This window comes from Coregonus lavaretus (genome assembly GCF_964263955.1).
Source record: "Coregonus lavaretus genome assembly, chromosome: 21".
NCBI classification, from domain to species: domain Eukaryota; kingdom Metazoa; phylum Chordata; class Actinopteri; order Salmoniformes; family Salmonidae; genus Coregonus; species Coregonus lavaretus.
Window position 1 is genome coordinate 26,071,559 of NC_140008.1, and position 70,177 is coordinate 26,141,735.

Genomic DNA, 70,177 nt, shown 5'->3' on the forward strand with positions numbered 1-70,177 from the left:
GAAAAGGACGCACGCACTTCCAGTCACACTCTGGAATAACGGATTAGCCAGTGACATAGCGAGGCAGACGGTGATTATTAGGCTACTACATCTCCATTCAAAACAGGCGGTTTACTAGTACATACAAATCTCTTTTATAGGAACCGGGAGGAATCGCGTCCTGGAATTTTATGCATTTCACCATCCAGCAGTTTGGAAAAAAACAAACAATGCTTTCTGACGGCGACAACTAATTGACAAGGATGACATACCGAGGCAATGACAGAAAAGAGCGACTGAGCCTCTCTCTTTTATCTCATCTTTCTCTCCTCTCTCTTCTCTCCTTTCACGAGAATCTGAGCCCGATAAGCCTTAACGATTCTCACTCACCACGCGACCAGCGTCCGTCAGTAGGGTCACCTTCGGAATTAACGCGGGCTTCTTGTGGGCGTGCGTGGCGTGCGTTAGAGTGAGTGAGTGACCGATAGCCTTTTGGAGAGAGAAAAAAAGAGAGAGTCTGGATTTAAGCACGATCCAACCCTCCAGACAGCAACAGAAGCAGCAGCGGGAGCCGGTCCTCCAGAGTAGCCGTCTGGACTCACCCCCAGTCCCGCAGCCCCATGCAGGATGCCCGGGGGGGAGCGCTGGTCCTGGGGTATCCTCCTGGTCCTGCTCAGCCAGAGTTCATGACGCCCTGGTTGGCTTCATCATGCGTCTCCTGCCCGCTCCAAGCTCCCAATCCCTCCGGCTACTCTTTCTCTTTATCTTCGTGATGGGGGTTGCCCCTTACCCGGCACTCACGGCAGGATGCCCAGACAGGTGTGTGTGTGACGACCAGCTGGTGGTCCAATGCGCTGGGCAGGAGCTCACCCTCTTCCCCAACGACCTCCCTCTAGCCACCCGCCAACTCATCATTTCCAACAACCGCATCGGAGAACTTCCAGCATTACAACTCAACTACCTGTCTGATCTGGTCTACCTGGACGTCAGCAACAACACCCTGACGGAGATCTCCGAGTCCACCTTCGGGAATCTCCGAAAGCTGGCCTACCTTGACCTGTCCTTCAATACACTAACCCAGATTGAGGACCGGACTTTTGGACCGTTGTCAAGCCTCGTGATGCTACGGCTAACAGACAATCTGGGGCTAAATGAGATCCACCCGGACGCGTTCTCAGAAAACATTGCTCTGCAGGTGCTGGATGTTAGTAGGAACAACCTGACGACGCTGAACATCAGCTCTCTGATCGCCCTGCCCTCCCTGCGTTCCCTGGGGCTCAGCGGGAACCCTTGGATGTGTGACTGTGAGACGGAGGACCTCTGCCTCTGGGTCCAGATAGAAGGATTCAAGTTCCAAGGTGAGAATGGGGATGGAGCAGTTGGGGGGACTCTGTGTGTGTGTGTGTGTGTGTGTGTGTGTCTGTGGACCACTGTCCCTGTGTACAGAAAGCAGGATTCAAGTTGTTTTATGTTTGTTTATAGAGTATGGGTGACCTGTGCCAGTGTCTTGCTCATGTGCTTCTATAAATCTCACGTTATCACTGTCTTTAATTCAGCAGCAATAAACGTCCAGTTTGACAGATGCTCAGATAAAGTGCAGTCCTAATACTCAGGTGGTGAGTTATTAGGCCTGTAGCTTAGACTGTTGGCCAGCACCATGTGTTTTGTTATTGTACCATTCTAGCGAGTAAACAGGCAGTTGTCCTCTGCTGGGACGCCGACCCAGCGACGCTCCAAGGTCTTATCACTGCTTATCGTCACATCAACTCATTTAGCTAATTTGATGGTGGGCGCTCAGTCAATAGTCCCTGATGGACGGTTCACTCCGCTCTCTGCTCCCTGCAAGGCACGCCAGCCCTGTTATCACAACACACGCACACGCACACACACACACACACACACACACACACACACACACACACACACACACACACACACACACACACACACACACACACACACACACACACAGAGTCAGAGCTAGAGCCTGAGCCAGATTGAATAATGTCACAGTAGCACAGGGTCCACAGTAATGGATTGGCCTCAAAGTCACAATGATCAGAGGACTTCAACACCCCACACACACTCACTCTCTCACCCTCCCCCTTTCCATTATCCCTCCCAGCCCTCTCACTCTCTCTCCTCTTTTCCTACCTCCCTTCTCACTCACTTTCTCCCTCCCTCTCTCTCCTCTCTCCCTCCCTCCTTCCCTCCCTCTCTCTCTCCCTCTCTCTCTCCCTCTCTCACACCCTCTCTTCTCTCCCTCTCCTCCCCACTCCCTCCTTCTCTCCCTCTCCTCTCTCTAACCTCCACATCACACAAATAACTCTCCCAAAACTCTGCAGAGATGCAGACGTATTCATTCTTAATGTCTATTGACTTTTCACACTATCTACGCCAAGAGCAGGACAGAGAGGAGCCTACAACGACATTATCACTTCTGCTGTCAGTCAGTTAGCCTACTCTCAAAATAGGAGCCTACTGATTTAGGTCTACTAAAGAGAGTAGAACATATATAACAGTCCTACTCACTGGAGGATAGTAGTCTAATTACTGACACTCAGATCAGTGGAGCATCCCACCATGCATCTGCTATGTGAGACTACTACAATAGTCTTCATGAAGAGGATTTAGCCTATTGGCACAGGTGGAAAGTCAGGGTTCCAGGTTCAAGCCTGTAAGTTGCTCTGGATAAGAGCGTCTGCTAAATGACTGAAATGTAAATGTAAATGTAAGCCTGGCTGTACATCTGAGAGGCCAGGGTAGAGGTACAGTATTGACTATGTCCACAGTCAGTGTCAGCAGACCTCTCTATCTTTATCTGTGATTCGGTCCTCTCCTCTCCACCTCTCTCTCTCTCTCTCTCTCTCTGTCTCTTTCAGTGCCTGTGTCAGTGTTTGTCCAAGTGCCGTATGCTGTAGTCACTCTGGCTAATGATGGTCTTTAGACAGGCCGGACCCTCACACTGCATACAGTTTTGTAAGAGTAGCATGTGTGTGTGTGTGTGTGTGTGTGTGTGTGTCTGTATGTGTGTGTGTGATTCAATCCACCCTAGCGTGTGTGAGTCAGTGTGTGAGGGGTCTCTGGTTGAGGAGACCCTGAGGAGGAGAACCTTTGGGAGAGGGGGAGGAGAGGAGAGGAGAGGGGGAGGAGAGGAGAAGGGGAGGAGGAGAACATAGAGAAAGGAGTGGAGGGGAAAGCAATGAGCTGGCTGGTGAACCTCAACCCTTCTTTGACCCCTCACTCTCCATGCACCTGCATCAGGTCCTGGTTACAGGGAGTCACTGGTACCTTGAACTAGACCAGACACCATGGCAGAGAAAGAGGGGATGAGACTTTATTTTTGTACAGTAATTTTGAGATGAAGCATCTCTCCCTTCTCCTTCTTCTCTCCCTCCTGTAGTATGGGATGACATGGATGTCTATTGATATGGCAGCCATATCATGTACACTAACCAGAGTGACAGTTGGGAGAGAGGGAATGGGGTCAGGAGAAGAGGGAGAGAGAGAGAGGGTGTGTGTGCGTTTGCGTGTGTGTGTTTGACAGGGGTCGGTGTACGTGACTGTGTGTCCTCTGTCTCATGTTATGACTGCAGGGCTGATAGTGTAATGTGTCGTTAGCTTTTACTCTGAGTGTGTGTGTGTTTGTGTGTCTGTGTGTGCGTGCGTGTTTGTTCCACCTGGGCTCCCGATGCTCTAACACGATTACTCAGAGCCCATTTAGAGCGTGTCCCCTCCCCCTCCCTTCTCCCTCTCCTCCTCTCCTCTCCCCTCTCCTTCCCTCCTCCCCTCCCCTCCTCTCACTACTGCATGCTATGAAAGAGACCATAGCCACATGAAGTAGGGGTGCTGGTAAATAATAATAATAACATAAATTATATACAGTACCAGTCAAAAGTTTGGACACACCTATTCATTCAAGGGTTTTTCTTTATTTTAACTATTTTCTACATTGTAGAATAATAGTGAAGACATCAAAACTATGAAATAACACATATGGAATCATGTAGTAACCAAAAACGTGTTAAACAAATCAAAATATATTTTATATTTGAGATTCTTCAAAGTAGCCACCCTTTGCCTTGATGACAGCTTTGCACACTCTGTCAGAGGCTGATGTGGATGCGGTGTTGGAGTCAGGCGCAGGACACAGAAGCTTAGTCGATCCGACTTTAATAGTCACAGAGGCAAAATACAAAACAACGGGCCTCAACAAACAGGAGGCGAGCGATTACGCAAACAGTGCGTAAAGTGCGTAAAGCACGAACAACAAGAAAACAATAAACCTACACCAACGGACAGGCGTACAACAACACACAACTACAAACAAAACCAAAGGAAACTTATAGGTGACATAATCAATACATGATATGAAACAGGTGCACCAACCAGACAAAACCAAACAAACATAGAGAACATCAAACGGTAGCAGCTAGTTCTCCGGGGACGACGAACGCCGAAGCCTGCCCGAACAAGGAGGAGGAGCAGTCTCGGCGGAATTCGTGACACACTCCTGGCTTTCTCTCAATCAGCTTCACCTGGAATGCTTTTCCAACAGTCTTGAAGGAGTTCCCACATATGCTGAGCACTTGTTGGCTCATTTTCCTTCACTCTGCGGTCCAACTAATCCCAAACCATCTCAATTGGGTTGAGGTTGGGGGATTGTGGAGGCCAGGGCATCTGATGCAGCACTCTATCACTCTCCTTTTTGGTCAAATAGCCCTTACACAGCCTGGAGGTGTGTTGGGTCATTGTCCTGTTGAAAAATAAATTATAGTCCCACTAAGCGCAAACCAGATGGGATGGCGTATCGCTGCAGAATGCTGTGGTAGTGTCACGCCCTGACTCAGGGGACGCTTAAATGTTGAGTCAGGGTGTGTATGTTCTATGTTGGGTATTTCTATGTTGGTGTTCTATTATGTGTATTTCTTTGTTGGCCGGTGTGGTTCCCAATCAGAGGCAGCTGTCGCTCGTTGTCTCTGATTGGGGACCATACTTAGGCAGCCTATTGGCACTAGTGGGTTGTGGGTTCTTTTTCCATGTTAGGTATGTTGTTTGTGTACCTTGGACTTCACATTTCGTTTCTTGTTTTGTCATTGTGTTTAATAGTCAAATAAACATGTAAGCATATCACGCTGCGCCTTGGTCCGTCCCATCGATGAACGAACGTGACAGAAGATCCCACCAAACGAGGACCAAGCAGCGTGCCCAGGAAGAGCGAATTGCCATGTCACAGGTGGGCAAATGGTGGTCATGGGAGGAGATATTTGCGGAGAAAGGGCCATGGGCAAAGGTAGATGCCCAGGCAGGAGAGGAGCAACGGCAGCACAGAGGAAGCCGGTCGAGGAAGAAGCCCGAGAGACAGCCCCAAGACATTTTTTTGGGAGGGCTAAGAGGGTGGTTGGCGGAGCCTAGGGTTAGAGCAGAGCCAACTCCCCGTACTCACACGAGAAGGCGTATGACTGGGCAAGCTCCATGTTATGCGGAGCTACGTACTGTGTCGCCAGTGCGCCGGCACAGTCCTGTACGTCCTGTGCTTGCACCACGCACGTGCCGTGCGAAGATGGGCATCCAGCCAGGACGGGGTGTGCCGGCTCAACACTCCTGGTCTCCAGTACGCCTCCTCGGTCCCGCGTATCCTGCGCCAGTTCTACGAGCTGTATCGCCAGTGCGCGTGCACAGCCCAGTGCGTCCTGTGCCAGCGCCCCGCACGTGTAGTGCGAAAGTGGGCAGCCAGCCAGGACGGGTTGTGCCAGCTCTCCGCTCCAGACCTCCAGTCCGCCTTCGCAGTCCGGTCCAGCCCGTTCCTGCTCCTCGCACCAGGCCAGTGGTGCGCTTCACCAGCCCGGCCCGGCCTGTTCCTGCTCCTCGCACCAAACCAGTGGTGCGTGTTCCCAGCCCGGCCCGGCCTGTTCCTGCTCCTCGCACCAAGCCAGTGGTGCGCGTCGCCAGCCCGGTCCGGCCTGCTCCGGCCCCTCGCACCAAGCCAGTGGTGCGCGTCGCCAGCCCGGCCCGGCCTGTTCCTGTCCCTCGCACCAAGCCAGTGGTGCGCGTCGCCAGTCCGGCCCGGCCTGTTCCTGCCCCTCGCACCAAGCCAGTGGTGCGCGTCGCCAGTCCGGCCCGGCCTGTTCCTGCCCCTCGCACCAAGCCAGTGGTGCGCGTCGCCAGTCCGGCCCGGCCCGTTCCTGCTCCTCGCATCAAGCCAGTGGTGCGCGTCGCCAGTCCGGCCCGGCCCGTTCCTGCTCCTCGCACCAAGTAGGGCTATCTTCTGTATTTGTGGAATTTCTTTCCTTCTTAATGCATTTGAGCCAATCAGTTGTGTTGTGGGAAGGTAGAGAGGCTACCTTGTCACAACACAACTAATTGGCCCAAACGCATTAAGAAGGAAAGAAATTCCACAAATTAACTTTTAACAAGGCACACCTGTTAATTGAAATGCATTCCAGGTGACTACCTCATGAATCTGGTTGAGAGAATGCCAATAGTGTGCAAAGCTATCATCAAGGCAAAGGGTGGTTACTTTGAAGAATCTCAAATATAATATATATTTTGATTTGTTTAACACTTTTTTGGTTACTACATGATTCCATATGTGTTATTTCATAGTTTTGATGTCTTCACTATTATTCTGCAATGTAAAAAATAGTAAAAAATAAAGAAAAACCCTGGAATGAGTAGGTGTGTCCACACTTTTGACTGGTTCTGTATATATAAATATAAAAGGCTTTTATTACTCCTGCATTATTACATACAGCCGGAAATAACTTTTGGATATCAGAGCGGCGGTAACTCACCAGCATTTAGACCAGAAATATAACTTTCCTGAATTGGATGCTTTGTTCGTACCCCCCAAGATGATTGAACTTATCCCAGAGGCTGCTCCAAGACGCCGCCGGAGGAGAAGAGGTATTCAGAGTGGACTTTTAGTCCGACTCAGGAGGCGTGCACACCATCCACCGCTTCTGAGTATATTACTTGCTAATGTTCAGTCCTTGGACAATAAAGTAGACGAACTCAGGGCGAGGATCTCCATCCAGTGAGACATCAGGGACGGTAAGATACTCTGTTTATGGAATCATAGCTCTTTCCGGTTATACAGTCCCAATCCATACAGCCAGCTGTGTTCTCAGTACATCGTGCAGATAGGAATAAAGAACTCTTCGGGAAGAAGAAAGGCGGAGGTGTATGTTTCATGATTAACTACTCATGGTGTGATTGTGGTAACGTACATGAACTCAAGTCCTTTTGTTCACCTGACCTAGAATACCTCACAATCAAACGCCAACCGCATTACCTCCCGAGATAATTTTATTCGGTCATCGTCACAGCCGTGTATATTCCCCCTCAAGCCGATACCACGACGGCTCTCAAGGACCTACACTGGACTTTGTGCAAACTGGAAACCGCATATCCTGAGGCCGCATTTATTGTAGCTGAGGACTTTAATAAAGCAAATCTGAGGAAAACGCTACCAAATTTTTATCAACACATTGCCTGCAATACTTGCACTTCAAAAACTCTCGACCATTGTTACTCTCCCTTCCGGGATGGCTACAAGGCCCTCCCCTGCCCTCCCTTTGGCAAATCAGATAAGGACTCCATTCTGCTCCTCCCTTCCTATAGGCAGAAACTCAAACAGGAAGTACCCGTGCTAAGGGCTATTCAACGCTGGTCTGACCAATCGGAATCCATGCTTCAAGATTGTTTTGATCACGCAGAATGGGATATGTTCCAGGTTGCCTCTGAGAATAATATTGACGTATACACTGACACGGTGACTGAGTGTATAGGGAATGTGTATAGGGGATGTTGTTCCCACTGTGATGATTAAAACCTATCCAAACTAAAAACATGGCTATATGGCAGCATTTGCGCAAAACTGAAAGCACGAACCACCACATTTAACCACGGCAAGTTGACTGGGGATATGGTCGAATACAGACAGTCCAGTTATGCCCTCCGTAAGGCAATCAAACAGGCAAACCGTCAGTACAGAGACAAAGTGGAGTCACAATTCAATGACTCAGATATGAGACATACAGTGAGGGAAAAAAGTATTTGATCCCCTGCTGATTTTGTATGTTTGCCCACTGACAAAGACATGATCAGTCTATAATTTTAATGGTAGGTTTATTTGAACAGTGAGAGATAGAATAACAACAAAAAAATCCAGAAAAACGCATGTCAAAAATGTTATAAATTGATTTGCATTTTAATGAGGGAAATAAGTATTTGACCCCTCTGCCAAACATGACTTAGTACTTGGTGGCAAAACCCTTGTTGGCAATCACAGAGGTCAGACGTTTCTTGTAGTTGGCCACCAGGTTTGCACCCATCTCAGGAGGGATTTTGTTCCACTCCTCTTTGCAGATCTTCTCCAAGTCATTAAGGTTTCGAGGCTGACGTTTGGCAACTCGAACCTTCAGCTCCCTCCACAGATTTTCTATGGGATTAAGGTCTGGAGACTAGCTAGGCCACTCCAGGACCTTAATGTGCTTCTTCTTGAGCCACTCCTTTGTTGCCTTGGCCGTGTGTTTTGGGTCATTGTCATGCTGGAATACCCATCCATGACCCATTTTCAATGCCCTGGCTGAGGGAAGGAGGTTCTCACCCAAGATTTGACGGTACATGGCGCCGTCCATCGTCCCTTTGATGCAGTGAAGTTGTCCTGTCCCCTTAGCAGAAAAACACCCCCAAAGCAGAATGTTTCCACCTCCATGTTTGACGGTGGGGATGGTGTTCTTGGGGTCATAGGCGGCATTCCTCCTCCAAACACATTGAGTTGAGTTGATGCCAAAGAGCTCGATTTTGGTCTCATCTGACCACAACACTTTCACCCAGTTCTCCTCTGAATCATTCAGATGTTCATTGGCAAACTTCAGACGGGCCTGTATATGTGCTTTCTTGAGCAGGGGGACCTTGCGGGCGCTGCAGGATTTCAGTCCTTCACGGCGTAGTGTGTTACCAATTGTTTCCTTGGTGACTATGGTCCCAGCTGCCTTGAGATCATTGACAAGATCCTCCCGTGTAGTTCTAGGCTGATTCCTCACCGTTCTCATGATCATTGCAACTCCACGAGGTGAGATCTTGCATGAAGCCCCATGCCGAGGGAGATTGACAGTTATTTTGTGCTTCTTCCATTTGCGAATAATCACACCAACTGTTGTCACCTTCTCACCAAGCTGCTTGGCGATGGTCTTGTAGCCCATTCCAGCCTTGTGTAGGTCTACAATCTTGTCCCTGACATCCTTGGAGAACTCTTTGGTCTTGGCCATGGTGGAGTGTTTGGAATCTGATTGATTGATTGCTTCTGTGGACAGGTGTCTTTTATACAGGTAACAAGCTGAGATTAGGAGCACTCCCTTTAAGAGTGTGCTCCTAATCTCAGCTCGTTACCTGTATAAAAGACACCTGGGAGCCAAACATCTTTCTGATTGAGAGGGGGTAAAATACTAATTTCCCTCATTAAAATGCAAATCAATTTATAACATTTTTGACATGCGTCTTTCTGGATTTTTTTGTTGTTATTCTGTCTCTCACTGTTCAAATAAAATACCATTAAAATTATAGACTGATAATTTCTTTGTCAGTGGGCAAACGTACAAAATCAGCAGGGGATCAAATACTTTTTTCCCTCACTGTATGTAGCTGGTACTCCAGACAATCACGGATTATAAAGGGAAAACCAGCAACGTCGCAGACACCGACGTCTTGCTTACGGACAAGCTTTACACCTTCTTCGCCCACTTTAAGGATAACACAGTGCCGCCGAAGCGGGCCGCTCCTGAGGACTGTGAGCTCTCGTTCTCCATGGCCGATGTGAGTAAGACATTTAAGGGATTTAACCCTCGCAAGGCTACCGGCCCAGATGGCATCCCTAGCCGCATCCTCAGAGCATGCGCAGACCTGCTGGCTGGAGTGTTTACGGATGTATTACATCTCTCCCTATCCCAGTCTGCTGTCCCCACTTGTTTCAAGATGTCCACCATTGTTCCTGTACCCCAAAAAGCGAAGGTCACTGAACTATATGACTATCGCCCGTAGCACTCACTTTTGTCATCATAAAGTGCTTTGAGAGGCTAGTTAAGGATCAAATCACCTCCACCTTGCTCGACACTATAGACCCACTCTAATTTGCATACCGCCCCAATAGATCCACGGATGATGCAATTGCCATCGCACTACACCCTGCCTTATCCCATCTGGCCAAGAGGAATACCTATGTAAGAATGCTGTTCATTGACTAAATCTCAGCCTTCAACACCCTCCAAGTTCATCATTAAGCTCGGGGCCCTGGGTCTAAACCCTGCCCTGTACAGCTGGGTCCTGGACTTCCTGACGGGCCTCCCCAGGTGATGAAGGTAGGCAACAACACCTCCACTAAACTGATCCTGAACACAGGAGCCCCACAAGGGTGGGTGCTCAGCCCCCTCCTGTACTCCCTTTTCACCCATGACTGCGTGGCGTTTTACGTCTCCAACTCAATCATCAAGTTTGCAGACGACACAACAGTGGTAGGCCTGATTACCAACAACGATGAGACAGCCTACAGGGAGGAGGTGAGGGCCCTGGCAGAGTGGTGCCAGGAAAATAACCTCTCCTTCAACAAAGCGAAGGAGCTGATCGTGGAATTCAGGAGACAGCAGAGGGAGCACGCCCCCGTCCACATCGATGGGGCCGCAGTGGAGAAGGTGAAAATCTTCAAGTTCCTCGGCGTACACATCACTGACAATCTGAAATGGTCCACCCACACACACACAGTGTGGTGAAGAAGGCGCAACAGCACTTCTTCAACCTCAGGAGGCTGAAGAAATTCAGCTTGGCCCCTAGAAACTGCATTTGTTATAAAATAATATTATTTGTATTAGTGTTGCACCATTGTTCTTATGTAATATAACCATATACAATATCAGTAGCACATGTCTTAGAGTGATGGACTGTGCCATCCCCACGGCCTCCACAATGGATTAGTCCACTCAGACAGGCGTACACCATGATATACAGTGCCTTCAGAAAGTATTCAGACCCATTGACTTTTTCCACATTTTGTTACGTTACAGCCTTATTGTAAAATTGATTAAAAAATATATAATCTCAGCAATCTACACACAATACCCTATAATGACAAAGTGAAAACAGGTTTTTTGAAAGTTTTGCAAATGTATTAAAAATAAAAAACAGAAATACCTTATTTACATAAGTATTCAGACCCTTTACTATGAGACTCGGAATTGAGCTCAGGTGCATCCTGTTTCCATTGATCATCCTTGAGAGGTTTCTACAACTTGATTGGAGTCCACCTGTGGTAAATTCAATTGATTGGACATGATTTGGAAAGGCACACTCCTGTCTATATAAGGTCCCACAGTTGACAGTGCATGTCAGAGCAAAAACCAAGCCATGAGGTCAAAGGAATTGTCCGGAGAGCTCCGAGACAGGATTATGTCAAGGCACAGATCTGGGGAAGGGTACCAAAACATTTCTGCAGCATTGAAGGTCCCCAAGAACACAGTGTCCTCCATCATTCTGAAATGGAAGAAGTTTGGAACCACCAAGACTCTTCCTAGAGCTGGCCACCCGGCCAAACTGAGCAATCGGGGGAGAAGGGCCTTGGTCAGGGAGGTGACCAAGAACCCGATTGTCACTCTAACAGAGCTCCAGAGTTCCTCTGTGGACATGGGAGAACCTTCCAGAAGGACAACCATCTCTGCAGCACTCCACCAATAAAGCCTTTATGGTAGAGTGGCCAGACAGAAGCCACTCCTCGGTAAAAGGCACATGACAGCAAACTTAGAGTTTGCCAAAAGGCACCTAAAGACTCTCAGACCATGAGAAACAAGATTCTCTGGTCTGATGTAACCAAGATTGAATTCTTTGTCCTGAATGCCAAGCGTCATGTCTGGAGGAAATCTGGCGCCATCCCTCCGGTGAAACATGTTGGTGACAGCATCATTCTGTGAGGATGTTTTTCAGCGGCCCAGACTGGGAGACTAGTCAGGATCGAGGGAAAGATGAACGGAGCAAAGTACAGAGACATCTTTGATGAAAACCTGCTCTAGAGCGCTCAGGACCTCAGACTGGGGCGAAGGTTCACCTTCCAACAGGACAATGACCCTAAGCACACAGCCAAGACAACGCAGGAGTGGCTTCGGGACAAGTTTCTGAATGTCATTGAGTAGCCCAGCCAGAGCCCGGACTTGAACCCGATCTAACATCTCTGGAGAGACCTGAAAATAGCTGTGCAGCAACGCTCCCCATCCAACCTGACAAAGCTTGAGAGGATCTGCAGAGAAGAATGGGAGAAACTCCCCAAATACAGGTGTGCCAAGCTTGTAGCGTCATACCCAAGAAGACTCAATGCTGTAATCGCTGCCAAATGTGCTTCAACAAAGTACTGAGTAAAGGGTCTGAATACTTATGTAAACGTTTTTTATTTTGTATAAATTTGCTAACATTTATAAAAACCTGTTTTTTCTTCAGAATTATGGGATACTGTGTGTAGATATATGAGGAAATTAAAAAATATATATATATTTAGAATAAGGCTGTAACGTAAAAAAAGAAAGGGGTCTGAATACTTTCCGAATGCACTGTATATATATATATATTTTTGCTACTGCTCGACTAAAGAAATCTCAGCCGACCAACAGCCTATTGACCAAACAATCGACTAGTCAACTAAATGGGGTCAGCCCTAATACAATTTGATTTGATTTTGATTGGATTTGTATGAGCGGAGAACAATACACGTCAGCGATGGAGGGAGAGTGACAGGGAGGGAGAGATGGGTGGGAGTGAATGGGATCGGAGAGATAGTGTAGAGCTGAGACAATCATGAGATAGAGCTGCAACTGTGTACCAAAGGAAGGGGGAGGAGAGGACAGAGAAAGGGCTAAAGAGAATCAGGCAGATCTTGGGCATTGAGTGCTGTGCCTCGAGGAATGCTTAGTTTAAGAGAAAGGTAAGAGAAAGACACTGGGTAAGAGAGGAAGGGAGGGAAAGTATAGTACAGTATGTCTCTCTCTCTGTCTCAGTCATGGGACGATAGAGTGGAGTGTCTGGTCACCCAGGCTGTGTCCTCTGAGGCATCTAGTGACCTGGACTGGGTGGTTGTTGGTAGTGTGGAAGAGGAAAATTGCATTTGTTATCTTCTATGGCCTGAAGAAGGGACAGGTCATTCTGTTCCTCTTAGTTTCTGTAAGATTGCTAAATCGCACTGTTTCAAGTTGCCCTTTAAGTTTTTGTAGTCTATTTTATAACAGAGTGGACATGTCCTTGGGATGATTTGTCTTTCTCTCTCCTTTACTATCTGTGGTGATAAGCAGGAGTACCGGACCCATTTGAAGGGCATGTGAAACGCCCCACCCATCCTTGGTCTATATAATATGCCTGTGAGAAGAAAGAGCAAGTTCAATTGAATGCATGTTCAAATAAAGCTTTTTTTATATTGAGATTGGACTGCCTCATGAGTAGGGCTGACCCCAATTAGTCGACTGGTCGATTGTTTGGTCGTAAGGCTGTTGGTTGAACAATATTATTTTCGTCGAGCAGCCCATCTCAGTGAACTAATCCATTGTGGAGACCTAGACCTAAAGCCAATTTATGCTTGATTCGAAAATGTGGTCGGAGGCTCCATAAGGAGGGTGTGACGCATTTGCGGAGCCTCCAGAGGCACGCAGAGGCCAAATCGAGCTCTGTACGGCATCGCCATGCGCCTCCCAATTTTTTTTACAATGCAGAGAGCTCTGTATAGCTCCGCATTGACATGATTGGTTGACAGTAGGTGGGAGCGGTACATCCTGTATAAACACAAACTCACTTCCTTGACAACAGCTCTGCACTGCTCCGCGAAGCGCAAGAAGTATGAATGCTCTGACTTCTGCTGAGGCCATATCACAGTAAATGCTGCATGGCCAATGCATTTGTCGGCTTGAACATGCGCCCAGATGCATTATGCACTTCTCTCTCCAGAATGCGCTATCTCCCGCCAATTTGTGCACATTCATTGTTTCATAACTTCATTGTGTGAATTGTTTGAATTTGAATGTTAGTGTATATCAATTCCCCATTACATATATCACCAGTAGTACATTTACCATTAATTCCTATAATTTCTAATGTACAATGTTTGTTACTTTGGTTATGGTCATTTCTTTTAATGCATTCAATATTATTATTCCAGTCTTCCTGTTCACATTGTCGGAGTGGACAATGGAGTTCACAACCTATGCTGCATTTGTGAGAAACAAGTTCTGTCAATTTAGTCATTGTCTTTTGTTTGGAGCGCTCCTGTCAATGTTGAGTAAGAAGTAGGCCTATAGCTACCTGGCCTGCGCGCAAATGTAGGCATATAAATGTGCCCATTTGGAGATCTGATACTTTTTCTGATTGGCTTAATGCACCACCAATAATGACCTGTGGAGCTTCTCAAAGTAATGTTTTCTTCACCTCAAACAGCAAGCAAATGAAGTCGGTTTTAACAGCCATTGAGAATTACAATCGTTCTTCAATGTATTTGAAAAATCTTTCCAGCTCTCTCCCTTTTGATAACCACTCAGCGTGAAAGGGAGAAATGTCATGCTCTGATCCAGTGGAAACGTCATAAAATAGGCTTCTTATCAGTGCTTGACTTGGATTGAAAAACGTTCCAGTACTCATTTTGGGTGCTGGTACTGTTCATATTTAGGTGCAGGAGCTTCACAATACCTTTAAACTAATATTCTATAAGAGGAATAGGACCTCAATGTCACGCCCTGACTCAGAGGATGCTTATATGTTGAGTCAGGGTGTGTATATTCCTTGTTGTGATTTTCTATGTTGTATTTTCTATGTTTAGATCTAGTAGGTATAGATCTATGTTGGCCGGTGTGGTTCCCAATCAGAGGCAGCTGTCGCTCGTTGTCTCTGATTGGGGACCATACTTAGGCAGCCTATTGGCACTAGTGGGTTGTGGGATCTTGTTCCGTGTGAGGTATGTTGTTTGTCTACCTTGGACTTCACGTTTCGTTTCGTTTGTCGTTTTGTCGTGGTGTTTATTCAATATAAATAAACATGTATGCATATCACGCTGCGCCTTGGTCCGTCCCGTCTGTAAACGATCGTGACAGAAGATCCCACCAAACAAGGACCAAGCAGCGTGCCCAGGAAGAGCGAATAGCCATGTCACAGGTGGGCAAATGGTGGTCATGGGAGGAGATATTTGCGGGGAAAGGGCCATGGGCGAAGGTAGATGCCCAGGCAGGAGAGGAGAAACGGCGCCAACCGTGCCGACGACGGAGACCCGAGAGGCAACCCCAATAAATTTTTTTGGGGGGGCACACGGGGTGGATGACGAGGCTACAGGAGGCTAAAAGGGAGAAGGAAAGTGTAGAGGCACGGCGAGAGGAGCTGGTTAGGCAGCAGAAGGAGTGGGGGTTAATAAAGAAACCCAGTCCCGCTCCTCGCAACAAGCAAGTGGTGCGTGTCGCCAGTCCGGTCTGGCCCATTCCTGCTCCCCGCACTAAGCCAGTGGTGCGCGTCGCCAGCCTGGTCCGGCCTGTTCCTGTCCCTCGCACCAAGCTAGTGGTGCGCGTCGCCAGCCCGGCCCGGCCTGTTCCTGCCCCTCGCACCAAGCAAGTGGTGCGTGTCACCAGTCCGGTCCGGCCCGTTCCTGCTCCCCGCACTAAGCCAGTGGTGCGCGTCGCCAGCCTGGTCCGGCCTGTTCCGGCCTGTTCCTGTCCCTCGCACCAAGCCAGTGGTGCGCGTCGCCAGCCCGGCCCGGCCTGTTCCTGCCCCTCGCACCAAGCTAGTGGTGCGCTTCGCCAGCCCGGTCCGGCCTGTTCCTGCCCCTCGCACCAAGCCAGTGGTGCGCGTCGCCAGCCCGGCCCGGCCTGTTCCTGCCTCTCGCACCAAGCCAGTGGTGCGCGTCGCCAGCCCGGTCCGGCCTGTTCCTCGCACCAAGCCAGTGGTGTGCGTCGCCAGCCCGGCCCGGCCTGTTCCTGTCCCTCGCACCAAGCCAGTGGTGCGCGTCGCCAGCCCGGCCCGGCCTGTTCCTGTCCCTCGCACCAAGCCAGTGGTGCGCGTCGCCAGCCCAGTCCGGCCTGTTCCTGCTCCTCGCACCAAGCCAGTGGTGCGTGTGTCCAGTCCGGCACGGCCCGTGCCTGTTCCACCGGTGCCTGGTTCGGCACCGGTCAGCTGCTTTACTCCGGAGCCAGAGCAGTCCGCTCCACTGGTGCCCAGTTCAGCTCCGGTCAGCTGCTCCACTCCGGAGCCAGAGTAATCCGCTTCACCGGGGTCCAGTCCAGCTCCGGTCAGCGGCTCCACTCCGGAGCCAGAGCAGTCCGCTCCACCGGGGTCCAGTCCAGATCCAGTCAGCGGCTCCACTCCGGAGCCAGAGCAGTCCACTCCACCGGTGCCCAGTCCAGCTCCGGTCAGCGGCTACAGTCCGGAGCCTGAGCAGTCCGCTCCACCGGTGCCCGGTCCAGCTCCGGTCAGCGGCTCCAGTCCAGACCCAGACGTCAACCCCTCTCCAGGTTCTGGGTCTCCCACACCAGGGTCCAGACAGGGCTTTGAGTATAGTGGGAGGAAGGAGAGGGGAAGCAACGCGCCGAGGTCTAGACCAGACCAGGGGCACAACAGGGAGGCGAAGAGTGAGAGGTCGTCATGCCCTGAGCCGGGTCCGCCTCCGAGGCGGAATGCCCACCCGGCCCCTACCCTGTTATGTGTATGTTGTGCGGTCGGAGTCCGCACCTTTGGGGGGGGGGGGGGGGAGGGGTACTGTCACGCCCTGACTCAGAGGACGCTTATATGTTGAGTCAGGGTGTGTATATTCCTTGTTGTGATTTTTTATGTTGTATTTTCTATGTTTAGATCTAGTAGGTATAGATCTATGTTGGCCGGTGTGGTTCCCAATCAGAGGCAGCTGTCGCTCGTTGTCTCTGATTGGGGACCATACTTAGGCAGCCTATTGGCACTAGTGGGTTGTGGGATCTTGTTCCGTGTGAGGTATGTTGTTTGTCTACCTTGGACTTCACGTTTCGTTTCGTTTGTTGTTTTGTCGTGGTGTTTATTCAATATAAATAAATGCATATCACGCTGCGCCTTGGTCCGTCCCGTCTGTAAACGATCGTGACACTCAAGCAGTAGAACATTTGAGTTGCCCGTACTCAGCGCCGGTGAGCTCCTGTCCAAGTCAAGCACTGCTTCATATCCCTTGCGCAAATAGCCTACAGCTGTGTCTGTCCAGAGCTCACTGCTGTTGGAAACTCTGAGGGCCCAGAATATTTTATACAATGTTGCAAGTTCGCTAGCACAAGCTTTTGGGCTGGATGGAAGTTAGTAGTTGATACAATGTTTCAAGTTTGTTGCAGACAGTGTAGCCAATGTGATTTAGAGGATATTTATTTTTATCAGGATATTTTCTACCTGCAGGATGGAATGTTTTTATTTGTTGGCTTTATGGAGGCTATTTTTACATAGTTGGCAATGGCAATAGAAGTTATTTTGTTTTTATTTTTTTGGGGGGGGTAGATCAGCTTAATATTGCAGATAGATTGTAACTTCCATCAATGTAATTGTCTGCATCACTTCCATTCCCCCATGTTTTTTATATATACAGTGGGGAGAACAAGTATTTGATACACTGCCGATTTTGCAGGTTTTCCTACTTACAAAGCATGTAGAGGTCTGTAATTTTTATCATAGGTACACTTCAACTGTGAGAGACGGAATCTAAAACAAAAATCCAAAAAATCATATTGTATGATTTTTAAGTAATTAATTTGCATTTTATTACATGACAGAAGTATTTGATCACCTACCAACCAGTAAGAATTCCGGCTCTCACAGACCTGTTAGTTTTTCTTTAAGAAGCCCTCCTGTTCTCCACTCATTACCTGTATTACCTGCACCTGTTTGAACTCGTTACCTGTATAAATGACACCTGTCCACACACTCAATTAAACAGACTCCAACCTCTCCACAATGGCCAAGACCAGAGAGCTGTGTAAGGACATCAGGGATAAAATTGTAGACCTGCACAAGGCTGGGATGGGCTACAGGACAATAGGCAAGCAGCTTGGTGAGAAGGCAACAACTGTTGGCGCAATTATTAGAAAATGGAAGAAGTTCAAGATGACGGTCAATCACCCTCGGTCTGGGGCTCCATGCAAGATCTCACCTCGTGGGGCATCAATGATCATGAGGAAGGTGAGGGATCAGCCCAGAACTACACGGCAGGACCTGGTCAATGACCTGAAGAGAGCTGGGACCACAGTCTCAAAGAAAACCATTAGTAACACACTACGCCGTCATGGATTAAAATCCTGCAGCGTACGCAAGGTCCCCCTGCTCAAGCCAGCGCATGTCCAGGCCCGTCTGAAGTTTGCCAATGACCATCTGGATGATCCAGAGGAGGAATGGGAGAAGGTCATGTGGTCTGATGAGACAAAAATTGAGCTTTTTGGTCTAAACTCCACTCGCCGTGTTTGGAGGAAGAAGAAGGATGAGTACAACCCCAAGAACACCATCCCAACCGTGAAGCATGGAGGTGGAAACATCATTCTTTGGGGATGCTTTTCTGCAAAGGGGCAGGACGACTGCACCGTATTGAGGGGAGGATGGATGGGGCCATGTATCGCGAGATCTTGGCCAACAACCTCCTTCCCTCAGTAAGAGCATTGAAGATGGGTCGTGGCTGGGTCTTCCAGCATGACAACGACCCGAAACACACAGCCAGGGCAACTAAGGGGTGGCTCCGTAAGAAGCATCTCAAGGTCCTGGAGTGGCCTAGCCAGTCTCCAGACCTGAACCCAATAGAACATCTTTGGAGGGGGCTGAAAGTCCGTATTGTCCAGCGACAGCCCCGAAACCTGAAGGATCTGGAGAAGGTCTGTATGGAGGAGTGGGCCAAAATCCCTGCTGCAGTGTGTGCAAACCTGGTCAAGACCTACAGGAAACGTATGATCTCTGTAATTGCAAACAAAGGTTTCTGTACCAAATATTAAGTTCTGCTTTTCTGATGTATCAAATACTTATGTCATGCAATAAAATGCAAATTAATTACTTAAAAATCATACAATGTGATTTTCTGGATTTTTGTTTTAGATTCCGTCTCTCACAGTTGAAGTGTACCTATGATAAAAATTACAGACCTCTACATGCTTTGTAAGTAGGAAAACCTGTTCTCCCCACTGTATACTCCCCTTTATTACTTTTCAACCCCGCCATCCTTTCCCTACTTGGGGTAAATTAGTGAACAACTATGCCCAGGCCTCTACTTCCAGCCTATACTTACTATCTACACCTTATGGACACATTCAATTTTACAATAATTCAATTTTATTTGTTTTTGCTCCTGAACTTCTTCTACTCTCAACCTCTCCGATCATTCATCATAGAAGTTACTTTTTAGGTTAGTATCATTTTCAATTAGATTTGGAAAGAATTTTGATTAACCACATGACAATGATTTTGAGATACAAAGATGTTATTATAAATTAAATTAAGCTGTTTCACGAAAATGTGCATATGAAAACCATAACTGGCATGCAGATCGGTAGAAATTGTCAAATAAATTGTCATTCCACATGAGAAAGGTTGCCGACTCCTCGTGTAACTTATACCGGCAACTTCAGGAGAGTAATGGCAGAATCTGCGAAAGACGTCCTGGGGCTACGTGGTTGGTGTTGGGGATGTTGGGTGGAGTTGGGGCTGGAGGGTTAAGGGTGAGGGAGGGCTGTGTTGGGGCTAGGAGCTGGGGCTGAGGGACAGACCAGTTCCCCAGCTCCCCAGACCAGCTCACAGACCTACAGGCACTGAACCAAAATAGAGGGGTGAGCACTGAGCAATAGTTAAATATTCATAAACAAAGAGAGACTGGGACAGGGGAGGGTGGGGGTGTAGGCCTACATGTGACAAATATAGAGATAAATAAATAAAAAGAGAGAGCATAAGAGAGAGACAGAGTCAGAGAGTGAGAGAGAAGCGAAAGAGAGAAAGAAAAAGAGAGAGAGAAAGAGAGGTTTTAGGGAAAATAAGGACCGGGGAGTTTTCTGTCTTTCATAGCACAGATCCATCCATCAAACTCCTAAATCCATTCATTATCATGATCTGCAGTCAATGATACCCAGAAGAGCTATTATACTATACATTATTAATCAGATGGAACAATCTAAAGATTCCCTGTGTACTGTTAAATATTTATGCTGTGTGTATGACTAAGGCATTGTTGTGTGTGTTTGCTCTAAGTTCTGAAGCAGGGTAGGGTTGGAGGGTAGCAGTGTAACGTAAGTGTGTAAGGGACAGATCAACATTTACTGGGGGACGCTGGTCCAACTCAAGGTGTCATAAAAAAATGAGCCCCCCTCCCCATCGTAAAAAATATTTTCACATGACCCTTCCCTTGTACTGTAAAATAAATTGAATTAACTCAAAATAATGTTTATGACCACAAATAACAATAACTGTAGCGACCCTGTGTTTATAAACATGGATATCTGCATTGCTTTTGTAGCACAGTTGATGCCACAAAGGGCTACGGGCCAGAAGGTTGAGAGTTCGCCGACCACCAAGGACGAGACTCTCCCTGCCTGTCTCATTACTTCACGATCAGTGCTGGTTGCAGACAATGATCAGCTAGGGGGAAATCAGATTTTCATGCCATATTTATAATTACACTACCGTTCAAAAGTTTGGGGTCACTTAGAAATGTCCTAGTTTTTAAAAGAAAATCAATTTTTTTGTCCATTAAAATGATCAGAAATACAGTGTAGACATTGTTAATGTTGTAAATGGCTATTGTAGCTGGAAACTGATGATTTTTAATGGAATATGTACATAATAATATGCCATTTAGCAGACGCTTTTATCCAAAGCGACTTACAGTCATACGTGCATACATTTTTGAGTATGGGCGGTCCCGGGGATCGAACCCACTACCTTGGCGTTACAAGCGCCGTGCTCTACCAGCTGAGCTACAGAGGACCACATAGGCGTACAGAGGCCCATTATCAGCAACCATCAGTCCTGTGTTCCAATGGCACGTTGTGTTTGCTAATCCAAGTTTATAATTTTAAAAGGCTAATTGATCATTAGAAAACCCTTTTGCAATTATGCTAGCACAGCTGAAAACGTTGTGCTGATTAAAGAAGCAATTAAACTGGCCTTCTTGAGACTAGTTGAGTATCTGGAGCATCAGCAATTGTTGGTTCGATTACAGGCTCAAAATGGCCAGAAACAAATAACTTTCTTCTGAAACTCGTCAGTCTATTCTTGTTCTGAGAAATGAAGGCTATTCCATGCGAGAAATTGCCAAGAAACTGAAGATCTCGTACAACGCTGTGTACTACTCCCTTCACAGAACAGTGCAAACTGGCTCTAACCAGAATAGAAAGAGGAGTGGGAGGCCCCGGTGCAGAACTGAGCAAGAGGACAAATACATTAGAGTGTCTAGTTTGAGAAACAGGCGCCTCACAGGTCCTCAACTGGCAGCTTCATTAAATAGTACCCGCAAAACACCAGTCTCAACCTCAACAGTGAAGAGCCGACTCCGGGATGCTGACCTTCTAGGCAGAGTTGCAAAGAAAAAGCCATATCTCAGACTGCCCATCTTTATCTTTTCTTTTTATTGGCCAGTCTGAGATATGGCTTTTTCTTTGCAACTCTGCCTAGAAGGTCAGCATCCCGGAGTCGGCTCTTCACTGTTGAGGTTGAGACTGGTGTTTTGCGGGTACTATTTAATGAAGCTTTTTACTATTTTCTACATTGTAGAATAATAGTGAAGACATCAAAACTATGAAATAACACATATGGAATCATGTAGTAACCAAAAAAGTGTTAAACAAATCAAAATATATTTTATATTTGAGATTCTTCAAATAGCCACCCTTTGCCTTGATGACAGCTTTGCACACTCTTGGCATTCTCTCAACCAGCTTCATGAGGTAGTCAGCTGGAAATCATTTAAATTAACAGGTGTGGCTTGTTAAAAGTTAATTTGTGGAATTTCTTTCCTTCTTAATGCGTTTGAGCCAATCAGTTGTGTTGTGACAAGGTAGGAGGGGTATACAAAAGATAGCCCTATTTGGTAAAAGACCAAGTCCATATTATGGCAAGAATATCATTTGTTTAACACTTTTTTGGTTACTACATGATTCCATATGTGTTATTTCATAGTTTTGATGTCTTCACTATTATTCTACAATGTAAAAAATAGTCAAAATAAAGAAAAACCCTTGAATGAGTAGGTGTGTTCAACCTTTTGACTGGTAGCTTATAAATGTAACTTTGTAGGCTGCATGTCCTGCACCAGCATCACATGTTCTCTCCCAGCTTCAAGGTTTGAAAGAGGTGCGTATTTCCAGTCCATATAATACAGTATAATACAATACAGTAATACAGTCCACACTCAAAAAGATTAGCTTACTGGACCTTGTTTCATTTACTTACCCAAAAGAGCATAGCTACATCTATGGGCTTTTATGTTTTTCTGCCGTGCGTAATGTGCAGTAGCCTATATCATAGGCTATGTATTGGATAACGGCACAATCATTTGGGCTTTTTTGGGGATTGGGATCATTAAATGTCTTTAATGTAGGGCTCATAAAATATATTTAATGTATGGCTCATCAGGCTCAGGTAGCATCAGACTTGAATTTTCATACCGATCAAAGCTAATCAATTCCAGACATATTAATAGGCCTATGCTTTAGAATGACACTTTCGGTTTGGGCGGGAAATAGTAACCCAGCAGAAAAGTGATTATTCTTGGGATCTAACATTTGTAAAATACTGGGAAAATATTCAACCCCAGTCTGTAGCTTATTCTTTAGATGTTTGGAGCTGCTGGTGAACCATGATGTGCAGGCATAATCAAAGTGACACTGGACTAGCACACTTGCCAGTCTTTAGGGTGTCTATAGGTTTCCATCCAAATGTTGACAGATTTTCATGCAAATATTCCACAATCAGCATAAAAACAATATGCACATTTCAGGGTTTCGCCAGACAATGTGAAGATATTTCATCTGTAGCCTAATAAACTGCATGCTTTCCCATATTGCAGAGTTAGCATATTGCAGATCTGGACAAACGATCCACCTACCACTATTGTTACTATGAATGGTGGATAGAGGGCAGGATGGAGCGTTAGACTGGTAGACTATATTGACCTGTGGTATAGTAAAAGTTAGCACACAGAAAAGCAAAGTGCATAAAGGAAGTACCAAAACACCTTGATATAGGGGAGGTGCATGCAAGCAGATGAGGAAATATGGCTAGGATGCAAGAAATAACATATTAAAACCTGCAAAGGAGCGAATGTAAACCAGGGAAAAAACGCACTACCGTCCCCTGTGCCCAATAAAAAACCACACAACTCTCCCCTATTTTGGCAGCCAGGTCACCCATGATACAAGTCAATATTCGACGTTCATCCATGTCTGAGGATGTTGGGAGATGACATGGAAACTGGCCATCTGCCACTGATTCCAAAAGAAAGATTTTTATAACACACTAATTATGACAGTGCATATGATTGTGTGTGTGTGTGTGTGTGTGTGTGTATACCATGTTAGTGTACATATGGTAACCCTATAGAGGAGGAGGATGCTACTTGTGTCTTTTATTATTTTAATCTTTCCTCCCAACCTCATAGATGCAATAATCAGGCTGCTGAGGGGAGAACGGCTCATAATAATGGCTGGAACGGAGCCAATGGAATGGCATCAAACCATGTGTTTGATGTATTTGATGTCATTCCAACCATTCCACTCCAGCCATTACCACGAGTCCGTCCTCCCCAGTTAAGGTGCCACCAACCTCCTGTGGTGTGTGAGTAGCTGTACTGTGTGCTTGTGCATGTGTGTGTGTGTGCGTGCGTGCGTGTGTGCGTACGTGCGGTGCAAAGGAAATATTCAGCCTAGTTGATGTGATTAAAAAAGGTCAACTATTCTTAGTCAACCTCGCTCTCTCTCGCTCTCTCTCTCTTTAGCAGTCTTTCTTCATACAGCTAAAGAGAAATGCAGATTCTTTACCAAACAAAACCAGTTCTTGAGATAGAATGAAAAAGGGGATGGTACTCACTTAAATCAGATTTTTATATTTCACAGCCAGTATTCTATAATAATAATAGTGGGTGCTTATGTTTGTCCTATTTCACACATGTACAAGTGTGTATTGATACATATGTCTGAATTGGAAATGGTGTGTTATGCATATCCCAACTCCCCCTGAGACACCCTTAAGAGTGGGGTCACGACCAGGGTCAGCCATTATCAACAGCAACCCTGGAGCAATTAGTGCCTTGCTCAAGGCCACATCGACAGATTTGTCACCTTGTCGGCTCAGGGATTCAAACTAGCGACCTTTCGGTTACTGGCCAAATGCTCTAACCGCTAGGCTACCTGCCGCCCTATAAGAAGTGCTACTGGTAAGCACCAGTCCGATTCAACCAATGGGATCGACAGAAATGTTGTTTTTAGTCATACAGCCAAAGGAAGAGCTGTCTTCTTATTTAGTTCAGTTCAGCTACATAGCATTTGTTTGGAAGGCAAAAGCCCCCTTTCTCAGAATGTGCAGTCAAGAGCATAACCACATCAGTGGCTCTCTCACACACATGCAGTAGGACATACACACACACAGTTCCACCAGTCAAAAAGCTCTATTTTCATTTTGTTATTTTTTTATGGTAATAATAAAACAACAATGGAAATAGAAATAGCACTATATACATAATAACAACTGTAGCAGTGATGAATAAATAAATGTCCATTGGGCTGGAGGCAGAGTAAAGACTGTTGAGGGGGTGGGGGGTGGGGGGGATGGCCATAGGGGGAGCAGCAGTCAGACTAAATGACCATTGAGGGGGTGTGTGGACCAAGTTAAATAAAACAATACAAATTATAATAAAAATAATAATATACATATTAACAACTGCAATAGTGATGAATGTCATTGGGGTGGGGGCAGAGTAAAAGTCAGTTGAGAGGATGGGGGGAAATGTCCATAGGGGGAGCAGCGGATAAGGTAAGTGACCATTGAGTGGGTGGTGGGGGGGGGGAATGTTCATAGGGGGAGTAGCAGGGGGGAGGGGTGATAAGGTAGCTGACTAGTGGTGGCTATTCAGTAGCCTGATGGTCTGGGGGTAGAAACTATTGGCCAGTCTTCTAGTTTTCGCCATGATGCGCTTGTACTGCCCGCATCTGAGTGATGGAAGCGGGGAGAACAGGGCATGGCTCGGGTGGCTGGGGTGTCCTGGAGGGCAGGCAGTGTGCACCCAATGGTGCATTCGGCTGCGTGTATCACCCTCTGAAGCGCCTTGCGGTCCGCGGCGGTGGAGTTGCTTTACCAGGCTGTGATGCAGCCCGACAGTATGCTCTCGATGGTGCTCCTGTAGAACACTGTGAGGGCCCTCGGGGATAGGCCGAATTACTTCAGCATCCTGAGGTTGAAAAGTTGCTGTCGTGCCTTCTTCACCACAGTGTCCGTGTGGTTTGACCATTTCAGCTTCTCTGAGATGTGTACGCCGAGGAATTTGAAGTTATTAACTGTCTCCACAGCGGCCCCGTTGATGAGGATAGGGGCGTGTCCAGCCTGGTTCCTCCTGAAGTCCACAATCAGCTCCTTTGTTTTGCTGATGTTGAGGGAGAGGTTGTTTACCTGGCACCACACCGTCAGAGTGCCTACCTCCTCCCTGTAGACCGTCTCGTCGTTGGTAATCAGGCCTGCTACTGTCGTGTTGTCAGCAAACTTGATGATGGAGTTGGAACTGTGAGAGGCCATGCAGTCATGGGTATACAGGAAATACTGGAGGGGACTGGGGTTGCACCCTTTTGGGGCCCCCGTGTTGATGTCATGCCGTTTAGCAAACTCATGCCGTTTACATCTGTTGGGTGACATGAAAATAGAGCTCTTTGGCCACGCACACCAGTGGTGGGTTTGGCGTTGCAATGTGAATGCATGAGCAGAAAATAACCCCATACCTACTGTAAAATATGGTGGTGGATCTTTGATGTTATGGGGCTATTTTGCTTCCACTGGTCCTGGGGCCCTTGTTAAGGTCAATGTCATCATGAACTTTACCCAGTACCAGGATATTTTAGTGAAAAACCTGGTTGCCTCTTACATGAGGCTCAAACTTGGCTGCAAGTAGATCTTCCAGCAAGACAATAACCCCAAACACACATCAAAATCCATGAAGAAATTGTTAATTGGCCTCCAAATCAATATTTTGCAATTGCCATCTCAGTCTCCAAACTTGAAACCCATTGAAAACCTGTGGTTTGAATTGAAGAGGCTAGTCCATAAACGCAGACGAAGGATATCAAGGATCTGGAAGGATTCTGTATGGAGGAATGATCTAAGATCCTTTCCTATGTGTTATAGAAAGAGGCTCAGTGCCGTTATCCTCGAAAGCCGGTTGAGGTATTGAAATATATTTACCCCTACCTTTTTGAGAAAAGAAATATTACTTGTTAAACAACATCTCTTTCTCTGTACAATTGTATTAGTATAAAATAATATAATTTCCCCAAAAAAATTTAGCATACAATATACTGAAGCTCAGTTGGTAGAGCATGGTGCTTGCAATTCCAGGGTTGTGGGTTTGATTCCCACGGGGAGCCAGTATAAAAAATGTATGCACTCACTATGGATAAGAGCGTCTGCTAAATGACTAAAATGTACACACACACACACACACACACACACACACACACACACACACATTGGTGGCACCTTAACTGGGGAGGACAGGCTCGTGGTAATGGTGTCAAATACATCAAACACATGGTTTGATGCCATTCCATTGGGTCCGTTCCAGACATTATTATGAGCCACACATCCACACATCATTCTAGGCTATTTGTTCTGTATCTATGAGGTTGGGAGGAAAGATTAAAATAATAAAAGACACAAGTAGCATCCTCCTCCTCTATAGAATTACCATATGTACACTAACATGGTATACACACACACACACACACAACCATATGCACTGTCATAATTAGTGTGTTATAAATAGCTCTGGTTACAGTTGGACTAGGAGTCTGCCCTCCAGGTTAATACTTCACAACCCAGATCAGCTCTCTCTCTCTCTGTGTGTGTGTGTGTGTGTGTGTGTGTGTGTGTGTGTGTGGATGTGTTTAACTATACTTGTGGAGACCAGAAGTCCCCACAAGAATAGTAAACAAATAAATATTTTACCAACTGGGGACATTTTGTTGGTCCCCACAAGGTCAAATGCTATTTCTAGGGGATTTAGGGTTAAGGTTAGAATTAGTGTTAGGGTTAGAATTAGGATTAGGGTTAGGGTTAGGAGATAGGGTTCGTTTTAGGGTTAGGGTTAGGAGCTAGGGTTAGGGGTAAGGTTAGGTTTTTGGGTTAGGGTTAAGGGGTTAGGGTTAGCTGCGCAACTGTGTGTGTGTGTGTGGTACTTGAGTACGCTATGAAGTGGTGGGACTCACTCTGTCATCTGACTTCATTGATGCTTTCTCTGAGTCAGGAGAAGAAAGAGGAGGAAGGAAGGAAGGAAGGAAGGAAGGAAGGAAGGAAGGAAGGAAGGAAGGAAGGAAGGAAAGAAGGAAGGAAGTGAGAGAGAGAGAGAGAGAGAGAGAGAGAGAGAGAGAGAGAGAGAGAGAGAGAGAGAGAGAGAGAGAGAGAGAGAGAGAGAGAGAGAGAGAGAGAGAGAGAGAGAGAGAGAGAGAGAGAGAGAAGTTATGTTTCAGGAAAGTCATTTCTCCAGCAAAATGGTCTTGCGCATTAACTCCGAATGGTTAAGTTAAGGTTTGGGATAGGCTTAAAACAAAAATATAAAAAACAACTTTCTATCGCTGGATTCGAACTTGCAACCTTTGGAATCAGAGGCAGATGTTTAGATGTTTAGGTTTGGTTTGGGATAGGCTTGTTTGTTTGTGTTACCAGTTTGCTTGTTTGTGTGATGAGTGTGTGTTCAATTGTATGTGTACACACATAGAGCCTAGAAGTCGTCTTAGTGCTCAGTGAGTGTGGGTTCAGTTGGTCTGGTCCTGAAACGCTTCTCTCCTCACACCCCTGCGACTGGCACTGGTCACACACACAGTAATGGTAGGAGAGCGTGTGTAACCATATAAAACTGCTAAAACTGAGTTGTGTGTGCATGCGTGCGTGCGTGTGTGCGGGTGTGTGTGTGTGTGTGTGTGTGTGTGTGAGTGATCCTGAGTCATAGGTGCTTCAGTGTAGACTCAGCAGTATTGACATTACTCTACTCTGCAGCATACACACTCATTTAGCTTTTAGCATACTGTACAGTAGGCTACTATACTCAGATGTCCCAGGTTCAATACCTGGCATTAGAGTTGCTCACTTTAATTGTACTATAACACAGGTAACAGAGGTCCTGTTTCCTGTTTTAGTGCCAGTACTGAGGCATTAGAATATTTGAGGTTCCCGTTCTCCATAGCAGTCAGCACCGACCCACTTCAACCATTGATGGTCAGTCACACGTCCAGTGTTGATGGTACATAGACTTTGAGAGACCAAATGACCCTTTCCTACTTACCATTGGACCATGATGTGCTCGTTGGGACTTTGACTGTAGTCCATAATCCTGAGTTCAGGCTCAAGTTTAATCTTGGGGTCAGACTTCAGGTTAGGGGTCAGAGGTCAGGGATGAAGGTCATCTGAGAGCCCTAGAAGCAGTATGAGTGGTTATCAATCTTCTAGCAAGCTGAATGTGAATTCCAAATGCTTTTACATGGAACTACTTATTTTCCTATTAAAGTAAGCAGTGTGGAGCCTGTAGTAGCAGTATGGGACTTCCGCTTGTATCATGTTATACAGTATAACCTTATGCATCTCTCCCTATTAGTCCAGTTACTGCTGCTACTGCTGCTGTACTGTGGAGCCAGGAGTTCATTTAAGCATTTTAATGACTGCTTTCCCCTAGATTAGAGAGAAAGAGTGAGAGTATGAGTGAGAGTGAGAATGTGTGTGTATGTGTGTCTGTGTGTGTGGCCTGCTGCCTTGTGTGTGTGCGTTTGCGTGTCTGCATGTATTGTGGATAATAACATTGTTTGCTATGTTTTGAAGATGAATTATTGCTCCTGAATTCAAACAATGTAACCTCATTACCACTTTAACACAAACACACTGTCTGTTGCACTGAACACAAGAGCCACCCTCAGATGGAAGTCATCAGCAAGGAAACAACCCAGGGAAATAGAAAACAAAAATCAGTGCTGCTCTTATTTCTCCTACTATTTACTGAAATACTCCCTGGACACACAAACACATACACACTCTCAGGCGCACATGCATACACACACACACACACACACACACACACACACACATACATGATTGTATAGATTAAAAATGTATGTAGATTTGGTATACAATTCAGTCTACACTCTTAGAAAAAAAGGGTGTATCTAGAAACTAAAAGGGTTCTTCAGCTGTCCCAATAGGAGAACCCTTTGAAGAACCCTTTTTGGTTCCAGGTAGAACCCTTTTGAGATCCATGTAGAACCCTTTACACGGAGGGTTCTATTTGGAACCCAAAAGTGTTCTACCTGGAACCAAAAATGGTTCAACCTGGAACCAAAAAGGGTTCTCCTATGGGGACAGCCAAAGCACCCTTGAAATAATGTTTTTCTAAGACTGTATGACTGTGAGTTACTAATAAACACTGCTGCAACTTAAAAAATATATATACAGTACCAGTCAAAAGTTTGGACACACCTACTCATTCCAGAGTTTTTCTATATTTATTACTATTTTCTACATTGTAGAATAATAGTGAAGACATCAAAACTATGAAATCACACATATGGAATCATGTAGTAACCAAAAAAGTGTCAAACAAATCAAAATATATTTTATATTTGAGATTCTTCAAAATAGCCACCCTTTGCCTTGATGACAACTTTCACACGCTTGGCATTATCTCAACCAGCTTCATGAGGTAGTCACCTGGAATGCATTTCAATTAACAGGTGTGCCTTGTTAAAAGTTAATTTGTGGAATTTCTTTCCTTCTTAATAAGTTTGAGCCAATCAGTTGTGTTGTTACAAGGTAGGGTTGGTATACATAAGATAGCCCTATTTGGTAAAAGACCAAGTCCATATTATGGCAAGAACAGCTCAAATAAGCAAAGAGAAACGACAGTCCATCATTACTTTAAGACATGAAGGTCAGTCAATTCGGAAAATGTCAAGAACTTTGAAAGTTTCTTCAAGTGCAGTCGCAAAAACCATCAAGCGCTATGATGAAACTGGCTCTCATGAGGACCGCCACAGGAAAATAAGTCCCAGAGTTACCTCTGCTGCAGAGGATACGTTAATTAGAGTTACCAGCCTCAGAAATTGCAGCCCAAATAAATGCTTCACAGAGTTCAAGTAACAGACACGTCTCAACATCAACTGTTCAGAGGAGACTTCGTGAATCAGGCCTTCATGGTCGAATTGCTGCAAGGAAACCACTACTAAAGGACACCAATAAGAAGAAGAGAATTGCTTGGGCCAAGAAACACGAGCAATGAACATTAGACCGGTGGAAATCTGTCCTTTGTTCTGAAGAGTCCAAATTTGAGATTTTTGGTTCCAACCGCTGCGTCTTTGTGAGACGCAGAGGTGATCTCTGCATGTGTGGTTCCCACCGTGCAGCATGGAGGAGGAGGTGTGATGGTGTGGGGGTGCTTTGCTGGTGACAATGTCTGTGATTTATTTAGAATTCAAGGCACACTTAACCAGCATGGCTACCACAGCATTCTGCAGCGATACGCCATCCCATCTGGTTTGCACTTAGTGGGACTATCATTTGTTTTTCAACAGGACAATGACCCAACACACTTACAGGCTGTATAAGGGCTATTTTACCAAGAAGGAGAGTGATGGAGTGCTGCATCAGATGACCTGGCCTCCACAATCCCCCGACCTCAACCAAATTGAGATGGTTTGGGATGAGTCGGACCGCAAAGTGAAGGAAAAGCAGCCAACAAGTGCTCAGCATATGTGGGAACTCCTTCAAGACTGTTGGAAAAGCATTCCAGGTGAAGCTGGTTGAGAGAATGCCAAGTGTGTGCAAAGCTGTCATCAAGGCAAAGGGTGGCTACTTTGAATAATCTAACATCTAAAATATATTTTGATTTGTTTAACAGTTTTATGGTTACTACATGATTCCATATGTGTTATTTCATAGTTTTGATGTCTTCACTATTATTCTACAATGTAGAAAATAGTACAAATAAAGAAAAACCCTTGAATGAGTAGGTGTGTCCAAACTTTGACTGGTACTGTATATATATGTTTTATTGTCGCATACACCAGATAGGTGCAGTGAAATGTTTTGCTTTACAGGGTCAGCCATAGTAGTACAGTGCACCTGGGGCAAATGAGTGTTAAGTGCCTTGCTCAAGGACACATCAACACATTTTTCACCTTGTCGGCTCAGGTATTCAAACCAGCGACTTTTCGGTTACTGGCCTACCACTCTAACAGCTAGGCTACCTGCCGCCCTACTCTGGGTCAGCGATCCAACCATACTATGGTTTATCATGATAATCTATATTATAATATGCGAAGCTTGCTAAAAGCTGCATGAGTGTATACTCTCCTAAAATGTTTAGCAAATTTTTTTCATTTAAGGCTCAGAAGAAGCGCATCATCCTGTGACATTAATGTATATTCCACTGTGTTTTGTATTTTGGTTTATTTGTGTTTGGAATGGCACGTGAGATTCAGCTGTCACAATGCAAATGATGTTAAAAGACCACTATTGTGTCATGTCAATGCCATTTTGACGTCATTTCACTCCCAAGTAGGCAAAGCCTATAAAAACGATATTCCAGCCGCTCAGCAGGTATAACAATAATCATGCCCAGACTCAGACGATTCACTTCTCGCCCAGTCCGCAGGAGAAGTACAGCCACTCGGACCTTGAGGCCCAGGAGGAGAGTTGGCAGGAGGAAACGTTAGGTCCCTTACAAGCCAACAGGTCCCTGTTAGGTAAGTGTCCTTTGGGCTGCAATGCTCACTGGGCAAAAGTCTTCTAAAGAATTTGGCTGTATTTAGCCTACAAATATAGATTTGATGTACAGTACCAGTCAAAAGTTTGGACACACCTACTCATACAAGGGTTTTTGTTTATTTTTTACTATTTTCTACATTGTAGAATAATAGTGAAGACATCAAAACTATGAAATAACACATATGGAATCATGTAGTAACCAAAAGTGTTAAACAAATCAAAATATATTTTAGATTTTAGATTCTTCAAAGTAGCCACACTTTGCCTTGATGACAGCTTTGCACACTCTTGGCATTCTCTCAACCAGATTAATGAGAAATGCTTTTCCAACAGTCTTGAAGCAGTTCCCACATATGCTGAGCACTTGTTGGCTGCTTTTTCTTCACTCTGCGGTCAACTCATCCCAAACCATCTCAATTGGGTTGAGGTCGGGTGATTGTGGAGACCAGGTCATCTGATGCAGCACTCCATCACTCTCCTTTTTAAAACTTTTTTTTGTTAAAGTTGTATTTATTTTTTCATTTTTCACACAAACATACAAATAAAAGAACATGGTACAGCATAAAAACACTGAGCATGACATCCAGACATATCCTTCAACATAGCACACATACACAGTCAAATAGTATCTCACAAGCTACAATACAGAACTAAATGGGTTCACAAGCATAAGTAATTACTTCCCAGTCTTAGAAACATGACAAATAAAACGTGTCCAGCTTCTAGAATTGTCATTTCTACCAGTGATCCTAGCAAGCATTTGTTCATAAGATGCTACCTCCAACATTGATTCTATCCACTGTTGCAGAGTAGGAGTGACATGACCCTTCCAAATTCTAAGGATTACTCTAGCTGCTGTAATGATACCAACAGTGATCAGTGCAAATTCCTCATTTGTTACATTAGGTAACTCTGTTCTATCACCCAAGAGACATATTCTCGGTGAAACTGGAATTCTTAACCCCAACCATTCCTCCAGATATTTCAAAACATCCTTCCAGAAAGGTAGCACTAATGTACATTCCCATATTGCGTATTTTTGGCATTTCTAACACAGAGAATTGTTGGTCAGACCCATCTTATGAAGCGTTGTTGGGGTTCAATAAAACCTACGTAGTATCTTATATTGAGTAAGTTTCCCCCTGGCTTCCCTTATGTTCCTTCCTGAGCTGGACAATATCTTCAACCAGGTATCATCCTCAATTTCACACTTAAGGTCAATTTGCCATATTGTTCTGAGGTTTTTACAGTCTTTACTCTGCAGATGACTAAATATTGAGTAAAAAAGTGCTGCTTTGTGTTTGGGTAATTCCAAATGCTCAGCAATTGGGTTCTTTCCTTGATTTTGTTGATAGCCGGTTAACAAACATCTCTCAATTGTAAATATCTCCAGAAATGTCCGTTGTCTCTCACATCATATTTTTTTTAACCAAATCTGAGTATGACATTAAAACATCTTCATTGTACAGATCACCTATAGTATGAATTCCTTTCATTAGCCACTGTTTCCAGTACACAGACTTCTTTCCTATCCGTAGCCTAGGATTGTGCCACAATGATAAGTATCCTGTTTTAGATGTGAAATTCCACATATCTTGTGTACTGTTCTCCACACCTCTTTTGAGTGTAACAAAATTGGGTTGGGAGTTTCAACATACCTCTCCCCTGTAACACTATGTGACAGAGTATCAACAGGGGTGAAATGATAACTTAGTTCCCGTTCTATGGTTATCCAATCCAAGTCAGCAACCCTTTTACCCCAATGATTCGCCAATTTAGCCATTTCAAATGATAAACTGTACAATTTAACAGCTGGTAAAGCCAATCCTCCTACATCCCTTGGTGAGCACATCTTCTTCATATTAATCAGATTTCTTTTCCTATCCCAGAAAAAGTATTTAGTTAATTTGTCATATTGTTTAAAATACCGGTCTGGAATATTCATAGGTAACATTGCAGAGATATAATTAAATTGTGGGACCACAACCATTTTAATCACGTTAATCTTTCCCCATAAAGAAAGTTGTATCTTTTCCCATTTTTCTAAATTGGTCTTAATCTTTACTAGTAGGGGCTCAAAATGTAGTCCCATCACTTCCTCCAAATTTGAGCTCAACGTAATACGCAAATATTTCATCCCAGTAGGAATCCATTTGAAATTAAATGGGGTAACGGTTCCAGAGTAACACATGGCATTAATTGGCATTGTTTCCGACTTATTCCAATTAATTTTGTAGCCTGACATGCTAGAATATGATTCAATACAAGTAAGTAATGGTGGTACAGACTGAAGAGGATCAGAGACCAGCAGTAGAATATCATCTGCATACATAAGCAGCTTCTGTTCTTTTCCTCCTCCATGTACAACCCTCATTTCTGGATCTGTTCTTATCATTGTCGCAAGAGGCTTTAAAACTATGGTAAACAGGAAAGGGGAGAGCGAGCAACCCTGCCTTGTGCCTCAAGAAATACTAAAAAATGAGGCATAATTCCATTCGTAAGTACTGTTGCTTTAGGATTGGAATAGAGGACCCCTATCCATTTACAAAAGTCAGGTCCAAAACCAAATTTTTCTAGGGTTCTTAAGAGAAAAGCCCACTCTACCCTATCAAATGCCTTCTCAGCATCCAAGGAGACAGCAGCGGTAGGAACTATATTTGAGCGGTTTAACCCCATGAGATGTAAGAGGCTCCTCATATTATCAGTTGAGGTCCTGTTCTTAATTAATCCTACTTGGTCACTATGTATAATATTAGGTAGTGCCTTCTCTAAGCATATTGCAATAGTCTTAGTAAGAATCTTACAATCCACATTAAGGAGGCTGATAGCTCTAACATTCCAAGATTCTGTAGTATCTCTATCCTTTTTGGGAATCAGTGATATCAAAGCCTCATTAAAGGTGTCCGGAAGGGAGCCATTTTTAAATGCCTCCTGGTAAACCACTGTCAATACAGGTTCAAGAATGTCAATATACTTTTTATAATATTCTACAGGAAGGCCCTCCAGACCAGGTGATTTCCCTGCTTTCATAGATAAAATGGCGGCTCTAACCTCCTCTTCTGTTATAGTACAGTCCAGGTCCTCTACCTGGCTATCTGATAATCTACGTAATTCTATACCAGAAAAAAAAAAAGCCATATCTATGGGGCTCGCTGAACAGGAGGATGTATATAAATCTTAATAAAAACGTTGAAACACACTGTTTATCTCTTTGGATGAGGTCACCATCTTATTGGAACCCAAATTAGATATCAAGAAGAGATCTATTCTGGAGTGTGTCTTATGACAGTGGGAGAAAAAAGTATATTCTCTATCATTAGGATGGACTATTTCCATATGTCTGTAAGGCCCATATCTTCTGCTAACATATGTATTACAAGTCTATCCTTTGGCGTGGAGTTAGCTGTACATTTACTTATATCAATCATATTGTCCATCACTTGGTTAAAGTCTCCAACATGGACGATCTGCCCCTCCATATTTCCCAGCATAACATTGACCTCATGAAAAAAATCAGGGTCCTCCTTGCTGGGAGCATATATGTTGCATAACACTACCTTAATCCCATTTATAAGAGCCTCAATGCAGATGAGCCTGCCAAACTCATCAGAGTGTTGCTTCAACATTACAAAATTAAGTATTTTGCTTATCAGAATAATCACCCCATTTTGTTTGGAAGAAAATGAGCTATGATAAACTTCTGCAACCCAGCCTCCTCTAAATATCAGTGCCTCTGTATCTGTTAAATGTTAAATGAACACAATATCTGCCTGTTTTGATTTTAAATATGTCAAATAAAAATGTTTCCTCTTCACTTGGTTACCACAACCATTTACATTCCAAGAGATTATGTTTACATAACCATTAACCATATTTGAGCTGAGTAGTTATAGCTTGTGAGCGTGAAGTGTCCCATTTAACACACGTGACAACTCTAATGAACATCATTATATAACATTTCACAATATATGCTCCAGCTGTACAATAAAACTGTGTAAATAAACATAAAAAAACAAATCCCAAAATAAAACAAAGCAACTAGGAACGTAATGATGCTTCTCGATGAGTCAACCATCACAGAACTGTCTTTGATGCTGCAGAAGTTAACCTGCAGTCTCAACTCAAAATTCCTTATGGTCCGTGAGGTGCTTGAAAGGCTAAATTAGCAACACTCCCCAGAGTCCCGCAAACACGGAGGCTACCTTCATTTGTAAAGTTAAAGGTATACAATTCAACTTGTATTTTACCTTGTCTCGTCTTCTTTATCTAGGCTAAACACCGTGCTCTAGCAAGAATCTCTCTGCCTCCACGTTGTCCTTGAAAATAATTGTATTTTCCTTCCAAGTAAAGAGCAGGGTCACTGGGAATGCCAGTGTGTGCCTGCCATTCTTCTCTTGTAGTTGTTTCTTCGCTGTTGCAAATGTCTTCCTTTTCATTGCCAGTTCCTTGGACAGGTCCGGGAAAAAAGACAGCCGGTGGCCTTCCCACTGAACGCCACCCTTTTCTTTAGCTGCTTTAACTACCTTGTCCCGGGCTGTAGATCGTAGGAAGCGGATGAGAACCGTTCTCAGGGGCCTATTCTCGTCAGGCATGGTTAAACTGCGATGGGTTCGTTCAATTTCGAATTCGTACCTGTCATCAAATCCAAATCCTTCTGCGATGATTTTCTGCACACACAAGATTAATCCACCGCCAGCCTCACTCCCCTCTTTCAGATTAACCAATCTCACCGTATTTCTCCTACTTCTGTTCTCAAGTTCTTCGACACGATTCCACAATACATGATTCTCATTACCCTTCTCCAGACGGGAGATGGACTCCTCCACTGTCGAAATCCGTCCCTCTGCCCCCTCCATCCTCTCTTGTATCGCATCTACTCTTTCCTTTCGCTCGGTAGTTGTTTTTATCGTGGAGACATCGGATGTAACATCCAACAAAATCGTGTTCATCTTTCCCCTTTGCTCAAATAGATCCTTCAGATTTACCGATTTCTCTGGATTTACGTGTTTATCCATGTCTTTGTGGGGGGATTCGTGAGGACTTGCTGTTTGTTTGTTAGTCGATGTGGCCTTCTGTGAATACCGCGTTGGGCTTGAAGAAGTTTTTATTCCATTCCAATAACGCCACTTTAGCAAGATGTTTCAAAATGTAAATGATCTTTATATTAAATTGTACTTCAAGTCAACTGCTCAAAAAAATTTAAGGAACACTTAAACAACACAATGTAACTCCAAGTCAATCACACTTCTGTGAAATCAAACTGTCCACTTAGGAAGCAACACTGATTGACAATACATTTCACATGCTGTTGTGCAAATGGAATAGACAACAGGTGGAAATTATAGGCAATTAGCAAGACACCCCCAATAAAGGACTGGTTTTGCAGGTGGTGACCACAGACCACTTCTCAGTTCCTATGCTTCCTGGCTGATGTTTTGGTCACTTTTGAATGCTGGCGGTGCTTTCACTCTAGTGGTAGCATGAGACGGAGTCTACAACCCACACAAGTGGCTCCGGCAGTGCAGCTCATCCAGGATGGCACATCAATGCGAGCTGTGGCAAGAAGGTTTGCTGTGTCTGTCAGCGTAGTGTCCAGAGCATGGAGGCGCTACCAGGAGACAGGCCAGTACATCAGGAGACGTGGAGGAGGCCGTAGGAGGGCAACAACCCAGCAGCAGGACTGCTACCTCCGCCTTTGTGCAAGGAGGAGCAGGAGGAGCACTGCCAGAGCCCTGCAAAATGACCTCCAGCAGGCCACAAATGTGCATGTGTCTGCTCAAACGGTCAGAAACAGACTCCATGAGGGTGGTATGAGGGCCCGACGTCCACAGGTGGGGGTTGTGCTTACAGCCCAACACCGTGCAGGACGTTTGGCATTTGCCAGAGAACACCAAGATTGGCAAATTCGCCACTGGTGCCCTGTGCTCTTCACAGATGAAAGCAGGTTCACACTGAGCACATGTGACAGACGTGACAGAGTCTGGAGACGCTGTGGAGAACGTTCTGCTGCCTGCAACATCCTCCAGCATGACCGGTTTGGCGGTGGGTCAGTCATGGTGTGGGGTGGCATTTCTTTGGGGGGCCGCACAGCCCTCCATGTGCTCGCCAGAGGTGGCCTGACTGCCATTAGGTACCGAGATGAGATCCTCAGACCCCTTGTGAGACCATATGCTGGTGCGGTTGGCCCTGGGTTCCTCCTAATGCAAGACAATGCTAGACCTCATGTGGCTGGAGTGTGTCAGCAGTTCCTGCAAGAGGAAGGCATTGATGCTATGGACTGGCCCGCCCGTTCCCCAGACCTGAATCCAATTGAGCACATCTGGGACATCATGTCTCGCTCCATCCACCAACGCCACATTGCACCATAGACTGTCCAGGAGTTGGCGGATGCTTTAGTCCAGGTCTGGGAGGAGATCCCTCAGGAGACCATCTGCCACCTCATCAGGAGCATGCCCAGGTGTTGTAGGGAGGTCATACAGGCACGTGGAGGCCACACACACTACTGAGCCTCATTTTGACTTGTTTTAAGGACATTACATCAAAGTTGGATCAGCCTGTACTGTGGTTTTCCACTTTAATTCTGAGGGTGACTTCAAATCCAGACCTCCATGGGTTGATAAATTTGATTTCCATTGATAATTTTTGTGTGATTTTGTTGTCAGCACATTCAACTATGTAAAGAAAAAAGTATTTAATAAGATTATTTCATTCATTCAGATCTAGGATGTGTTATTTTAGTGTTCCCTTTATTTTTTTGAGCAGTGTATTTAGACAAAAATGAAAGTGTATGCTGTTGAATTTCAGTATTTACATGCGGATGTTAGGAGCTCTCTAATGTGCTGCCATCTTTTTCGCCGGTCCCGCGTGACTCCCCATCACTCTCCTTCTTGGTCAAATAGCCCTTACACAGCCTGGAGGTGTGTTTTGGGGCATTGTCCTGTTGAAAAACAAATGATAGGCCCACTAAGCGCAAACCAGATGGGATGGCATATTGATGCAGAATGCTGTGGTTGCCATGCTGGTTAAGTGTGCCTTGAATTCTAAATAAATCACAGACAGTATCACCAGCAAAGCACCCCCACACCATCACACCTCCTCCTCCATGCTTCATGGTGGGAACCACACATGCCAAGATTATCCGTTCACCTACTCTGTGTCTCACAAAGACACGGCAGTTGGAACCAAAAATCTCAAATTTGGACACATCAGACCAAAGGACAGATTTCCACCAGTCTAATGTCCATTGCTCGTGTTTCTTGGCCCAAGCAAGTCTCTTCTTCTTATTGGTGTCCTTTAGTAGTTGTTTCTTTGCAGCAAATCGACCATGAAGGCCTGATTCACGCAGTCTCCTCTGAACAGTTGATGTTGAGATGTGTGTGTTACTTTCAAAGTTTTTGACATTTTCAGAATTGACTGACCTTCATGGCTTAAAGTAATGATGTACTGTCATTTCTCTTTGCTTATTTGAGCTGTTCTTGCCATAATATGGACTTGGTCTTTTACCAAATAGGGCTATCTTCTGTATACCACCCCTACCTTGTCACAACACAACTGATTGGCTCATACGCATTAAACAAATTATCTTTTAACAAGGCACACCTGTTAATTGAAATGCATTACATGTGACTACCTCATGAAGCTGGTTGAGAGAATGCCAAGAGTGTGCAAAGCTGTCATCAAGGCAAAGGATGGCTACTTTGAAGAATCTAAAATATAAAATAAAAATATAAAAACACATTTTTGGGTACTACATGATTCCATATGTGTTATTTCATAGTTTTTATGTCTTCACTATTATTCTACAATGTAGAAAATAGTAAAAATAAAGAATAACCCTTGAATGAGTAGGTGTGTCCAAACTTTTGACTGGTACTGTAGGTCTAGATTATTTTAGATTTGACAAACAATAGCCTAATTTATAGGATCCTCTGCACTCCACACTATTTCTATGTACAAATTCCAATGATTTAACAAGTCAATGGGCTAATATTGTTGTATGTTCAAAGCTCAATTTGAACATAAAACTATTTGCAAGCAGTTCACTGTCCTCAAAGACAAATCGCATTGATCAGAATGAAATACTTTTCATACCGTCTGTAAGGTATCCTATCAACTGCGCTACTCCTCTTATAACCTATGGGCCCATACGTAAAATTTGTAAATGTGATGCCTTGCTGCCATGTTTTCTCCAACGATTAAACTAACCGTAAATCCTTTCAAATAAAGCCAGGTGCATGAGTCAAAGAAGCACTAGGTCTAAAACATAGGCAGCAAACGTGAGCTGGTAGATTAGTCAGCCCGGAGAAGTGGAAATTACACTCCCACTCCAAGCTTCGATGTGTGGCGTGCGCAACGGACATGCAGGACCAGCCCTAGCCTACAATAACATTACAATGTTCTCGCATTTTGCTATACACTTTGTTGTGACAGTTGGAAAGAGAAGAGTCTCGGCTTCCTGCAGGTATGACATTTATTTCCCAACTCTCAATATTGACGATTTTAGGAAAGTTTTTACTTTGAAGAGACATATCTTTGAGATACAGTGCCTTCGGAAAGTATTCAGACCCCTTGACTTTTTCCAAATTTTGTTACGTTACAGCCTTATTCTAAAATTGATTAAATAGTTTTTTTTCCTCATCAATCCCCATAATGATGAAGCAAGAACAGGTTTTTATAAATGTTTGCTAATTTAAAAAAAATTAAAACCTGAAATGTCACATTTACATAAGTATTCAGACCCTTTACTCAGTACTTTGTTGAAGCACCTTTGGCAGCGATTACAGCATCGAGTCTTCTTGGACATGACGCTACAAGCTTGGCACACCTGTATTTGGGGAGTTTCTCCCATTCTTCTCTGCAGATCCTCTCAAGCTCTGTCAGGTTGGATGGGGAGCGTCGCTGCACAGCTATTTTCAGGTCTCTCCAGAGCTGTTCGATCGGGTTCAAGTCCGGGCTCTGGCTGGGCCACTCAAGGACATTCAGAGACTTGTCCCGAAGCCACTCTTGCGTTGTTTTGGCTGTGTGCTTAGGGTCATTGTCCTGTTGGAAGGTGAACCTTCACCCCAGTCTGAGGTCCTGAGCGCTCTGGAGCAGGTTTTCATGAAGGATCTCTCTTCATCTTTGCTCGATCCTGACTAGTCTCCCAGTCCCTGAAAAACATTCCCACAGCATGATGCTGCCACCACCATGCTTCACCGTAGGGATGGTGCCAGGTTTCTAACAGATGTGATGATTGGCATTCAGGCCAAAGAGTTCAATCTTGGTTTTATCAGACCAGAGAATCTTGTTTCTCATGGTCTGAGAGTCTTTAGGTGCCTTTTGGCAAACTCCAAGCGGGCTGTCGTGTGCCTTTTACTGAGGAGTGGCTTCCATTTGGCCACTCTACCATAAAGGCCTGATTGGTGGTGTGCTGCGGAGATGGTTGTCCTTCTGGAAGGTTCTCCCATCTCCACAGAGGAACTCTAGAGCTCTGTCAGCATGACCATCGAGTTCTTGGTCACCTCCCTGCCCAATGCCCTTCTCCCCCAATTGCTCAGTTTGGCTGGGCGGCCAACTCTAGGAAGAGTCTTGGTGGTTCCAAACTTCTTCCATTTAAGAATGATGGAGGCCACTGTGTTCTTGGGGAACTTCAATGCTGCTGACATTTTTTGGTACCCTTCCCTAGATCTGTGCCTCGACACAATCCTGTCTCGGAGCTCTACGGACAATTCCTTCGACCTCATGGCTTGGGAACATCTCAAGGATTATTACATTTACATTTACATTTTAATCATTTAGCAGACGCTCTTATCCAGAGCGACTTACAGTTAGTGAGTGCATACATTTTTCATAAATGGAAACAGGATGCATCTGAGCTTAATTTCGAGTCTCATAGCAAAGGGTCTGAATACTTATGTAAATAAGCTATTTCAGTTTTTTTTAAATCTGTTTTCGCTTTCTCATTATGGGGTATTGTGTGTAGATTGCTGAGGTTTAAATAAAAAAAATCCATTTTAGAATAAGGCTGTAACGTAAAAAATTTGGAAAAAGTCAAGGGGTCTGAATACTTTCCGAATGCACTGTACCTATAGCCCCTATAGGCAGGAAGCGTGTGGGAAAGCTAGCGGGAAGCGCGCATCTGCCATTCGAGGTGATTGCATAGGCCTATATAAAGGCCACATAATTGTGTAGTAGGCCTATGTTGCAACGTTTTTTAACACATTACATTTACTGTTAGAATGATCAATTAGTCCTTTATAATTATATTTCCTGCTATATAGATCTAGCTGGGTTTTGAGTTTCCACTTCCTCAGATGGTGATTAGCCCCAAGTGAAAGCTGAACAGATAAATACATTTTTGATTTGCAGGAGGGGGAAATTGCATTGAATGAAATAATTAGTTTCCAATTATTTACCATCTGTAAGGGCAGGATAACCACTAGTAGTATATAATATAGTACAGAATATATCACCCAGCTCTTCAGTACGGTTTTAGTAAAGTGAGGGCTTGGAAAGACGACTCTCTCAAAAAACACCTGTGCTGTGGTTTTCAGTGTGAAGGTAAAAAAGAGGAGTTAGTCACTCTAAACAGTGTTGTGTTTTAGCAGTAGTACAGAGTAGCTGAAAGCCACTTCTGTATGAGAGCTGTTGCACGTCACTCTCTTCATGGTTGTTACACAGAGAGATACTGACAGTCAAGCACCCACAGAGGTTTAGTTCATTATCTCTGTGGGCAGAGGCAGATAGACAGAGACAGAGACAGAGACAGAGACAGAGACAGAGAGAGAAAGATAGATAGATGGAAAACAGACAGAGACGGAGTCAGAAAGAGAGAGGGACAGACAGTGGACCATCCATTCTGGTGCATCTGAGGGGAAGGAGGCACAGCAATCCCCTCTCCCCTAGGGCTGAAGCAGACTGTGTGTGTGTGTGTGTGTGTGTGTGTGTGTGTGTGTGTGTGTGTGTGTGTGTGTGTGTGTGTGTGTGTGTGTGTGTGTGTGTGTGTGTGTGTGTGTGTGTGTGTGTGTGTGTGTGTGTGTGTGTGTGTGTGTGTTCGCGTGTGTGAAATCATGTACTATTATATTCTGCCCCGACAGGGAAAGCTTAGGTTACCCGCCATGTCTGATCTGTTTTGTCAGATCCTGACCTGCATTAACCTCAGAGAGTGCCTGACACACACACACACACACACACACACACACACACACACACACACACACACACACACATAAATATGCACACACAAGCATGCACCACACACACAAGCATACGGACACACACACACGCACACACAAACACACACGCACACACAAACACACACACACACCTGTCCAATCTGAGATGGTATTAGACACCTGTCCTCAGCTACAGCCTCATGATCCAGTTGGATATAGACACATACAGTGGGGAAAAAAAGTATTTAGTCAGCCACCAATTGTACAAGTTCTCCCACTTAAAAAGATGCGAGAGGCCTGTAATTTTCATCATAGGTACATGTCAACTATGACAGACAAATTGAGATTTTTTTTTCCAGAAAATCACATTGTAGGATTTTTTATGAATTTATTTGCAAATTATGGTGGAAAATAAGTATTTGGCCACCTACAAACAAGCAAGATTTCTGGCTCTCGCAGACCTGTAACTTCTTCTTTAAGAGGCTCCTCTGTCCTCCACTCGTTACCTGTATTAATGGCACCTCTTTGAACTTGTTATCAGTATAAAAGACACCTGTCCACAACCTCAAACAGTCACACTCCAAACTCCACTATGGCCAAGACCAAAGAGCTGTCAAAGGACACCAGAAACAAAATTGTAGACCAGCACCAGGCTGGGAAGACTGAATCTGCAATAGGTAAGCAACTTGGTTTGAAGAAATCAACTGTGGGAGCAATTATTAGGAAATGGAAGACATACAAGACCACTGATAATCTCCCTCGATCTGGGGCTCCACGCAAGATCTCACCCCGTGGGGTCAAAATGATCACAAGAACGGTGAGCAAAAATCCCAGAACCACACGGGGGGACCTAGTGAATGACCTGCAGAGAGCTGGGACCAAAGTAACAAAGCCTACCATCAGTAACACACTACGCCGCCAGGGACTCAAATCCTGCAGTGCCAGACGTGTCCCCCTGCTTAAGCCAGTACATGTCCAGGCCCGTCTGAAGTTTGCTAGAGTGCATTTGGATGATCCAGAAGAGGATTGGGAGAATGTCATATGGTCAGGGGCGGCAGGTAGCTTAGTGGTTAAGAGCGTAGTGCCAGTAACCGAAAGGTCGCTGGTTCTAATCCCCGAGCCGACTAGGTGAAAAATCTGTCGATGTGCCCTTGAGCAAGGCACTTAACCCTAATTGCTCCTGTAAGTCGCTCTGGATAAGAGCGTCTGCTAAATGACTAAAATGTAAATGTCAGATGAAACCAAAATATAACTTTTTGGTAAAAACTCAACTCGTCGTGTTTGGAGGACAAAGAATGCTGAGTTGCCTCCAAAGAACACCATACCTACTGTGAAGCATGGGGGTGGAAACATCATGCTTTGGGGCTGTTTTTTGCAAAGGGACCAGGACGACTGATCCGTGTAAAGGAAAGAATGAATGGGGCCATGTATCGTGAGATTTTGAGTGAAAACTTCCTTCCATCAGCAAGGGCATTGAAGATGAAACGTGGCTGGGTCTTTCAGCATGACAATGATCCCAAACACACCGCCCGGGCAACGAAGGAGTGGCTTCGTAAGAAGCATTTCAAGGTCCTGGAGTGGCCTAGCCAGTCTCCAGATCTCAACCCCATAGAAAATCTTTGGAGGGAGTTGAAAGTCCGTGTTGCCCAGCGACAGCCCCAAAACATCACTGCTCTAGAGGAGATCTGCATGGAGGAATGGGCCAAAATACCAGCAACAGTGTGTGAAAACCTTGTGAAGACTTACAGAAAACGTTTGACCTGTGTCATTGCCAACAAAGGGTATATAACAAAGTATTGAGAAACTTTTGTTATTGACCAAATACTTATTTTCCACCATAATTTGCAAATACATTCATTAAAAATCCTACAATGTGATTTTCTGGAGAAAAAAAATCTCATTTTGTCTGTCATAGTTGACGTGTACCTATGATGAAAATTACAGGCCTCTCATCTTTTTAAGTGGGAGAACTTGCACAATTGGTGGCTGACTAAATACTTTTTTTCCCCACTGTACCAGTTATAGGATGGATTAAGATTGGATATGTCCTTGATTAGCCATTTAAACTAATCTAAGATTGTCCTGCTGATTGTGGATTTACACTCTAAATACATGATACAGAACTACTGAGGGCTACAGATATCTGATCATACACTCTTAGAAAAAAGGGTACCAAAAGGGTTCTTCAGCTGTCACCATAGGAAAACCCTTTTTGGTTCCAGGTAAAAACCCTTTTTGGTTCCAGGTAGAACCATTTTGGGTTCCATGTAGAACCCTCTGTGGAAAGGGTTCTACATGGAACCCAAAACGTTTCTACTTGGAACCAAAAGAGTTCTACCTGGAACTAACAAGGGTTCTTCAAAGGGTTCTCCTATGGGGACAGCCGAAGAACCCTTTTAGGTTCTAGATAGCAACTTTTTTTCTAAGAGTGTAGAATTACAAATATAATTAAATAGGATATCTCTGTATCTGATTAGATCGTTTTTTATATAATGGTGGTGAACTCTGTAGTTAGATAGTCTGTCTCTCCTGTGCTATTTCCCTTCTCTTCTGGAACTCTCCCGTACTATCTGAACCCTCTCTCTCCATCATTCCCCCTCTCCTTCAGACCTCTGGTATTATTGAAAGATGAGTGCAGTTTAATTAACATAGTTAACAGTATGAATCATCAGTACCCCGTTCACAGCCAGACACACACATGCACACACACACATGCGCAACACACACACACACACACACACACACACACACCTTTATTTGTCTAGGAAGGAAAAAAGAGGCCTCTTGAAAAGTTCACTATCTTCTTTTTTGGAAAGGACAACTCCGTGCAATTAAGCATGAGAAATGGATGATGGAGGGAGGAGGTGGGGATTGAGTGAGAGAAAGAGAGAGAGAGATTAAATTAAATGACATGTGAAGAAAGAACTCTCCCCTTCTTTCACACTTTCTCTCTATCTCCCTCCTCCACTCTTTCACTTTCTGGTGCAGTCAGTCAGTGATGGGGAGACAGAAGTGACCCAGGTCAGTCTGCAGGGGTCTCCGCTCTCTCCTCACACATCATTGGCTGTAATAGATTGACTGACAGAGATGTGGAGTAGCCACTTAACATGTGATGAGTAGTACATAAGAGAGAGAGATACATTTTTAGTAGACACTCTTATCCAGAGCGACTTACAGGAGCAATTAGGGTTAAGTGCCTTGCTTAAGGGCACATCGACAGATTTTTCACATAGTCAGCTCGGGGATTAGAACCAGCAACCTTTCTGTTACTGGCACAACGCTCTTACCCACTAAGCTACCTGCCGCCCAGAGAGAGAGAGAGAGAGAATATAACTCTCAAAATGTATGTTAGCTAGTAAAAATCCCAAAGTTAGCTAGAGATATATGTTGTTTTTTATCGAATGTGCCGATGTCGCACTTTTGCATCTGCGGTGAAAGGTGACAGAGCTAGAGTGGTGTTTGTCAGACCATGAGACATCCCGAAAATCGGTCTTCTCACAAAATTGTCTGTAGCTTCCGAATGGTTTGACTATTATGACTATTATGTGGAAAAGTAAGATTCTCACGAACACGTACGTGTCGTTTGTTTTGCTGTAGGACACCCACAGGCATCACAAGACTCGTCTGAAGGTCCCCCGTTACCAGTTGAAAAAATAAATGGAAGTACAGTGCCTTCGGAAAGTATTCAGACCCCTTGACTTTTTCGAACATTTTGTTAGGTTACAGCCTTATCCTAAAATTGATTTTCTTATTTTATTCCCCTCATCCATCAATGACGGAGCAAAACATGTTTTTTATAATTTTTTGCAAATGTATAAAAAAAACTACCTGAAATATTACATTTACATAGGTATTCAGACCCTTTACTCAGTACTTTGTTGAAGCACCTTTGGCAGCGATTACAGCCTCGAGTCTTCTTGGGTATGATGCTACAAGCTTGGCACACCTGTATTTGGGGAGTTTCTCCAATTTTTCTCTGCAGATCCTCTCAAGCTCTGTCAGGTTGGATGGGGAGCATTGCTGCACAGCTATTTTCAGGTCTCTCCAGAGCTGTTCGATCGGGTTCAAGTCCGGGCTCTGACTGGGCCACTCAAGGACATTCAGAGACTTGTCCAGAAGCCACTCCTGCGTTGTCTTGGCTGTGTGCTTAGGGTCGTTGTCCTGTTGGAAGGTGAACCTTCGCCCCAGTCTGAGGTCCTGAGCGCTCTGGAGCAGGTTGTCATCAAGGAGCTCTCTGTACTTTGCTTCATTCATCTTTGCCTCGATCCTGACTAGTCTCCCAGTCCCTGCCGCTGAAAGACATCCCCACAGCATGATGCTGCCACCACCATGCTTCACTGTAGGGATGGTGCCAGGTTTCCTCCAGACGTGACGCTTGGCATTCAGGCCAAAGAGTTCAATCTTGGTTACATCAGACCAGAGAATCTTGTTTCTCAAGGTCTGAGAGTCTTTAGGTGCCTTTTGGCAAACTCTAAGTGGACTGTCATGTGCCTTATACTGAGGAGTGGCTTCCATCTGGCCACTCTACCATAAAGGCCTGATTAGTGGAGTGCTGCAGAGATGGTTGTCCTTCTGGAAGGTTCTCCCAGCTCCACAGAGGAACTCTAGAGCTCTGTCAGAGTGACCATCGAGTTCTTGGTCACCTCCCTGACCAAGGCCCTTCTCCCCCGATTGCTCAGTTTGGCCGGGCGGCCAGCTCTAGGAAGAGTCTTGGTGGTTCCAAAATTCTTCCATTTAAGAATGATGGAGGCCACTGCGTTCTTGTGGACCTTCAATGCTGCAGAATTTTTTGGTACCTTTTGGTACCTTGTAGAACATCTCAAGGATGATCCATGGAAACAGGATTCACCTGAGCTCAATTTCGTGTCACATAGCAAAGGGTTTAAATACTTATGTAAAAAAAGTTTTATGTACATTTGCAAACATTTCTAAAAACCTGTATTCGCTTTGTCATTATGGGTTATTGTGTGTAGATTGCTGAGGAATTGTTTTTATTTAATCAATTTTAGAATAAGGCTGTAACGTAACAAAGTGTGGAAAATGTCAAGGGTTCTGAATACTTTCCGAAGGCACTGTATATTTTACATTTTAGTCATTTAGCAGATGCTCTTATCCAGAGTTAGTGAGTGCATACATTTTCATACTGGCCCTCCGTGGGAAACGAACCCACAACCCTGGCGTTGCAAGCGCCATGCTCTACCAACTGAGCTACAGGGGACCCTGGAAAATAAGGGGCTAAATACATGTTTCCTGATCTTTCTTATACCTCTCAGTTATAGGATAGACACTTCAGAACAAACTTCCTTTTGATTTTTTATCTGTTGTTCCATGTAGTGAATCTGTTATTCAATGTGTTTGTATGGGCTAATAGCAGTAAGACCAAATCAAATGTTTCATCAAATATTTTTGGTATATATATTTTTTTATACTTCAAGGGGTCTTAAAATTCTAAATCAAATAGCAAAATTATCCTTGGTATGACTTTAAAACAATTCAAAATATCTTAGTAGAATTGGTCACAAATTGAAAGGAAATAACAAAAACCAGCAGACACTTGGCCCTCCATGGAATAAGTTTGACAATTGACAACCAGGCATGTTATAAAATGTTGGGAGATGTACACAAGGTTCTCTAAACTATAACATCTAGCCTAATTGGGGTCAAAGGCATTTTGTAAAATTGCAGTAATGGCCCCCAGGGACCAGATCTGTGGTGTCTCCATATCAAAATATTTTCAGGGTGCATATATTTATCTCTGTACTAAATTTGGTAGCCATTCTCTTGAAATCCTCCTTCTGAGTTGTAAAAACTTGGTATTGCTAGGCAGTGAGTTTTTCATAAAAAAAAGGACTTCAGAACTTGACATTATATTACCGACAGTGGCCATTTTGTAAGATGCTTGCCACGGCCCCCAAGGGCCAAATCTGTGGTTGCTTCCGCACATTGACTCTGTACCAGTACCCCCTGTATATAGCCTCCCTTCTGTTATTTTATTTTACTGCTGCTCTTTAATTATTTGCAATTTGTATTTTTTACTTATCTATTTCTTTACTTAACACTTTTTTTTTTTTTTACTGCATTGTTTGTTAAGGCCTTGTAAGTAAGCATTTCACTGTTGTATTCACCGCATGTGGCAAATAAAATGTGATTTGATTTGATTCATATCTAAATCTTTTCAGGGTCCATAAATCTACCTCTGTGCCAAATTTGGTGCTTTTAACTCAAAAAAGTCCTTCTGAATTGTAAAGAAAAGTGATACCGTCAGCTGCCATTTAAAAAAATGGCTGCAATGCCCCCCAATGGGCCAAATCAGATGTGGCTCCATATCTAAATATTTTGAGGGCACATAAATCTACATCTGCACCAAATGTGGTGCTTTTATCAGCAAAATACTATCTCTCCTTGGAGATGCCTTGTGTGTGTTTCTATGAAGGCTAGTTAAATGCTCATCCCAGTCTGTGTGTGTGTGTGTGTGTGTGTGTGTGTGTGTGTGTGTGTGTGTGTGTGTGTGTGTGTGTGTGTGTGTGTGTTAAGCATTCTAATGAGTCTGTGTCCTAGACGTGTCCTAGATCTGCATTACCCTGAGGAAATCTATAGTGTTTTTACGGATCATTTATCACCAAGGTTATCACAGCTTTTTATGTGTGTGTGTGTGTGAGCTGCATTGTGGTAATTTCTCTACCTTGAATTATTTTCCCCCTCTCTGCCTCTTTGTCCCCCTCTCCCCCTCTCCCTCTCTCCCTCTCTTCTACGTCACCCTCATTCTTTCTTTCCCTCACCTTTCTTTCCCTCTCCTCCATCCTTCCCTCCTCTCCTCTCAACTCTTTCTCTCCCCATCCCTGCCTAATGCTCTTCTCTTGCTCCCCCATCGCTCCATTTCTTTAACCCCCCCTTACTATCTCTGTTTTATTTCCCTTTCTCCAGATGAGGGTCAGACTGTGTGCCAGGGGCCTCCGGAAGTGTCTGGGCAGCGGCTGGCTGAGGTGGGCATGCAGCTGAGGGCAGACTGCCACCAGGGCCTGGGCTACTGGGACTATCTGTTCTTTATCGCTATTGGCTTTGTCATCTTCAGTGCTGGCACCGTGTCGGCATGGGTGATGGGTGTCCTCATGGTGCTGTACGAGAGATACAACAAGAGGAAGGGGGAAGACATGGACAGTGATGATGAGGAGGAGAGACATATGGGGGGAGGGATAATGGGGGGAGGGAATCAGGGGAACGGGGATCTGAATAAGCCTGGCATGCAGGTGTGATGGCGTGATGAGTAGGAGGGGAGAGGAAGAGGGGATTAGAGCCTGTGAGCAGCTAGAAGAGAAGAGAACAAAATAGAAAAGGCAGAAGAAGAAGAAGAGAAGATACATTACAAGGAGCTATGGAGTGATGGAAGGACATTGAAGAAAATAAGGAGGAAAGAAGAGGGACGGAGAGATGAGAATAAAGGACACTGTGACCTTGGACTCTGTAGAGAGACAGTCCTGTTCTGACTGGGTGTCTCTAAGTGGGCGAGAACAGGACAGACATTATACCCTGTGTGTGTGTGTGTGTGTGTGTGTGTGTGTGTGTGTGTGTGTGTGTGTGTGTGTGTGTGTGTGTGTGTGTGTGTGTGTGTGTGTGTGTGTGTGTGTGTGTGTGTGTGTGTGTGCGTGCGTGCGTGCGTGCGAGAGTGTGCGAGAGCGTGCGTGCGTGTGAGAGCGTGCGAGAGCGTGCGAGAGCGTGCGAGAGCGTGCGAGAGAGCAACAAGGGGGAATAGGCCTTCCACTTCAGGACTACAGAGTAACTTCTGAACTATTAAGAGCAATACACCCCCCACTGTTACACACACACACACACACACACACACACACACACACACACACACTGCTAGCCTGTCTCAGCACAGATACTAAGAGCTGGTTTCTCTGGTGAAGCAAAAATAAGAGTGAGTTACCCTGCATTCAATGTTATGCGCTTTGTTTGAGAAAAGCACTATGAATTCAAATCATTATTATGTGTAAGGAGACACAGATAAATACATAGTGTGTAGGTCTACAGTAGGTTAGGTTCATATTCTAGTCCAGCCAGGGGTGAAAGTAGAATTCATTTCTTCCTGGTAATTTTATTAGCCTCCTATTTTTAAATGTTTTGGGCCTAATCATAGAATTACATATAGAATCCCAATTAATTCAATAGGATCTCTGTGGGCCCAGTCCTAAAGATTTGTCTTTTAACTTTTAAAATCTATCACCTTTTATTGTGGCATAAACACAACCATCACAGGGGGAACAAGTGATTCATAGGTCTAGACTAACCCTGCCCCTCCTCTCTCTGTCACTCTTTCTCTCTGACACCCCCCCACCCCCCTCTCTCTCCCCCCTTTCTCTCTCTCTCTCTCTCTCCCTCTCTCTCTCTCTCTCTCTCTCTCTCTCTCTCTCTCTCTCTCTCTCTCTCTCTCTCTCTCTCTCTCTCTCTCTCTCTCTCTCTCTCTCTCTCTCTCTCTCTCTCTCTCTCTCTCTCTCTCTCTCTCTCTCTCTCTCTCTCTCTCTCTCTCTCTCTCTCTCTCTCCCCCTCCATCCCTCTCTCCCTTCTGTCCACCTCAAACTTGTTAGTAAAGAGCGCACACACGAGAGCAGTGTGTGTGTGTTTGTTAGCCAGATTATTTCTAGCTAACTAAACTCAACTCCATGGTGAAGGAAGTTTCTGATGAACTCCATCAATGGAGTTGAGCAGAGACCAGGCTTTGTGGAATTCAGGAATTGAGCTTGTACCTACAGTATGTTTGTCCTCTGTAGTTGCATGCCTTTCTTTGTTTGCTCAATAAATGTTAATCAAATACAACCACCGACTCTTTGCTCATTGCTGTTGCTCTAAAATGGCAACTCAGCACATGTGCCAATTGGATCTTAACAAGGAAACAGTCGGTGGTTGTATTTGATTAACGTTTTATTAAAAAGTATGGATTTAAGCAAACAAAGAAAGGCACGCATAGGTACAAGGTAATAGTTCCATAATTGTTATTTTTTGAAGTATTGACCTTAGGCGAATCGATGTAGTCAGAGCTGAATTCCACAAAGCCTGGTCTCATCAGAAACTTCCTCCACCATGGAGTTGAGTTTAGTCAGATGGGTTATTTCCAGTGTAGTTGATGAGAGCAGCAGTGTGTGGGTCTATATGTGGGCGTGAAGCAATAGGAGGATATCAGCACTACTTTTGACTGTGGGGGAGGGGGGGTTCATTTGTAATCACACTCCATGTCCCTGCCTACTGAGACGCATCCACACCGACACACACACACACTCCTCTCAAGGGCACAGCTAAAGTCAGACCCTTAGGCCTAGGAACATTAGCACCCCTTCTTCCATCTGTCTTTCCATCTCTCTCTTCATCCGTCTCTCTATCCCTCCACATTCAGGAGACGAGTCCTTAGCTGTCACTACATGCACACCCGCAAGCACGCAAACAAGCAGGCACTCAAGCAAGTAGACACGCACACTCTCATGCACACACACAGACACACACATACACACATACACACACACACACACAGAGAGAGACACAGATACACAGCTAAACGGTTAGATCTTTAGCTGGTCATTATCAGATGATGTACTTAGGAGCAGCTAAACTGTCTCAATAGACCCACAACCTCAAGACAGATGAGACTGCTGTTAAGGTGTCTGTCCCATGTACGATATGACCTTACTTCAAACACACATACCACAAACAAACACACACACACACACACCCTGCAGCCATCTCGTCTGTTGAATGGACAGATAATATCGCCCATGGTCTCCTAGGAGGACATATCTGCTGCTCAGTCTGGATACAGTGGGGTGTTGGTGGTTCTGTTGTCATGCAGACAGGGCCAGGAAGGGTATGTGTTAACCCGTGAGAGGACAGAGCAGGGTATAAATACGACCACTGAAGGAGAAATAGGATCAGGGGGATTTGGGATGTGTAAGGGGTGTAAGAGATGTGTGGGGTGTGTAAGGGGTGTAAGATATGTGTGGGGTGTGTAAGGGGTGAAGGGACCAATGGCCGGGATGTAAACAATGTAGGGGGGTCCTGGAAGGGCATGTAGTGTGTGTGTGGGGGTAGGTGTGTTTACAGATGGAAGGCTGGGGTGTGTATGTGTGTGTGTCTGTGTGAAGGTTCTCTCGCTGTTACAGAACTGTTGTTGCGCAGCGTGTCACAGTCGTCAAGGGCAATGTTCTAGAATCTTGCTGTTGTCAGCAACTGACCAATAAGAGCGGGGAGGGTGCACCCCGTGGCATCTGGAACCCCCTGTCATCCCCCAAGAGATCTGTGTGTGTGTATATACAGTGCCTTGCAAAAGTATTCACCCCCCTTTTTCTATTTTGTTGCATTACAACCTGCAATTTAAATGGGTTTTTATTTGGATTTCATGTAATGGACATACACAAAATAGTCCAAATTGGTGAAGTAAAATGAAAAAAATAACTTGTTTAAAACAATTCTAAAAAATAAATAACAGAAAGGTTGTGCGTGCATATGTATTCACCCCCTTTGCTATGAAGCCCCTAAATAAGATCTGGTGCAACCAATTACCTTCAGAAGCCACATAATTAGTTAAATAAAGTCCACCTGTGTGCAATCAAAGTGTCACATGATCTGTCACATGATCTCAGTATATATGCACCTGTTCTGAAAGGCCCCAGAGTCTGCAAAACCACTAAGCAAGGGGCACCACCAAGCAAGTGGCACCATGGAGACCAAGGAGCTCTCCAAACAGGTCAGGGACAAAGTTGTGGAGAAGTACAGATCAGGGTTGGGTTATAAAAAAATATCAGAAACTTTGAACATCCCACGGAGCACCATTGAATCCATTATTAAAACATTGAAAGAATATGGCACCACAACAAACCTGCCAAGAGAGGTCCACCCACCAAAACTCACGGACCAGGCAAGGAGGGCATTAATCAGAGAGGCAACAAAGAGACCAAAGATAACCCTGAAGGAGCTGCAAAGCTCCACAGCGGAGATTGGAGTATCTGTCCATAGGACCACTTTAAGCCGTACACTCCACAGAGCTGGGCTTTACGGAAGAATGGCCAGAAAAAAGCCATTGCTTAAAGAAAAAAATAAGCAAACACATTTGGTGTTCGCCAAAAGGCATGTGGGAGACTCCCCAAACATATGGAAGAAGGTACTCTGGTCAGATGAGACTAAAATTGAGCTTTTTGGCCATCAAGGAAAACGTTTTTCCATCGGCAGGGACTGGGAAACTGATCAGAATTGAAGGAATGATGGATGGCACAAAATTTACATTTACATTTACATTTTAGCCATTTAGCAGACGCTCTTATCCAGAGCGACTTACAGTTAGTGAATGCATACATTTTCAATACATACAGGGAAATTCTTGAGGGAAACCTGTTTCAGCCTTCCAGAGATTTGAGACTGGGACGGAGGTTCACCTTCCAGCAGGACAATGACCCTAAGCATACTGCTAAAGCAACACTCAAGTGGTTTAAGGGGAAACATTTAAATGTCTTGGAATGACCTAGTCAAAGCCCAGACCTCAATCCAACTGAGAATCTGTGGTATGACTTAAAGATTGCTGTACACCAGCGGAACCCATCCAACTTGAAGGAGCTGGAGCAGTTTTGCCATGAAGAATGGGCAAAAATCCCAGTGGCTAGATGTGCCAAGCTTATAGAGACATACCCCAAGAGACTTGCAGCTGTAATTGCTGCAAAAGGGGGCTCTACAAAGTATTGACTTTATGCAGTTATGCATGCTCAAGTTTTCAGTTTTTTTAATCTTATTTCTTGTTTGTTTCACAATAAAAATTATTTTGCATCTTCAAAGTGGTAGGCATGTTGTGTAAATTAAATGATACAAACCCCCCAAAAAAATCAATTTTAATTCCAGGTTGTAAGGCAACAAAATAGGATAAATTGTGCATGGCTCTTGCTAGTGGTTGACTCAGGGGTGCGGGGGTTGGTATTTTAAACAGCCTTCAACATTCATGCATTCATTGTTGCAGAACGTCATGATGTTGCTGTGAGTTGGCCATCAGATGAGGGCTGCATCTCAATAGTCTACAGGGGCTTCCTCTCCTCATCTCGTCTCCTTCATATGCATTAGTGTTTCCCTATAGGGTAGTGTTTCCCAAACTCGGGGTGCACGTTTTGGTTTTTGCCCTAGCACTACACAGCTGATGCAAATAATCAACTCATCATTAAGTTTTAATTATTTGAATCAGTTGTGTAGTGCTAGGGCAAAAACCAAAACGTGCAACCCTTGGGGTCCCCAGGACCGAGTTTGGGAAACACTGCTATAGGGCTTGAAATGATGCAGAGGAGACAAGAACATCTTGTAATCGTTTGAAATGCACCCGAGGAGAGCAGTCATAGAAACAGATTACTGATGTCACAGTCCCTAAAGTTTCCAATCCCAGCCCTGAGTCAGTGTACTGGCTCAGGGCTGTGTGTGTGTGCGTTTGTCTGTGTGTTTGTGTGTGTGTGTTGTGCTGAGACATCCTGTATGAGCTAAACTTCAGAGCTAACTCCCACTGTGAGGACAGGATCAGATCTCAGCAGCACAGCCAGAGTCTTATAGCAACAAGCTCTCACAGTCTCACGTGAGAATTAGACGTTCATCCATGTTTCTCAAACGTGAAGTGTTTAAGATTAAGTTTAGGCATTAACTCCAAATTGCTAAGGTTAGGGTTAAGTTTAGGCATTAGCTCCGAATGGTTAAGGTAAGGGTTAAGGTTTGGGATAGGCTTAAAACAAAAATATCAAAAACAACTTTCTATCGCTGGATTTGAACATGCAACCTTTAGAACCAGAAGTTTACGCCCATCCGCCATCCATGTCCACAACGCCCTAGCAAAGTAAATCCGAAACCTACTTGAAGGTAACAGCGCTCACTGTTGTCCCTAGTGGCCGGTTTCCACGTCATCTCCCGACATCCTCAGATATGGATGGATGTCGAATACTGACATGTATCACGGTGACCTGCCTGCTTATTGAGACACACACACCAAGAGCCACGCACACACATACACATACACACACACATACAAGAAGTCTTAAAGCTCTGTCCGGCTTTAAATCGATTATTGTGCTGGTCACGGTCTATCTATCACATGCCCCTGTTCTGCACACACACACCGGGGGGTTGCAGAGCTTGGCACACACACACACACACACACACTAGGGCTCCCTCGCTTCACAGATCTCTGTCCCATAATGAGCTCGTCCAGACAGAGATGACAGTGCAGATGTGAGGAGACACCCGGGGGAGAGCCCAGTGTGTGTGTGTGAGTGTGTCCATTCTGTTCTGGAGTGGGCCGGTTTCAGGCGGTCCACTGAACCATCTCCATACCAGTTGGACACACACACATTGCTAGCGTCAGGGTTGCCTTAGAGCAGGAAGAGCAGGCTCAGAGACAACACATTCCTTCTATCCTCCATTCCTCCACTCAGTCTCGCTCTCCCTAAATATATCTACATATATCTAAATATATCTACATATATCTATATATATTATTATTTTTATTTTTTATTTCACCTTTATTTAACCAGGTAAGCCAGTTGAGAACAAGTTCTCATTTACAACTGCGACCTGGCCAAGATAAAGCAAAGCAGTGCGATAAAAAACAACAACACAGAGTTACATATGGGGTAAACAAAACATAAAGTCAAAAATACAACAGAAAATATATATACAGTGTGTGCAAATGTAGCAAGTTATGGAGGTAAGGCAATAAATAGGCCATAGTGCAAAATAGATACAATTTTGTATAACACTGGAATGATAGATGTGCAAAAGATTATGTGCAAATATAATATAGATACTGGGGTGCAAATTAGCAAAATAAATAACAATATGGGGATGAGGTAGTTGGGTGGGATAATTTCAGAAAGGCTGTGTACAGGTGCAGTGATCGGTAAGCTGCTCTGACAACTGACGCTTAAAGTTAGTGAGGGAGATAAGAGTCTCCAGCTTCAGAGATTTTTGCAGTTCGTTCCAGTAATTGGCAGCAGAGAACTGGAAGGAATGGCGGCCAAAGGAGGTGTTGGCTTTGGGGATGACCAGTGAGATATACCTGCTGGAGCGCAGACTACGGGTGGGTGTTGCTATGGTGACCAGTGAGCTAAGATAAGACGGGGATTTGCCTAGCAGTGATTTATAGATGACCTGGAACCAGTGGGTTTGGCGACGAATATGTAGTGAGGGCCAGCCAACAAGAGCGTACAGGTCACAATGGTGGGTAGTATATGGGGCTTTGGTGACAAAACGGATGGCACTGTGATAGACTACATCCAATTTGCTGAGTAGAGTGTTGGAGGCTATTTTGTAAATGACATCGCCGAAGTCAAGGATCGGTAGGATAGTCAGTTTTACGAGGGCATGTTTGGCATCATGAGTGAAGGAGGCTTTGTTGCGAAATAGGAAGCTGATTCTAGATTTAACTTTTGATTGGAGATGCTTAATGTGAGTCTGGAAGGAGAGTTTACATTCTAACCAGACACCTAGGTATTTGTAGTTGTCCACATACTCTAGGTCAGACCCGCCGAGAGTAGTGATTCTAGTCGGGTGGGCGGGTGCAAGCAGCGTTCGGTTGAAGAGCATGCATTTAGTTTTACTAGTGTTTAAGAGCAGTTGGAGGCTACGGAAGGAGTGTTGTATGGCGTTGAATCTCGTTTGGAGGTTTGTTAACACAGTGTCCAATAAAGGGCCAGATGTATACAAAATGGTCCACATAGAGGTGGATCCGAGCGTCATCAGCAGCAAGAGCGACATCATTGATATACACAGAGAATAGAGTCGGCCCGAGAATTGAACCCTGTGGCACCCCCATAGAGACGGCCAGAGGTCCAGACAACAGGCCCTCCGATTTGACACATTGAACTCTATCTGAGAAGTAGTTGGTGAACCAGGCGAGGCAGTCATTTGAGAAACCAAGGCTATTTAGTCTGACAATAAGAATGCGGTGGTTGACAGAGTCGAAAGCCTTGGCCAGGTCGATGAAGATGGCTGCGCAGTACATTCTTTTATCGATCGCGTTTATAATATCGTTTAGGACATTGAGCGTGGCTGAGGTGCACCCATGACCAGCTCGGAAACCGGATTGCATAGCGGAGAAGGTACGGTGGGATTCGAAATGGCAGAGGGTGCAGAGCTGGTGGCCGGGGTAGTGGTAGCCAGGTGGAAAGCATGGCCAGCCGTAGCAAAATGCTTGTTGAAATTCTCGATTATTGTAGATTTATCGGTGGTGACAGTGTTTCCTAGCCTCAGTTGGGAGGAGGTGCTCTTATTTTCCATGGACTTTACAGTGTCCCAAAACTTTTTGGAGTTAGTGCTACAGAATGCACATTTCTGTTTGAAAAAGCTAGCCTTTGCTTTCCTAACTGATTGTGTATATTGGTTCCTGACTTCCCTAAAAAGTTGCATATCGCGGGGGCTGTTCGATGCTATTGCAGTACGCCACAGGATGTTTTTGTGCTGGTCAAGGGCAGTCAAGTCTGAGGAGAACCAGGGGCTATATCTATATATATATATCCACTGCCCAGTGTCAAGTCTGCTACTCTGAGAGGCTTTAATACCTCACACCTCTTCTTTATCTCTCTCCCTCTGTCTCTCCTTTTGTGTTCATCTCTCTCTCTCCACAACTGTGTGGCTGTGTGTGTGTTTGGGCAGTATCAGAGCTTGAGTATGAAGCACAGAAACCATCTAATGCAATAAGTAAAAGACTCTTACTGCCAGAGTGTGAGCACGCACACACACACATACACACATAGATAGAATATCCACCCGCATGCTCCCTCACACACCTGTGTGAAAGCAAAACACAACTTTTGCTCTGGTTCACACACACTTCTATTGTGACTCTATGTTCAGCACACACACACTTTACACAGCATACCAGTCTGATGTGCTGTTGTGTGAGTACAGGAAAATATAGTTGTCAGCAGGGATCCTTCTGGTTGCTTGTTCTTTAAATCGGGCCTCAGTGGAGAGAGGAGGAAGAAGCGAGAGGGAATATGAGAGATTAGAGGAGCCACTATGAAAATGACTTCACAATGTACTGCAGCAATAAAATTGGGAAATTAGACGTCAATTTACGTAGAAGTGGTTTCAACTTAATGAGGTCATGTCATGAAATAGCACATTTGGTTTGTACAGTGTGGACCTGAGTATGGAGAGGGGGAGGGAGAGAGGGATGGACAGGGGGAAGAGGGAGGAGAGAGAGAGGATAATTAATGGTGTTATCGAGGCTGGAGACAGTTGTCTCTTCATTATGTTAAAAGTGACACACACACACACACACACAGCAGCTTCAACTGCTAACACCCCATTGGTTCTTTGACAGGCCTTCTGAATCTTCTCACTGGCAGTTTAAACCTGAACACACACACTCTGTCCTTACCAGTAGAAACCAGTACACACGTACACACGTACACACGTACACACACACTACTGTAATACTGTATGACTCTACACAGGACTGTCCTTTGTCTACAGCGGTTCCGGCTATTTAAAACTGCAGTAACTTATATTAAGTCATATTGTATCTTTTACTATTATTAAAGGATAGACTCTGATGTTTATGAATGACTGCATTTTCTTTTTTTCCTTTGTGGATTCTGTTGTTTATTAACCCATTTAATCCCATGGGTCACAATAGTGACAACACAAAGCTTTTGTATTTAACAAGCGCTAGAGAAGTTGTACTTATAAACAAATGTGTCATATATTATGCTTTATCAAGGTGTCTAGTATAATTTAGATAAGTTTTATATGATTTCTCAAAATGGTCGCAATACCACAAGCATATTTCTGCAATGTGTACTTTTACAGACAGATTTGACACCAGAAGTCTAACAGTCTACAAAACAACAGAGTGGCTGCGGATCCGAATTCTCTGGAACCCTCTTCCCAACAGCTAAAAGTCTGAAACTTCTGCGCATGTGCTGGATTCTCTACTTTACGCACAGTCTCTGCTCTACTCGTTTGGCTGCCCAGAGAACAGGCTAGGATACTCTGGCAAATTTCAGTGATGAATGGAGAATGGTGCTAATAAAGTTAGATCAAAGCTGAATCAATGTCTGCAAGATCACATATTGATATTATTCTAGGCTACATAACAGAACCGACAAAAAACAATACCTAATTTCTTATGAGATTTTAGGATGATTGTGCAAGTGGTCGCATTTTTCTCTCATGCGGCCCAAACTCAAATCAAATCAAATTTTATTTGTCACATGCGCCAAATACAACTGCCGTAGACTTTACCGTGAATTGCAGAGTTTAATAATACAAATAAAATAAGAGGATCAAAATAACAGTATAAACTTTCTGTACAAAAAAAGATAAACACGATAAAAGTCACTATGTACAGTGGGGGAAAAAAGTATTAGTCAGCCACCAATTGTGCAAGTTCTCCCATTTAAAAAGATGAGAGAGGCCTGTAATTTTCATCATAGGTACACGTCAACTATGACAGACAAAATGAGAAAAAAAATCCAGAAAATCACATTGTAGGATTTTTAATGAATTTATTTGCAAATTATGGTAGAAAATAAGTATTTGGTCACCTACAAACAAGCAAGATTGGGGTGGTTACCTTCGGATCCCCAGCCTCAGCCCCCCAAAAAATACATTGTTAAAATGTTTTAATATTTTCTTTGGTGACATAATGTTTAAAGGGTCTAGTTAAGATATAGTACCTATCATGTTGATATGCTTTTCAGTTTCCTGCCATATGACGAGTTACACATTCATCTCCAGCGATCTTAAGGTAAAATAGATCTAAAACAATTGTCATTTAGCTGATATTTACATTCCTAGTATCCAAACAGATTACTCATTAACTAGCTCTTATCAATTTATAAATGACAGTTCATGGTGAATGCTGTTATTTCTATCTGGCATTTCCCCATGCTTAAGTTCAAGGTCAGAATATGCATATACTCTAAAAAATAAAAGGTTCCTGGAGTATCCTTTAGGGGTTCTTCAAATTGAAACTGTGGGGGAACCCCTATAAGTTCTTTGAAGAACCCTTTAAAAGGTTTCTTCAAAGAACCCCTTTTAATGGATCCTCGAAAAACCTTTTTGAATAACCTTTTGGGGTTACATTTTGAACTACCCCCCCTTCCCTATTATTATTATATTATTATTAATAATAATAATAATACACATAACAATAACACAATGTTTTAGTTGTCAGTGTTTATTATGATTATAGTGACAAAGCAGAATAAAAAAATCTAAATATGAGGTAAACTCCCAGCATTTAGAATGACTGCCAAGGTAGGGAACATTTCTAAATGACACTACCTAAACCTTCTAAACGGGAACAACCATCTCAGTAACGGGTGCAATAAGTTCACCTACTAACAGATTGGATTAATTTTGTAATGTATGTTATTTATCTTTGTGTTGCATAACATCAATCAATCAACGTGCATGCAAAAACACACATTGAAACAAACTATTCTAAAAATCAACCAGCATTAGAGCATGCTGGGAAATATGATAATGATGTGCGTGGTTTTTGAGAGTGTGTGATGATTGTACCTTAATCAAAATATTGGGTACAAAAAGTACCATTATAGATTATCTGCACATGTACCCTAAAAGGTGCAGAACAGTACCATGTGAGATGATATGTGTAGCTCTGAAGGTACATTAAAGGCCAAAAAGCTGATCTACCCCCTAAAAATAAAAAATAATTTAAAAAACAATACTGTACCCTAATGGTACCATTTTTTCTGAATGTATGGGTAATTAGATTTAGGTGAGTAAGTGGGCTGAGGTATATAGAGATTGAGGCTGGGGAATAGGGTTAAATGTCTGCTAATTATACTATAGGCAGACAATTGTGACCGAGAATACAACATACTTTTTCATATACTTTTCAATATTATTTTTCAAAAAGCAATATGGATTACATGTAAGGGTTACTAATGGCATAATATTTGCATAGTGGCATGTCTTGAATAAAATTGGGAACAAATGGGTTAACTTGAATGTGAAACAACCACTATGTCAGCCCAATGTGGGGAGGGAGGGAGAGAGGGACAGGGGAGAGACGGAAAAGGGAGAGAGGGAAAAGGGAGAGAGGGAAAGGGCGAGTGAACGGAGTGCAGAGGGGTGATCGATTTAGCCTCTGTGTCAACAACCAGGCACTGGAGAGAGTTAGGGAGGGAGGGAGGGAGGGAGGGAGGGAGGGAGGGAGGGAGGGAGGGAGGGAGGGAGGGAGGGAGGGAAAGTGAGGTGGAAATGAAAAGGGGGGAGATAGACATGGAGAAAACAAGGGGCAGAGAGAGGTGGGTAGTTGAGGCCTTGCTCTTCTGTCTATTGGCTGTTGGCTGCCAACTCTATACTCTGCCCCATTATGAAGGTACAGTATATGACAGGGGGAGATGAGTGTGGGGAGGGAGAGAGAGAGAGCTGGGGATTGGCTGCTATATATTTATCCCATAATAATAATCATAAAGCTGGTGAGAGGAACTGCTGTCCTCAGTGTGGTATCTACTGATACACTCATCCCTCTCTCTCTAATTCCTTCTCTCTATCTTACCCTCTCTCTGTTCTTCTCACTCTCCCTGTCTTTCTATGTCTGTCTGTCTGTCTGTCTGTATTGATACCTTTACTGCACCAAATGGATTCTCCTTCAAACTATAAACCCAGTCACCCCTTCTCTCCTCTCCCTCTCCCCCTCTCTATCTCTCTCGCTAGCTCTCTCTCACACACACACACACACACACACTCTCTCTCTCTTGTCTTTCTCCTAGTGCTGAGTGATTAACCAACATTTCTGTTATTTATTCAATAACTAATTGACCGACTTTGGTTTAATTATTTGAATTCCATTTCATTCGGTTTTTTCCTGTGAGCTCAATATGCACATTGCACAGTTTCTATAAATCAGATCCAGACTGAACTCCGCGATGTACTGTAGTAGGGAGTTGTAGTTTCCAACAAGCCAATATTCTACATAGTTTAGTGCATACAATGTGGTAATTAACTACAATGACCATAATCCATTGAGCATCTACTTGTCCGGTCTGTGTTTATTTTACACCTGCTACTGAAGAGACAAAATAATGCGCGATCTTGAGGTTATATAGAGAGCAGCTGTTGCTTCGCAAGGTATCTCTACCTGAAAATACATGATCTAAGTGATTGATAATTGGTATTCAGTAGTCATAGAAGTATGCCTTATTTACTTTAAAGTAAAACAACAAAATAGTGATTTTGTCAGACAGCATAGGCAGCAGCTCTATAGAGATGACATGATGACTTGGAATGAAATAATAAAGTCACCAAATTAAAAAAAAGTAATATACACAACTGAAATATTTTATTGAAGTAAAGTAATGTGAATAAATTGATGGTTAATAAGGATAAGCAGTAATGGGCAGTCCCTAACATCATGGGACTTTTATTAATTGTTTTATTCTGTGTTGTTACAGCATTCAACCCACATAATGCATAGTGCATTTAATGTAAAAAAATAAATAAATTGAAACCGAAATCGAAAACCCGTGATTATTTTTTAATAATCGAACTAAAACCTAACCGACCTCAAAAAGCACTAATCACTCAGCACTACTTTCTCCCATTCTCTCTCTCTCTGCCCCTCTTTTTTTCTCCATCTATCTATTTCACCACAGTTATTTGGACCTCATTCAGACTTCTGGGTCTCCCTCCCTCCCTTCCTACCTTTTTCACCTTCCCTTATCGCGCTTTTTCTTCTTCTTTTTTCTATTGTATAGCTTTAATATGAGGTAAACAATACAGTGAGGCTTCAATTGCAACTGTATAATAGAAGAAACCAAGCAAAACCCCATGATGGGCACCTTGTCTTTCTTTCCTCTCTCTCTCTCCTCTCATCCCTCACTTCTCCTCTCTTTGGCAGCATCTGTGTTTTTATTATCTAGGGTCACCTGCGCCAGGATGGGTCCGACACTGCAGTGGAGCCTCCTCCATCCCCCCTCCTCACACACACACACACACACACACACACACACACACACACACACACACACACACACACACACACACACACACACACACACACACACACACACACACAAAGACACACACAGACAAACACGTGTGTGTCTGTGTGTGTGTGTGTGTGTGTGTGTATGTGTGAGTATGTGCATGCGTGCATGCGTTTTTGTTTGTGTGTGTGTGTGTGTGTGGTGTGTGTGTGTGGTTGTGTGTGTGCGTGCGTGCATGTGTGTGTTTGTGTGTGTCGTGGCCCCATGTCAGTGTGTTATGTATCACTGAGACTGTAGGCTGTAAGGGAAGCGAGAAGACCAGACATGACGAGCCAATGCCAGGACACCAGGCCTGGGATGTGCTCCCAGCTCCCAGGAACCTAATGAAATCCTGATAGCTGGATGTGTCACCAGGGCAGAGACAGATAACAAAGACAGGGCTGCGTCTCTATAGTCTAACTTGACCTCTCCTCTCCTCTCCTCTCCTCTCTCTCCTCTCTCCTCTCCTCTCCTCTCCTCTCCTCTCCTCTCCTCTCCTCTCCTCTCCTCTCCTCTCCTCTCCTCTCCTCTCCTCTCCTCTGCTCTGCTCTGCTCTGCTCTGCATCCCTCTCCTCTCCTCTCCTCTCCTCTCCTCTCCTCTCCTCTCCTCTCCTCTCCTCTCCTCTCCTCTCCTCTGCTTCTCCTCTTCTCTTCTCTTCTCTTCTCTTCTCTCTTCTCCTCTCTTCTCCTCTGCACTCCTCTCCTCTCTCCTCTCCTCTCCTCTCCTCTCCTCTCCTCTCCTCTCCTCTCCTCTCCTCTCCTCTCCTCTCCTCTCCTCTCCTCTCCTCTCCTCTCCTCTCCTCTCCTCTCCTCTCCTCTCCTCTGCTCTGCACCCCTCTCCTCTCCATCCCTCCCCTCCCCTCCCCTCCCCTCTCCTCTCCTCTCCTCTCCTCTCCTCTCCTCTCCTCTCCTCTCCTCTCCTCTCCTCTCCTCTCCTCTCCTCTCCTCTCCTCTCCTTCTTCCCTTCCTCTGCACTGAACTGAAAGAACTGAACAGCAAAGTCCTGGTAAGCACAACCATCAAATGTTTCCTCCTTCCTGCATTTTCAGATCGGTGCAAGGAAATAAAGCCACGATAGCCTATTGAGACAAAGGAGAGGAGAGGAGGAGACAGCAACTCTGGATGATGAACACCACTCCCCCGCTGTAGATTTGGAACAGCCCACCAGTGACCTTGAACCCATTGACCCTCTAGAACCAAATAATTAAACCAGACAATTAAAAAAAAAATGTAGGGGGTAGATCAGCTTTAATATTGCAGATAGATTGTAGCGTCCATCAATTTAATTGTCTGCATCACTTCCAATCCCCCATATTTTTTTTGTGCAAATATATATATATATATATATATATCTATATACAGTGGGGAGAACAAGTATTTGATACACTGCCGATTTTGCAGGTTTTCCTACTTACAAAGCATGTAGAGGTCTGTAAATTTTATCATAGGTACACTTCAACTGTGAGAGACGGAATCTAAAACAAAAATCTAGAAAATCACATTGTATGATTTTTAAGTAATTAATTTGCATTTTATTGCATGATGTAAGTATTTGATCACCTACCAACCAGTAAGAATTCCGGCTCTCACAGACCTGTTAGTTTTTCTTTAAGAAGCCCTCCTGTTCTCCACTCATTACCTGTATTAACTGCACCTGTTTGAACTTGTTACCTGTATAAAAGACACCTGTCCACACACTCAATCAAACATACTCCAACCTCTCCACAATGGCCAAGACCAGAGAGCTGTGTAAGGACATCAGGGATAAAATTGTAGACCTGCACAAGGCTGGGATGGGCTACAGGACAATAGGCAAGCAGCTTGGTGAGAAGGCAACAACTGTTGGCGCAATTATTAGAAAATGGAAGAAGTTCAAGATGACGGTCAATCACCTCGGTCTGGGGCTCCATGCAAGATCTCACCTCGTGGGGCATCAATGATCATGAGGAAGGTGAGGGATCAGCCCAGAACTACACGGCAGGACCTGGTCAATGACCTGAAGAGAGCTGGGACCACAGTCTCAAAGAAAACCATTAGTAACACACTATGCCGTCATGGATTAAAATCCTGCAGCGCACGCAAGGTCCCCCTGCTCAAGCCAGCGCATGTCCAGGCCCGTCTGAAGTTTGCCAATGACCATCTGGATGATCCAGAGGAGGAATGGGAGAAGGTCATGTGGTCTGATGAGACAAAAATAGAGCTTTTTGGTCTAAACTCCACTCGCCGTGTTTGGAGGAAGAAGAAGGATGAGTACAACCCCAAGAACACCATCCCAACCGTGAAGCATGGAGGTGGAAACATAATTCTTTGGGGATGCTTTTCTGCAAAGGGGACAGGACGACTGCACCGTATTGAGGGGAGGATGGATGGGGCCATGTATCGCGAGATCTTGGCCAACAACCTCCTTCCCTCAGTAAGAGCATTGAAGATGGGTCGTGGCTGGGTCTTCCAGCATGACAACGACCTGAAACACACAGCCAAGGCAACTAAGGAGTGGCTCCGTAAGAAGCATCTCAAGGTCCTGGAGTGGCCTAGCCAGTTTCCAGACCTGAACCCAATAGAAAATCTTTGGAGGGAGCTGAAAGTCCGTATTGCCCAGCGACAGCCCCGAAACCTGAAGGATCTGGGGAAGGTCTGTATGGAGGAGTGGGCCAAAATCCCTGCTGCAGTGTGTGCAAACCTGGTCAAGACCTACAGGAAACGTATGATCTCTGTATTTGCAAACAAAGGTTTCTGTACCAAATATTAAATTCTGCTTTTCTGATGTATCAAATACTTATGTCATGCAATAAAATGCAAATTAATTACTTAAAAATCATACAATGTGATTTTCAGGATTTTTGTTTTAGATTCCGTCTCTCACAGTTGAAGTGTACCTATGATAAAAATTACAGACCTCTACATGCTTTGTAATTAGGAAAACCTGCAAAATCGGCAGTGTATCAAATACTTATTCTCCCCACCAGTGGCGGCTCCTGAAAAAATTCTCAGGGGGGGCAATTTTTCTGATGATTTAGGTGACCTACACACATTTTAAAAAAGATATGTCCAGCAACAACATGAAGACAGGGGCAGCATATAAGTCAATACCAGAAGCATTTATTGACTGATCTCAAAAGTGTTGGCTTACCAGGGTTGGTGGAGCCCTCAGTTTCATCTTTGCCTCGCAAAGCTAACTCAAACACTCCGCAAAACTTCACACACTGGATTAGCCGGCTGAGGATGTGGCGGTTCTTGCTAATGTCGTAGTAAATATATTTGTTATAGTGAATATGGAATATGATATGTTGAGTAAAATGTTGTGCTAAGCAGGGGCGGTGTGTTCAATAGGGCGATATGGGCGACGCACTGCCAAACGGGAAAAGGAAGGGATTTTTTTTCTAATCAATTATATCACGGCAACAGTAGTTATCAGTGTTGTAATCTAGACGTCTGATCTGCCACAGTGCCACTAAATGTCCAATCAGGCTAAAGTCGTGCTTCAAATGGCCCCCCCCCCTTTTGGGGCGATTTCAGTCAGGTTGAAAATCGCCCAGAAGTCTGTCATAGACTCCCATGTAAAATCTATTTTTTTCAAATATCAGAGCTTTCAATACAATCTCTATGGGTTTCTGAGGGCTTGCACTTACGCGCTTTCGTCATACGTAACATAACCATGAACGTAACTAAGAAAAGAGCGGGTAGCCTCGTCAATCAATTCACTACTACTATCAAAATGGCTAGGCTTCAGTGCAACTCGATTGTGTCTTTGAAAGAAGTTCCTTTTTGTCGGCGAACAAATGAAGATAAATTGGCAACGAAACAATTAGGACCTCCCAGACCAAATTTAATAATTCAACAGGTTTCTACTAAAGGGGGGAAGTCCTACACCCGAGGATTTTCCAAAAATTGGTACGAACGAAAAACCTGGCTAGCAGGCTGCGATGTAGCTAATGCAGTCTTCTGCTACCCCCTGCTTACTCTTTCACCCTGAAGGCGGCACGGCAGACAGCACCGCTTGGACAGCGACTGGTGTGTAACGGACATGCACCATCTTTCAGGAAAGATTAAGAAACATGAGCTGTCAAAGACCCACATGGATAGCTGTTTGAGATTGTCTGCTTTGGGGAGAGTGAACATTCCCACTCAACTGGATGAGGGATACAGGCTAGCTGTCCGCCGCCACAACGATGAGGTTAGTGTTGATAATCACAAGTTTACTGGAGAACTGAAACTGACAAGGCTGACAAGATAGGACCCTTTTGTCCATTGTTATTGGATAGGAACAGAACTTATAACCAGCTCCTGACCTAAATAGATCTTAGCACAACATTTTACTCAACATATCATATTCCATATTCACTATAACAAATATATTTACTACGACATTAGCAAGAACCGCCACATCCTCAGCCGGCTAATCCAGTGTGTGAAGTTTTGCGGAGTGTTTGAGTTAGCTTTGCGAGGCAAAGATGAAACTGAGGGCTCCACCAACCCTGGTAAGCCAACACTTTTGAGATCAGTCAATAAATGCTTCTGGTATTGACTTATATGCTGCCCCTGTCTTCATGTTGTTGCTGGACATATCTTTTTTAAAATGTGTGTAGGTCACCTAAATCATCAGAAAAATTGCCCCCCCTGAGAATTTTTTCAGGAGCCGCCACTGGTGCTAAGATCTATTTAGGTCAGGAGCTGGTTATAAGTTCTGTTCCTATCCAATAACAATGGACAAAAGGGTCCTATCTTGTCAGCCTTGTCAGTTTCAGTTCTCCAGTAAACTTGTGATTATCAACACTAACCTCATCGTTGTGGCGGCGGACAGCTAGCCTGTATCCCTCATCCAGTTGAGTGGGAATGTTCACTCTCCCCAAAGCAGACAATCTCAAACAGCTATCCATGTGGGTCTTTGACAGCTCATGTTTCTTAATCTTTCCTGAAAGATGGTGCATGTCCGTTACACACCAGTCGCTGTCCAAGCGGTGCTGTCTGCCGTGCCGCCTTCAGGGTGAAAGAGTAAGCAGGGGGTAGCAGAAGACTGCATTAGCTACATCGCAGCCTGCTAGCCAGGTTTTTCGTTCGTACCAATTTTTGGAAAATCCTCGGGTGTAGGACTTCCCCCCTTTAGTAGAAACCTGTTGAATTATTAAATTTGGTCTGGGAGGTCCTAATTGTTTCGTTGCCAATTTATCTTCATTTGTTCGCCGACAAAAAGGAACTTCTTTCAAAGACACAATCGAGTTGCACTGAAGCCTAGCCATTTTGATAGTAGTAGTGAATTGATTGACGAGGCTACCCGCTCTTTCTTAGTTACGTTCATGGTTATGTTACGTATGACGAAAGCGCGTAAGTGCAAGCCCTCAGAAACCCATAGAGATTGTATTGAAAGCTCTGATATTTGAAAAAAATAGATTTTACATGGGAGTCTATGACAGACTTCTGGGCGATTTTCAACCTGACTGAAATCGCCCCAAAAGGGGGGGGGGGGCATTTGAAGCACGACTTTAGCCTGATTGGACATTTAGTGGCACTGTGGCAGATCAGACGTCTAGATTACAACACTGATAACTACTGTTGCCGTGATATAATTGATTAGAAAAAAAATCCCTTCCTTTTCCCGTTTGGCAGTGCGTCGCCCATATCGCCCTATTGAACACACCGCCCCTGCTCCCCACTGTATATATATACACACACTACTGTTCAAAAGTTTGGGGTCACTTAGAAATGTCCTTGTTTTCCATGAAATCATACATGCAATGAGTTTGAATAGGAAACATAGAAAAATGAATAGGACATGTAGTCATTGACAAGGTTAGGAATAATAATTGTGTCCTTCAAACTTTGCTTTCATCCAAGAATCCTCCATTTGCAGCAATTACAGCCTTGCAGACCTTTGGCGTTCTAGTTGTCAATTTGTTGAGGTAATCTGAAGAGATTTCACCCCATGCTTCCTGAAGCACCTCTCACAAGTTGGATTGGCTTGATGTGCACTTCTTACGTACCACACGGTCAAGCTGCTCCCACAACAGCTCAATAGGTTTGAGATCCGGTGACTGTGCTGGCCACTCCATTATAGACAAG

At 44.4% G+C, this 70,177-nt stretch overlaps 1 protein-coding gene across 1 annotated transcript; it reads left to right on the plus strand.

Annotated features, from left to right (window-relative positions):
• Nucleotides 1–688: 688 nt before the first annotated feature.
• On the plus strand, nt 689–50,365 carry lrrc52 (leucine rich repeat containing 52; the record flags this gene model as incomplete). Its single annotated transcript, XM_084185499.1, has 2 exons — nt 689–1,337; nt 50,037–50,365. 2 exons carry the CDS (start codon nt 689–691, stop codon nt 50,363–50,365), a joined length of 978 nt encoding a protein of 325 aa, XP_084041625.1.
• Between the last annotated feature and the right edge of the window lie 19,812 nt (nt 50,366–70,177).